Here is a 72,089-nt window from a genome sequence, read left to right as displayed (position 1 = left end):
TTGGTAATGTCGTTAACTCTTGCACCACATAAGACGGGTGGATTGAAAGGCCATTCGATATACAAACCGAAATGCACTTAGTTCACACAGCTGTTTTGCATTTCTCTTGCCACTGTGGCTACTTTTCCTTCCCTAAAGATAACACAGAGAACGCATTTGATTGGGTCAACCACGCCTTCCTTTATCGACTTTTAAATGCTTATATGTAGTTTTGATTGCTTACAAAGTCGCTCGCATGTTATACATTTGCCTTTTTTTCTCTATTACAAGAACTTCCGATCATCGCGGCTTCTGTTTGCGCACCATCTTTAGCCATCATGTCTACGCGTTATACAGTGTCGCGATTTTCAATGCTTTTGCATTTTGGGCAACAAATTCAAATTATTGGCGTGCGCAGATGCTATTTTGTTAATCAGCATGGACTACACTAGCATTGAGAAAGTTTCGTCATTGCCAGAGAATTGCGCATGGCTTCTGAGGCTGAGATAAATTGGGCAAAAATCTCGCGTCTTCCGTTGGGCTTATAGGGATTTAAACCAATTGTGCATATGTGTACCAAACATTTTATTTTAATTTAACTATGAAATGCTACTTGTGGAGAATAGGTTGTAAAAACATTGGAAGCACAGTCAACCTCTAGTTAAAGTCATTGAAAGACAAAGCCGTCCTGAATAAGTGGGGGGTTCGATAACACCTCAGTCACTAGGCAGTGTACTTTACGCGTCACTCCTCAAGTGAGGAGAGCAGCAGGAGCGTCGATCTCGGAATTTTTCATAGCGTAAGTTGTTGTGGACACGTTTTAATAGCTGTCTTGGTGTGGAATGGTGTCAGCCGCCGCCGGTGTCCGTAGCGGCTATCGTTGGAAATTTAAAAAAAATATCGCAGTCACCGCCGCCATTGTACCCAAGCACTCTGCGCGGGAGTCAGCTAATCTACAACTGAACCGCGCCAGCGCTTGCCAGCGTGTAGCGGAAAGGTGCCCTTTACACGCGAGCGCGCCGAAACAAGCGCGATGTGAAATGCGCCCCGCATAGTGGCGATATGTGCGCACTTTGCATTGCAGTCGCACATTATTACGCAACATGACACGCCATGTTAAAGTTCATATGTAGCGATAAAAGGTTGACACAGAAGGTTTAGTGGAAAAAGATAGAGTTGTGGAAGCTTCCACTCATCTCACGAGAGATGTCAACTCTAAATAGGAAACACGACAGGACGACGCATTCAAGGAGCTGAAACAACTGTTGGAACCACACCGGCGATTTCACACTTCGACGAAGATACCGAGACGGAAATACACACCGAGGCAAATAGCGTAGACCTCGATGTGCTAGTTCAACTAAATGACGGAATTAATAGCGTCATAGACTATGGTAGCCGTTCATTCTCAAAATTGGAAGAATATATTCCATGACAGACAAACAGCGCCTCGAGATTATTTGGGCTACGACGAAATTTCGCCCTCACAAATACGGCAGGCACTTCAAAGAGGTAAGCGATCAATACGCCTTCTGCTGGCTGGCAAACCTAATGGATCCTTCAGATCGCGCAACCCAGACTCCGGGAATTCGACATCGCAGGGGTGTGTCAGTCCGGGAGATAGCATTCTGATGACGACTGCATCTCGCGCTCCCCTATTGACCCGCCACCGAAGACGAACTGGCTCACGACGTTCCCAGGGATTGGATTGTAAAACTTTATTTGTCCAACAGGTGTAGGGAAGGCTTTAAGCCTTCCCCCTAGACGACCGCCAGGAGTCTTCGGACCCTAGTGATGGTTTAGGCCAGTCGGACGGTCTTCAGTTGAATCTCCGGATCGGAGCTGAGTAATATGGTCTCCCATTGTTCTAAAGACCTTATTCGTCCCTCAGTGGGAGCCTTTGGGAATTCCCGAAGAATGTGCTTAAGATGAGCCCTGGCATTACATACCTTCCACTGGCTGGAGTACTGAACCTGGTAGTAGAGGCTGCGTGACACCGGGCTTAGAAACGAGTTGGTTTGCAGGCGACACCAAGTGGAGGCCTGGCTCTTCCTTAAGGATATATCAGCCGGAGGATATTTAACCCGCCCTAGTGTGTAGTGTTGTGTGATCTCTCTGTAACACACTAAGTGGTCCCGCCCCGTGAAGCCTTCGGCTAGCTCACCAGCTCGGAATGTAAGTCCTCGAGCTAATTTGTGGGCCGCCTCGTTCTCAGCGAGGGAGGCGTGCGCAGGTGCCCAGATTATTTCAATTTTCCTGCTATCTCTGAAGGTCTCCAGGATACTGTTCGTCTCGGGAGAAATTCTGCCTCTGGCAAAGTTCATCACCGCAACCTTAAAGTCGCTGACTATAATTTTGGCTGAAGTACTTGCAATTGCAATTGCTATGGCAGATTCTTCTCAAATCTGAGAGCAATCAGCTGGAACTGTGCCACAGGCTATCACTCTAGTTTCAGCGGTCGCTACAGCTAGGGTCATGCAGCCGTTGCCATAGTCTTCAGCATCAACGTAGAGCACGTCCTTCGAGTTTTGAAATGCTTCTCAAGCGCCTCGGCCCGTTTCTCTCTCTGTTCCTCGTGATGGATTGGGTGCATATGTTTTGAGGTAGTGGTGAAGAATAATTGCAGAGGACTTCGCCGAACAGCAACGAGTACACCCAGAGCTCTGAATCCTTGTGGAGTACTTAGAAAGCAAGACCAACGTTTACACTTAGATATTTCGTCGTGGAATATCTAGGTTTTCTTCCCACAACGACATCCTCTTGAAGAACTCCGCAGTCCGCGCGAACTACCATCTCTTGGTGTCAACTACGCTCTAGTCAGAAGTCTGGCACGCCCTGCACGACGATGAGACAGCCGGGCACCTTAGGTTTTCCCGTACGTTCGCAAGAATACTAAATAACTACTATGGGCCGCTTTTGACCGCCAACGTCGCCCGCCACGTGAACACAAGCCGTGACTGCCACCGACGCCGGTGAGCCGCTGAAGAGTTGCTCAGTCGGTCCATGTGCGAGTAGCAAAAAGACATGAGTTGAAAGAATGGCTTCAGTAGCCTAGCAGTAATTCGTCACCTAATTTTGAAGGTGTTTCAATGGCGAGCCAGTAGGGTTCGTCGCGGTACAATACAGATGTGGCACGGCCCTGCGTTGCCGAGGCGCCGAGGGAGGAGGAATAAACTTTTATTGCAGAACCAGCACTTTATGATGGCCGGGCCTACGCCTCCCACGAAGGGACGTCGAGGGCTTGCCTCGCCGCCGCCTCGCGGGCGTGCTGGGTCGCCCAGGTTTGGTCGTCGAGGGCGGAGCTCCGCAGAGCCTCATGCAACCTCGACGAGAGAGTCGTGGTGTTAGTCTGTGCGTACTGTGCTGGGCACTCCCATAGCATATGCGAAAGCGTAGCCGGGTGAATTCCACAGCACCGGCAGTTGGGGGTAGTGTAGACGTCCGGAAATATAAGGTGGAGGCGGGCGGGTGAAGGGTACGTGTTTGTTTGTAGTAGACGCAGGGTGGTAGCCTGCGCCCGGCTGAACTTTGGGTGAGGCGGGGGGAAGATTCGGCGACTCAGGTAAAAGGCCTTAACAAGATCGTTATAAGTTGTCAGACTGTCCCTGGTGTCCAACTCATCTCCAGTGACTCCGGCGCGGTTGACTAGGCCTCGCGCAATGGAGTGGGTGACCTCGTTGAGATTGGGGAGGTGTGGGTGGACATGGCTCGCATGGGCCGGGATCCATGTTAGGGAGATGATGCTGTCTTTAGAATGTGGTGCCTGGCAGAGGATGCGAAGAGCTTGGGGACAAGTACGCCCTTTGCTGAAGTTAATAACGGCTGAGCGAGAGTCACACACTATGGTGTGACAGGTGGGATCTAAAGTGGCCAGGGCGATGGCCACTTCTTCAGCCGTCTCTGCAGTGGGGGTAGTGACGCTGCAGGCATGGTGTAGGGCTCCATCACGTGTGGCAACGGCCACAAATCGTGTGCCATGGGAGTATCGGGCTGCATCAACAAATGTGACGCCAGGTACGTTGGCAAGGGCTTTTATGATAGCTCCGGCCCGAGCTTGGCGCCGGGCCCTGTTATATTCAGGGTGCATATTCCTAGGGATAGGGTCTATGTAGATCCAGCTACGGATGTCGGTCGGGATCGGTTGTTTGGGGCCCTGTTGCTGATGGTAGGTGAAGCCAAGCGTGGACAGAATAAAGCGCCCCGTTTCAGTATGGGTGAGCCGTTCAAGCTGAGAGCGCTGTTGGGCTTCAATGAGTTCGGAAAGGTTGTTGTGAACTCCCAGTTGGTTGAAGAGTTCAGTGCTGGTGCAATGTGGGAGACCAAGTGCTTGCTTGTAGACCCCTCGTATGAGGGTGTCGAGCTTGTTCTGCTCAGCCCGGTACCAGTTGAGGTACGCAGCAACGTAGGTGATGTGGCATATGACAAAGGATTGGACGAGTCGGAGAAGGCTTTCTTCTTTGAGTCCTCCTCGACGGTTAGATATACGTTTAAGAAGTCGTAGGGTGTTTTGAGATTGGGCACAGATCTTGTTGAGAGCCAAGGCGTTGGAGCCGTTGGTAGAGATGGTGAGACCAAGAACCCGGATACTAGGGACGTTTGGGATAGGACTGCCATCTTGAAGGCGTAGGGTGATGGCGTCACAGGGTCGGTGATCAGATTGGTGTTTGGGAGGGCGACCCCGCTGAATGGGCTTGTATAGCAGAAGCTCCGATTTAGCCGGCGAACAGCGCAGTCCAGTCCCTTGGAGATAGGCTTCAACCGTGTCAATCGCCGTTTGGAGGGCCGATTCCACTTGACCATCACTGCCTCGGTACGACCAGATGGTGATGTCGTCGGCGTAGATGGTATGGTTGATATTGTCGACTTGCTGTAGCTGCTTGGCAAGGCCAATCATGACTAAGTTAAAGAGCATGGGAGAGATAACGGAACCTTGCGGGGTGCCTTTGCTGCCAAGGGGAAGCTGGTCTGATCGTAAATCCCCGGCTGAGAGGGTAGCCGTGCGATTGGAGAGAAAGTCACGAGGCGCCGAAAAAAATATGGTTTCTGTGACTTTGGAATTTGTTGGTGTGGGTCTTTAAGGGAGACGAAAAGAAAGAAAAAAAACCAAGTGGTAGAACCAGGTGGCGCAATTAGTTTTCAATGTGAACTTCACAAGATGCCGGCGATGATGATAATTTACTGCCATCCCATTTGAAAAGGGGCGGTGAGAAATAGTCACCTAGCCTGCTTCACTTGATTAGGCCTGAAATATATGCTTTTAATTCTAGCATGTCTGCATACAGCTCCAGAATAATTTCTATGTTCCTGATATCTACCTTGTACTGCTACTTATGCATGTCACGGACACGGACATATACATTTCATCGCTGCATTTTTTAACCGATACCTTATACGTCTCTTCCTTATGTTGACTGTACCGGTTGAATCTCTCGTCAACTTTAAGTCTGAGCGCTTCTGTATGGTGTACGTCACCATCCGGGCTCACTGTGTGAAAACCTTCGCATTCCTTTAGGAAGTTCTGAGTGGTGTTCGTAATTTTGGTAAACCAAGCACATGTCTGCAGCAGACAGTAATTTTTTGCAGCATCGCTAGAAATTCAGCTGCCGACAAGGGTTATTGACTTATTGACAGAGGGGCTCTCTGCACACTAATTATACTTTGAAGGACATGCCATGCATGGCAGACATATCTGGTCGAACTCAAAATTTCCTTTTCTCAGTATATGGAAAATCAGAAAGAAGTGTTAAGAGGTGGAGTGGCAGAATTGGAATAAATGTTAAAAACCATGATCAGGTGCCTCTGAAAAACTGGCGAACGTGTCGATAGGAGGACCTATCTTCTTCAAAGGCAGCCTCGTCATCCTCTGCAGCTTAGTCTTAACGGGTTAGTGGAGTAACGTCACGTACGATCGTTGTGGCTGGTGGCGGCGGCTGTAATGGCAGACTTGTAAATGAAAACCAGCGTTGTCGTTTGACGTCTCTAGGCGCGTTTTCTAAGACAAGGAGAAAAGAAAGGGAGAATGAGAAGGCGGCAGAAGTAAAAAAGAAAAAGATAGAGAAAGGGTAGGACGTAGGACGGTAAGATGTTGGGGGAGCGAGAGGTTAAGGAGCGTTTACATTTGTCGTAGGTGGCGTGCGTTTGTGCTTTGGGAGAGCTGGTCAGCCGGTACGTCACGGGGTGAAAGAATGACGAGTAGCGTAACAGCAATGCGTCGGGCAATTTTGAATTTTTTTGGATTCGTCGTGGTGGGATACAGAAGGGGCGCTACCCTGTGGGATCGAGGCGTCGACACAGATATCCTAGCGACTGCGACTTTGGAGCGTGTCGATGTGGGTCTTTGACAAAAAGAAAAACAGGAAGGAAAAAGCCGGAGGACAGCAGAAAGCAAAAGAATAGAAGAAGTAGGAATGTGACACCAAAAAAAAACAGGAGCTGGAAGGTGTGCATGATTTTGGGATCTGTAGGACAGCACCACAGCTGTCCCCCAGTTGTTGGACCTTGTCGTTGAGTGCGGGAGTTGGCCCAGGTTGAGGAGGACTTTGAGATGAAAAGTTGAAGTTTATTGACATTATTTACAGTAAAAACTTGAAGTCATTACAAGTCATAAAGTCACTGATGGCTGGGAGCAAATGGGACGCTGCTGCTCGTGGCTAGAAGCCCGAAAGAGATAAATGCAGGAATGTTTTCTCTGCCCCAGGTCTCTGGCGTGTAACCCCTTCGGTGTCTCGAGGTTACGTCGTGTTCGCCCAATCGTCTAGCCCGCTCAGATGTCGTCATTTTTGGCCTATGATAGGGGCCCGGGCGAGTGCAGTCCCATTCGGCTCAGGGGGTCGCTCCATGGGCTTCACTGTCCGAGGGATAACTGGCCCCCAGTATTGCCCTTCTGGTCTGCAACGGCCGTCACAAGAGGCGGATGGGTGGTTGCTCCCGGGCGTCACGGTGAATTACAGCCGTAGTTCTGTTCGGGTTTCCAAGCACTCAGCGGGGGGGTGACGGGTTGTTTTCGGGCGACCTTTCAGACTGGCAAAACAACTTCGCTTGCGATCCAGATTACCTGGAACCCTGCCAGGCTCCCTTTTCACTTTCACGAAGAGTCACGCAATTGCACAATAATTCAACGTCCTGCGCAGGAGGTGGGTGAGGGTCGGCAACGTGTGTGGACGTGCTGCGCCTCGGGAACGTGGTAGATGTGCTTCTGCGCTCTTTAACTTGGTGTGACGTCGGTTCGAAGTGGTCCGGTTAACTCAAAGACGGCCCAGGAAAGGGTGCCGTATCTAACAATTAGAAAGAACCTTGTATGGTTGATATACGCGCAAAAGCGTGGAAGATAATGATAAATTGAGTTTATAGGGACGGCAGGGAAGAAATGTAATTTGAGGAATAGGTGAGATTGAGAATCGAGGTTAGTCACTGGCATAACGTGTTTTGGGTCTTTGTTAATGATATCAGAGCTTTTGATTGAAGTTGCAGCTTTTAACGATCCTAAGTTGCCACATACCAAATTGATCCCTGTTGTGTGTAGGCGTTTAAGCTTGTGAATACGGTATGAGTATGCGTATTTTCTCACGCGAGGTGAAAATAAATTTGTTTTTAGTGTATAGATCCTTGCTTTAACGCATATATGGTCGCGCTCATAGAAGTGGGTGGCTTTTGTTTTAGGTAACTTGTGTTTCGTATCTGCGCGATGGCCGCTGAGTCTTGTATGAATTTCAGTCTACGAAGCATGGTGGCTTGCACTCGTTCAAGGTCGGGGTGGGGACGCGGGTGTACACGTCTGGTGTCCTCGTGGAAGTTTGTAATTTCAGCATAGGATTTGGGGGCCTCTGCGAGCGCATCTGGGTTCGAGGGGCCGGCCACCTGGTTAGCTAGGCCTCGAGCTGAACGGTCGACACCTTCATTCCCAGAGTTCCCCGCGTGAGCAGGTACCCACACTAAGAGTACACTTCTGTCGACCGCGGAGGATGTGTGCGGCAGGGTGACAGAGTGATTTTTTTGAGAAATTTCGGATGGCTTGTTTAGAGTCACTGAGAATCGTGCTTGTGCGGGGATCCGTGATTGCTTCGCAGACTGCAGACCGATTCAATTCTCAGTCATTCTAGGCTTTATTTAATCACTGGAAGGGATTACGACCCCATCTGTACTAAGTGCGACCATGGAGTGTTCGCCACTCGGGCACACATTCTCTGGGGATACGAGGGTAACACTCCCCCACAACCATTACTGCCAGCTCCCTCCGAGGAGGGTTGGAATCAGCTGCTGACAAGAGCAGACAGCAAAACGCAACTCGCACTCGTCTCGTGGGCCCAAGACGTCGCCCCCACCTGGGAACCACACTAGGCCTACCTGCCCTAACTTCCTACCCTGCAGTAGCAAATAAAGTTGTTTCTCTCTCTCTTCTCTCTCGCTCTCGTATGAATTTGTCGTCCAGTCTCACATGTGTATTGTTTGTCACAAGCGGCACGTTCTAGGTAAGACTATATCATATATGACTAGACTATATGATATAGGCAAGCCTATATCATATAAGTAATGTCCGCTCGTCTATCGTGGCACCAGGGGCTGACTTCAGAGTATTCATCAGGATAAGTCCTACAATATAGCTTTAAGTCGGCGAAGGGTCCCCTTGGAAATCTCTACCAACTTAAGTCGCTATCTGAAGGATTTGTCTCCTGCAGGGTATAGTGTCTTGCTGTGGGGATGGCGGGTGGTGATTTCCTGGAACGCCATCGGATTCCTCACTGATGATGGGGCATAGTGGCCAAAGCGAGCTCAGTAAAATATCGCGTGATGGAGTTTGCCACTTCGTTCCCGAGCAGCGAGAAGTGTGCCGGGTGATCAGCAGCAGACATCAGCGTCGATGTGCGGCAGAGGCAGCAAGAGCTGACGACGCCTGTCGTCGCACGTACTTCCGAATGCGACAAAAATTTGAGGCAATGAAAGATGCCACCGACCTAAGCTTGCTCAGCGGAGTGGGAATCTCATTTAGCAGTGTCTATCAGTATAATAGCATCCCAAGAGAATACTTTGATGCGGCTTCCAGGTTGAATCATAGTGCGCGCCGCAAATTTGACAGTAACTAATGAGGCTGAGGAACTCACACCACATCGTTCTCTTTGACGGTCGCGGAAACTTGATGACCCTGACATGGTCTGCGCCGGGCTAAATTCCGTGTTCGTCAACTCGATGACCGAGTAAGGGAAGAAATTGAACGCCTAACGCACATTTTCGCACGTAGGATAAAAAAATGGCTGTGGCTTAGCTAAGGTTAAGCCTACGATGCGAAGCATACTAGCCTTTATTTCAACGCGACAGCGCTAAGGTGCTCGTGTCGCAGAAAAGCCGGTGTCGTCGGCGTCGGCTCAGGCGTGCGTCGCTTGCTCAGGCGCACATTTCGTTGCCGCGCCGAACGCTGCGTTGCTCGACGCTCACCGCGTCCGATGCGGGGCGCGTAGTCGCTGCGCCGTAGCCCGTTGTCTTGCACCCCTTGGCGGGTCGACGGGAACGCTGTCGCGTTCCACTCTTGAAGGCGAAGCTTAAAGGGACACTAAATGAAAATATTAAGTTTGGTTATCTTGATATATTATCTGTGTCGGAGTCTATCACCACTTTCGGCGCGCCAATAAACGAATTTGTTGCATCTAAAACTTCCACCGAAAGTCCCTGGTGCCGCTGCTCAATTTGAATCACCAGTGCCAAAATCGAGGACCTGACGTCACCGTCTCTGCTTCCGCTTTCTGTGAATCAGCGGGCGTCCGAGAGGGAGCGCTGCAGTTTGCGGATTTCACCGGCTCGTTTTGTGGATTTCACAGCTGGCGAGTCAAGTCAGGCCGTAACCGCGCAACAGCTGTAACGGCGTTCCTGTGTGCGTGGAGCCTACGATAACATGTGAGCCTGTGTTATATTCTTCCGAATGGCGTTATTCTAGAACGTGTTTAGATTTAGTGCGCGTAATGGAATTCTACCTGAGTACGTCGTGTTACACTTCAGCGACTGAAGCGAAGAAAAACGCCAAGTGCTCTTGCGGGCTCGCGCTTCGAGCGCTGCAGCACACAATGGAGCTCCGCAGGATTATCAGGACAGGTAAAGGCCCTCCATACACGCGCCATCGCTGCATTTTTAACCTGGTCAGCGGAAACGAGTGTAGGGGAGTTTAAAGGACGGAGAGGGTCAAGATCGCCGCACAACGACACCGCCTCAAGTTCTTCGTCAGGCAAGGAAGCTGAAAGTGGCGCACGCCTTTAGCCGCATCTGCGAAGCACCAAGTGGTACGTACGTACGACTCTTCCTAAATGCTTGTCTCATAAATTACAAAAGTATCAGATACGCGCACACCGACATTCGATCGCGATGGTGCTTGATCCGGATCCCCTCAATAACCACCCGTCCATTGCGATCGAATGGTTGGACTAGGTCCGTGCTCCTACTTTCTGTGAGCTCAGCCAACTCAGCCCGAATCGTTGGACCGTATAGCAGCGATCACTCTAAATAACGCTGGAAGAATTCTTTTCTAATCGGGCTCGATTGCGACCGAAACGCCCGTGTGAGCTGTCAACTCTTTTTCGACGAAGCTCCGTACCTCGCGCGCTGATAAAACATTTTTATTCCTCTGGCGGGCGTAGTATTTGTTAGCCTTTCTAAAGTGTGCGAGAGACCATTTACCGCCTTAGCTACAAGTAAAACATAGTGCACGTTGACTTTCTCAGAGTGCATCTCCGAGTACTGCTAAAGCAAGCATTGTGGACATTGCGGAAGCATTTAGGTTACATCGCGTCAGCGCGTCGAGCAGCTTCTAAGGCTACTTGGCTGCAAGGTTACAACTCAACACTGCTGCCTAATTCACCATGTATTTCTGCTTTCCACGTGCGACTGCGGACGCTTTCAAGTGCTTCCCAACTTAAGCGAGCTTGAGTGCCTGTGTGCAGCGAGATGGGCCCTTTTCTGCTACCCATACAGACAGCTTTAGAGGTATGCAGAGTTCATTTGCATCCTTTGCCAAATATATTCCTATCATTTAATGGGACAGTGAATGTGCTGTCATATTGAGCGATTAATTTTTTAGCTGGGCCAGGACATGTCCTCTGCTTTTTGAATATGTTTACCTGCCACGTCAAATATTTAATGACCATCTGTAATTGGTCTTTATGATATGGTTCCAGATGTACAGTTCTGCTCATAGTTTCTTTAGTGCGTATGTGCATGGAATCACTACGTAATGCGATGTTCCACTTGTGTGTCCATTCCATTTTGCTCATGTTTTATTTCCTGCCTCCCATGTCATAACCAGGGACCCCGGACCTAGTCAAGGTACTGACTGTAGCTTTTTCTCCGAGGTTCTTCCCAAAGCTTGCATGAATAAAATTTTATGATCACAGTCAGCCATACACTTGCAAGCAGCAGCAGGAGAGCCACTCGCCATGCACTTTAGTTTTTTCTTTTGAATGTTGGCACGCCGAACGTGAAACATTGTTTCCAGTTGAATGCGTACCTACAAGGGTCAGTATTGCATTTATTCGTCAGCATGTTACACCTCCCACATGATGCACATGTCACCAAGTGTCTTCTCCATGATTTAGGATGATGTCAAACTTGTCATTATCTGTTAACCCAGAAACAGCCTTATAGTACTTTTGTGGCCATGCCGCATCAGCTGTTGTGACAACCTGTGCCACTTGGCTCCCTCACTCCTACACTTTAGTGTAGCACAAAGCTTTCCCAGCATGATGGGCATGTCAACAAGTGTCTTCTGCTTGACTTATGATGTTCTTGAGCTTGTCATCAGCTGTGCCAGTCGGTAGAAACCTTATGGTGTCCTTGCACGCATGCAGCATCAGTTGCAGAGACAATCTATGCGACTTGGTTCGTTCTTTCTCACGCTTCTGTACAGCACAAACTCTTTCGAGCATGAAGTTTGTGTCTGCTTTTCCAATTTACTGGTATAGCCTTCGAACAATTGGTTTTTGATAACTCCACCAGTTGCTTGTCTGCTCTACATGTATCAAAACTTCAAAAACCGTGCCTTGTGTGCCGCTATAAGCTCAGTTTTGGAGGGCCCAGGTTCGTTCTGCGGCACAAATGCTGGTGCAATTTTTTCTGGTGCCTGGGCTAGTGCTTCTGGAAATGACGGGTGCTCGATGCAAAGCTCGGTCACCTTGTTTTGTAGATCTTGCACGTAATCTGAAAGTAGAACAAACCAGGTAACTTCAGTGCTGCATTTTATTTTAATGCTATAGCAAATATCTGGAGAGGTCAGCTGATCTGGGAACAAATAAGTAAAAGCAACATTCTATAATTAATGCATCATGTGAAGCTTTGCTCCTTGTCTGTCGCTGAGAGTGTGGTTTGCCAGTCTTGTGTCAAAGTCGCAAGAACTTTGGCTTTTCTGCATTGAGCCTAGCCGTAAAGATAATGTCTACTTGTGGTAAAATGTATTATTGGGAGAAAAAGCTGTCTGTGCATCCCGATCGCAGTTACTTCAAAACGTGTTGCACGATGCTTGAATACGCAACGAATGCAGTACATGCCGCTATCCTGACTCTATAACCACCCTACGAAAAAAAAAGATTGTTCTGCCACAATCTGCAGTGCTCTGCTCCTTCCAACACTAGCTTGTGAATAGCTCGTAAATGCAACGTGAGGTGTAGTTTTGCTGAGCACTTGTAGAGCAGAACTGCAAACTGAAAGACGGACGTGACACAGTTAAACTTGCCAAATGTAGCAGCCATCTTGAGTGGACACACAGTCATCATGCTATGTCTGGCCTTGGATGTCTTGCTGTGCCATTGCTGCGTTCCATCCTTTGTTGTTGCTTGCTCTTTGTTGGCATTTTCATTGAAATGAAGGGCAGCAATCAGTGTTCTGGAAATGCAAGTTTTCCCACAAGGTTAAATTCTCAGCAGTACTTTGGAAAATTTTTTAGGAAGTACTTGTCTGCCTGAAAAATTAATAACGCATGCATGCTTACCGAGCCTTCATTCCCTTTCAGTCCTTTCCATATGTGTATGCGGTAGATTTAGGAGCATAGCCGTTTAGGACACTATGGAAAGATTCCATGCTGTATGTCTGCGCGTCTGGCGAGAGCTGTCGGATGTCTTTGAGAAGCACTGGGGCCATGACAATGGCTCTGACTTGTTTGTGCGCTGGAGAGTCTAATGTGGGAAAAGATAGGACATATATGTATTGTTCCCTTCATCACAAGTATAGATGGACAATGCGCATTGTGCTAAATTTGATTAATTGTGCAAAAGGTTCTCAATCTTAACTGATCGACGATGTAATTACACTGCACAAAATGCAGTGCTACTTAAACTGGCAGATTACTTGTATTTACCAATTTTGAGCCATGACACTCTGCTATGGAGGCAGCGGGGATAGAGGCTGCCATGACCATCATGAATGTTAGCTATGTGGTTTAGGAGACTTGTCCATGTCGCCACTAGTAAATCTCCATTTCCTCCGCAAGCACATGCGCACCAGTACAGATGGTTCACAATGGGTTGTATCCAGCTCAACAGCTCCCTGCATCTGGCCTTCCGTGAAGCAGCTGTCAACTTTTTTTTGATGCCTGGAAAAAATTTGCGCCATAATTCCTTAGTCCATCTCCTGTAAACTTCAACTGTAGGTAGATGAAGAAGACTAGCTCGAAACATTAGTACAGAATGGAATTGGAATACAGTGCACTGAAAGATCTTTCTGCGCACTATTTCTTGTAGTGTAGCTTCAAATAAGTATGTAGCTTTTTTATTTCAAGGTACTAGTTCTTTCATAGCTAAAGGGACTGTCTACCATTTTTCAAGGACCTCCTATGTTGTAATGCAATAGAAAGCTTCTCATTTATAGTGTAAACGTGCAGTGGTTTCGCTGGTAAGTGAGTAGGAATTTTAAAACAATGTATTTCGATTCACATAGTCTTAAAACTCTATGGATGCCCGAAAAATGGGCTAGTGAATGCAATGGTGGTAAAAGTGAGAAACCGGAAGCACGTAGTGTTTCTGCGGTATTGCTTTGTGTAAAGCACTAAAATGACTCTAATAGCTGTCCTCAGCACATAAGTGGCAAGTTCTTTTGGCCCACCGATAATCGCATGTTTTCTATAGGCACAGTCTGAGTGCCTATAATTTTCAACAACCTGAAAAAGACGGTGACCCTTGAATCACTCGCACAATGCTACTAGCACTGCTGCATGTCAAAATGTCATGGGGGCATAGTTAAAGACCCATTGGTGCACCATTCTTGTCTGCACGATAGCAGTGCCACTTTCAACACGCACTACTTTGAAAACAAGAAATCAATCTCTCATGCAAAGAAAAGTTAGCAGAGGCATTTAAAATACAATTTTAGACAATAAAATAATGTATCCAAGCAAAATAACTCTCTCTGCACAGCTTTTGGTGACATAATGGTGCTCATATTGGTTGCACTGCTTCAACGTCGAGAAACATATAATTTTTGCGCCACTCTCACAGACAGATAAGAAATAGAATTCCTAGCTTATAGGATACAAGTTTGCTCTTTCCATCAATGTGACACACAATATTATCATTCCCGCTACAATCCAAAGACCTGATCCTGTGTTAAACAGTCCTTTCAATGCAAATGTTTGAAGTATGATGACGTAAGATGCATTCTTCTTTAATAAACGCTAGGTGCTAGTCAGGAGTTGCTTTGTGGCTATTAACCAACATTAGGTATTTTACTAGCAGTAGTTAATACGTTAGTTCTTTTCATAACTACCTTTTGCAACGTGCCAGACGTAATTGGTGTTTGGTGGCCGGGCAATGCAGCCTCAGGTATTTCTTTATTGCTGTATGGCGGTCTGTTGTCAGGGACCTTATGGAGATGCCCTGGTCACCGAGAAATTGAAGACCTCTGATGAGGCCCTCTTTCTCCATTTGTGAGCTCGCCTGAATTTGGGCACTCTAAAAGACAAAAAAATTCTATGTGCGCAGGATGCATAATTGCATGAAGTGAAGCTGTGCAAATAAAGCATCTTGCCCCATATTCTTAAAACGCTCCTCAATCCCACAGCCCACCTCGACTACCGTAAGTTGGAACCATCGCACTAGCACAAGAATATCACACAGTCAAATCGCTGTGGCGCTATCTTCTTCTAGCACACAAGGCCCGTTGTGTCCAGATTAATTTAGGAGTATGTGAGTAAATCGTCAAGGGTGTGGGAATCATGAAAGGTTTCGTTACAGGGAAGGATGGGCCTTCTAAATACAGCGTGTACACGCTCACCTGTGCATTGATAAGCTGAAAAGGAATACTGAGGCATGTATGCGATTGACTCGTGCTTCCTGTAATGCTTGATAAACATTTTAACGTAGCAGTTCTGCGGAAACCCGCAAGGTGGAGCGAAGTAATGAATAAAGGGAAAATCAGACATCCACCCGTTCGTTTTTTTTTCAAATATGAGGTTTTTCTTTCGAGGAACGCGTATGGGTTTCCTTTGTAGCAATCGCTACGAACGGGTGGATGTCTGATTTTCCCTTTATTCGCTTGATAAACATGTAACAATCATTGCACGATGCTTGAAAAATAGCAATAATCAAACATGTCGAATGATGCTCGGTAGTTCTTTTTTCTACTTACTTCTTTGACTTGGATTTGCTCAGTGTGTATTATCTTTCCCGTGCCAGGACACAAGAACGAGTATGTCAAGAACTTGGCACTGTGGCCTGGTGAGTCACAGCGCCCATCCCCGCAGAGCTCCAAGCTGCTGTCACCAGCTGCTGCCAGAAGTCCTTTCTGGTGCTCATCCCAGAGCTACGAGAAATTTGGGCTCTGTCCTGAGTTTTGATCTACTCCAGGTGCTACGTGTACAGTTATGTGCACACGGTTTATGTCTGATAACAATCAGAATGAAAAAAATTGTTGCAATTACAAAATATTGTGCACTCTCTTAATGGACATTAGGAGAAACACCACCCACATGTAAGCTCTGCCTAGACACGCAGAGCAACGTAAACACTGACGTACAGAACATGCTAACACAAGACCTTGGCAAAAGACTGAAAGTAACTTTTGAGAATTGTATTTGTGTTTTGTATTTTATTCAGGATTATACGCAAAAATGAGGAACAGGTTGCAACATAATTCCGATTCCCACATAACGCGACGGATTTTGAAGACATTCAGCCCTAAACCTCTTGTCGGTGGATGCAAAAGGAACAGATTAGGTTAAAAAATGTTGAGTTAGTGTAGCAAGGCTTTGCAGACATTAACAGCATAAAATGAATGCAAGTAAATGAAACTAAATTGAAATTATCATAATCGCTACGGAATCTTCGGTACTGCATATGAGCCACAAAATTCAGAAATTCACCTTCCGCTTTCTCAACTTCTAAGCAACTTTTTTCTTCAATGCATAAGCCAAGAATTTTACAAAAGTGTCATCTACAAATACAGCACAATGCAGCACCTTTCCTTACAGTTCCATTATGGGTTTCCTGAAATTAGATGCTGCAACTTCTGCAGCTGCATGCATTGTGTGCTAGCAAAGATGTAAGATGAACTTACAGGCTGCTTAGAATAATGCCAGTGTCTGTTCTTGGAACCATTTCCTTCTCATGCCAGGCATATTTTCTGTATTTATGTCTTTTGTTCGCTTACTTATGCACAATAAAAATGCCTGAAAAATTTGAAATGCTTGCTTCATTCTGTTATTTGGTTTTAGTAATGATAAAGCTCTAGAAACTACTCTCGGAATGCTACTCTTATGCGATTGCTTGTGCACTGAGCATGTCTGCCTCAAATTAGCTACACCAAATTTTGAAAATTATGTTGGCATATAGATTTGTTGCACGAAAAGAAAGCAGGTTTGCAGTTTTACATGCTAATCACGAGCCATAATAGCTTACAAATATTTTGCAGCCCAACATTCTGCCATTGGAGTGAATGGTTAAACAAAGGGCCAATATGACACTACTTCTAGCTGCTCCCGAGATATTGGGCCGTTGTTCAATATGTGGCTAGCTACATATTCAGGAAAGTTGAAACAAAATGCTTACTGCAGTGACAGCTGGAAAAAGATATGCCTTCTGGTAACTGAAGAATGTTTGATCACTGATGACTTGAACACCCATGAACCTCATCATTCTGAGTGTTCCAGCAGCACTTGAACCGGAGAAGAGTATTGCAGCCGACAAGTCGACATTGCCTTTGGGCTTCATTCCTACTAGTGGCTGGCTCGCCCACATGTGCTCATGTCCCCTTGGGCATTCAGTCTTAGCTGTGATGCGTGTGCCAGAACAGGAGAGGCTCACTGTGCAGGACGTAGAGAAGCAAGTGCGGCACGTGTTCAGGAGTGTCAACAGGTTGTCACGAGAGACAAGAAAGTAGTCTTTGTGTTGCGTAGACCCCTCATCCATATCGCACCTGAAAAAGAAAATGTGCCCCTTACTCAGCTTTTATACAGGCACTGTCGTACAAATACACCCCCTTACTCAGTCAAAAGTTTGAGCTGAAAGTTAGCACTTTTCTCTTTAGCAGCAATAATTACCCTTTATTGCCTTCATAAATTGAAGTGAATTAAATGCTGCACCTGTGCATCATATAATCGTAAACACAGGATTGAAATTATCTGCAATCTGTGTGCACAAATGGATGACAGCTACCCCAATCTGCTACACCTTCTTTGTAATTGTGACTTTGTGACTGACTCAAATCACGGAAGCTTTTTTCACATCTGTCACTGCAATTAGTTACTGCAGGCCAGGGACTGACATTGACATCTGTAGGTCTTGCTTTTGTTACTACCCATCACATGCATACTTGGATCATTTATAACCTATCACACTGTTTTTCAATAAACAAGTAAAAATCACTTTACTCTAAACACATAAAAGGCACTAATACATACTGCACCTTCGTATCTGAACACTTATACACCAACATGCACAGTAGTATGCAATGTTTACTTACTCATCAAATGTCACCTCTGGGGTGCAAGTCAATTCTTCCGGCTCGTACGTTGTGTCATGCATGTCAGGGTATTGCAGCACTGGGGACACGTCAGGCGAAGGAATGTAGCTGATGTCCTTTGCTGGTGTACGTCTCCGGTGCTTGACTGGTTTCCTGACACAAGTGGTACGCCTTCTCTTGAATGGGGTTGATGTCTTTGGCGTAGGTATGTTCTGAACATTCATCTGAAGTGCCTTGCATTTCATTTCCTTCACAGTTGTATTCACCTGAACAGCTGGAGAGTAAAGAAACGCCATGCGAAGGTCTGAATAAAAGAGAACCAGGACAACAGTTTTAGAGAAAATGACACTGTGTCGCGTAGTTCCTGAAAAGTTGGGAAAATGACAGCAATTCTGACTAAATTTGCATAGCACAAAGCACCAACAAACATGCTGAAGTAGACAAGGTTCTACTAGCCTGTCCAATATTTTTTGGTGGTGCTACTAAACAAAAGAGAAAATTTGCTACTTGTTCCCCCAGACTCCATCACATATACCATTAGTAGTTTTCGTTAAAATCTAGGCAGCAGCTCGGGTGTACTCACCAACGCTCGTGCCCAGTGGTTTAGCCTGCACTCCTTTTGTATTCCCGACGCTGCGGAAACTGCTTGTTATAGTGGGGATCTGCATAAAATCTGTCTGCGTCTCCGCGTCTTTCGCACCAGAGGGAAGCGTCTGAAATGTGCCAAAAGTGCACTAAGCTGTGTGTTGCGTTTGATCTGCGTACAACTGCAACCACCGTGACAAACCCCGCACACATACCTCCGCGTTACTTTTGGTGAAAGTGCCAGCAGTTTTATTTTCAGTCATCGGGTCGGCAACGTCAGCCTGTAAATAAAAGCAGCTGGCTATGAGTAACGTGAAGGGCGACGCACACTTGCTGATTTTTAGTAATGAAATTTAAATTGCATGCGGCGTCAAGAAGAGGCACGACTCACAAAACGTACGTCCTGCAGCAACGGTGCTTGCTCTTCAATGGGGAAAGGCGATATCGACGGAACAACGTTGCAACCCAGTCGCGCTTGGAAAGGCACTTCGATTGACTATCTTGGGAGAGAATGGTGCTCGCAATCCGCGTTGCTTTCAATGGAGGTTCCAGTGGCGTCATTTTCCGTGATCAAGACACCAACGTTAGCCTGTCACTAAAGGCAGCTGGCTATCAGTACCATAAAGGGCTGCGCACACTTGCTGAGTCTTAGTAATGAAAGGAAAATAATATGCGCGTCAAAAAGAGGCTCTACTTACCATGAAATTTTCGTCCTGCAGCAACGGTATTTGTTCTTCATGGGATGAAGGCAATATCGACGGAACAGCGTTGCGACGAAGTCGCATTTGAAAAGGCACATCCATTGACAGCCTCAAAAGTGAATGGTGTTCGTAATCCTCAGGGCGGAAATGCATCGAGCACACATGCAGTCTGATCGGCACCTTTCCTACCCGCTGTAGCATGGGAAATACACTTAGCCAGCGAGAACGTAGAGGTTCGCCCTGCGGGATCGCATGGTAGTGCACGTTGGTGTCGGAGCTTTCAGTATCCTTGTTCAGACGACGCGGACCGTTTAGGCACCCCGCGACATCACATCGACCCGGCATTTCGCCGCTGGGAACTACAGCTGTCAAGAACTTTCGTGACACCACATGGACAGCACAGCACGCCGCGAAATGGAAACTTTGCCATTCACCAAGCGAAAGTGCGAGCGCGGTCAGCGCGGCCGAGCGAAACCAGAACTTGTCGGCACTACTGTGGAGTGAGCGCGACGGCCGTAATATGCAACAATAAAATAACTATGGCCTATCGCATGTTTAATTTGTTGCCAAAATTTATCTCATTTACTTTTCAAGTGTAACATGTAGCAGTAGTTCAATAATTAAAACAGAGGCTCTGACGTCACTTTATGAGAGGTACCACAACGCACGACAGGCGGCGTCCCTCCAATTTCTCAATTTCTTCGTTTTCTCGCTTAGAAATAATCTGTTCTCGCTAAGAATGGGGAACTTGTCATTACAAAAGCCTAATCTTTCACTCTAGCTCAACTTAATATTTCCCTTTAGTGTCCCTTTAAGCGTCCGCTTTGCAGCTGTTATGACGTCATATCGTAGCTACGCGGCCGCGCGCGGAGCAGCAAGGAGGAGCGTGGTTGTGCGGCTAGTTTGCTTCGCATAAAAGATCGTATTGACGGAAGCATCTGAAGACCTGAGGGAGATGAGGTATGAGTTCAGATGAAGGGTGACTGACAATATGCTGTGATCAAAGTAGAGAAAAGAAGTGAGGCCATGGAGCACTTGATTGACGAAGTTTGATTGGCGTTCTAGCGACTGAATGCCATGCGCACTTATTTGCACATACCAAAAAGTAATGCAGAAACTCTACTGGAGTTGCTTCAGTATGCTTATATATAGCCCAAAATTTTACGTGGCCCACCTGCGAATTTCTCGGCCAAGCCCAAAATTTAGGTTGGCCCACCCCCAAATTTCATTTGGTGCAGACCTATATTTCAAGTTGGGTGACCCCCAGGTATTAAATTTGCCTACCCACAAATCGCAGTTGGCCGAGCACCGAATTCCAAATTGGCCCAGCCCTAAATTTTATATTGGCACACCCCTAAATGTTGTTGCCGCAAAAAATTAAATCGGTCACTTCTGAACACTCTCTACAATGCAATGGAGCGTATTTGGCTGTAAAGTAAGTTATAAAAATTTTGAATTATTTATACGAGTTAATTAAGTAATTAGGTGCAATAGAAAACATCCTCTAAACAACGCCACATGATGGTGAACCATGTGCAGGTTTTTTCATTCAAATGCGGTTAAGCACATTTTTAAAATCCTTGGTTCAAGTCACGTGAAACAACCTGTACAACACCGCGTGTCACGCCTTTGCTAGTCGGTGCGATGCCTCAATATATCGCTAAATGAAAACACGCATAGACTGAGCTCAAATTTCGCATTAGAGAGTGTGATAACCGTCAGTGATGTCCGTTTTTTCAATTGTTCATTATCACTTATAATTCTGCCAATCAGGAAATCCGCGGGAAAGGAAAAAGAGCCAGAAATCTCGGCTACCCGCACAGTCTTTGCCGCATGCGATTCGCGGTAACAATTACAGTTGCAGAAAGTGCAGTTTCCGGGAAGCGTATTTACAATTGCTAGTAGGAACAGCGGGGAGTAGGGCTTGCGGAGACGCCGGACGTTTGCGCACATGCACGAGTAAGAGCGCGTGCAAGAGAGGAAATGCGGGGACTTTTGCTCCTTGAATACGTGGCTCTGCCTACGCAGTACAGAGGAGTTTCTTAGCGCATGTTGTATGTGCTTGTCCCTCGCGGGGCGCGGTAGTGCTGAACTACGCGTCGCAAGTTCGCGGTTGGACGTAATTATATTTATTCAAACGTGTATTTTACTAATTGAAATAACGTGTCATTATTTCGCATTATTCGCGGCGCCTCCGGGACACCTAAGCGGCAACGGGGACATCAAAGCTAGAAACCGGGCTGGTCGCGGGGTTGGGGCTCGCCGAGGCCTGCGCGTGCCCGGTCTAAATAGACATGTCGCCGCGCACCCCGTCTCTGCCAGCCGGTGCAGTGGTGGGTGCGATGCGTCGGTATACCGGAAATTAAAACAGGTATAGATCTGTGCTCAAATTTTGCTTTAAGGAGTGTCGTAATCACTGGTGATTTTGTTTTAGAGCGCAGCTCTTTGGCGTCCGTTCCTGGGTTTCGCGTCGTCGTCGTCGTCGTCGGCGTTGTCGGCGTTGTCGTCGGCCTCGTAACCAGCTCGCCGACGAATCTGCTGCTCCGCCGCCGCGCATGCGCGCTGTCGGCTCTCCGGGCGAGGGAGGATGCTGGAAGGGAGGAGAGACTGTGGAGGAGGGCTGGCTACACAAATGGCTCTTTGGCGTCCGTTCCTGGGTTTCGCGTCGTCGTCGGCGTCGTCGTTGTCGTCGGCCTCGTAACCAGCTCGCCGACGAATCTGCTCCGCCGCCGCGCATGCGCGCTGTCGGCTCTCCGGGCGAGGGAGGATGATGGAAGGGAGGAGGAGAGACTGTGGAGGAGGGCTGGCTACACAAATGGCTCTTTGGCGTCCGTTCCTGGGTTTCGCGTCGTCGTCGGCGTTATCCTCGGCCTCGTAACCAGCTCCGCCCCCCTTTCATCCCCCCAGCGCTAGCAGCGACCGACTGATACCGCTTTCGTGAGTCCGCTACCGCACTCACGAAAGACGTCGTGCACTTCCTGCAACTCGCATTAACCGTCCATCGATCCACACCGATGTTAGTAGTGGGGGACTTTAATGTTGACATAAAGACAAACAGCAATTTCCTAACACTTATGCGGGAGAACATCCCGTTCCTCTCGCTCGTAACGCGTCCCACGGCTGTGACAACCTCGCGAGGCACTTGTATAGATCTCGTCTTTGAGAATCAAGCATTGGTGTACCAAGTCGAACATATATCAGTCTATTTCTCCGACCACAAAGCTTCCTTCATGACTGTCAAGAACTGTTAGTGGAGTCTTTGTTAAAGGAATACGTGTGAAAAATAAAAAAAAATCTGTGATAGCGCATACATGTGTTGCTCGATTTCTTTGCCTCAATCTATCGAAAAGGTGAAACAGCTTATTTGCTGCGCTCAAATTTCGCATTAGGAAATAACGTAATCGTCGGTAATTTTTCAGTTGTTCCTTAACACTTATAATGCCACCGATCATTTACGTTTGCACTATTATAACAATTAAATGCCTTCCCAAATTACGCATTTTTCTGCACATACCAGACATTACAATTCTAGCGTGACGAATACATTTCACTAGGGTACTCGCGAAAGCATGCTTTCGCATTAAACGGGTACTGGTTGCGTTCTTAGGAATGTGGGATGGCTTCATGGAAATATAGTGGTACGCTTTCAGTAGGCCTGTCTTGCAAAATACGCAGCAACCGTGAAGCGATTCTGCGAAGTCATGAGTCTGCGGTATAGCATAGTGTTCTCGACATTAGTCTTGTTCTATGTGTGGTGCATCCACAACTCGCTGTCATCACAGTGACTTATATGGCAGCCAAGAGGGCCGCGCATGTCAGCGATACGCGTTAATGAAAAACTCGATGCAAAAGGATAAGACAATTGGCTGATGCGTATACTCTAGACGCTGGACATGTAATACACTAGTGCAACACCACACCACAGCACGATTTATTTTATTGCGATATGAATTATATGAACCGCAGGCATTTTTCTGCCGCCGGCGTAGAGCGAGGTCAAATATAAATTTAAGTTTGATAAGATCATAACGCGGCGCCCGTACATAGCCCACTTTCTATCCTGGAGGAAATCACGGGCGGATACAAAGGTTGGGTTAGCCGAGATGGCTGGCGGCAACATGAGCAATGTATTCTCGCACGGCTATTGCAGGGGGTTGCGTAATGTCAAGTTTTAGTGACGTGTTAAAGTGAGATATAGCTAAAGCTTCCACATGCCTCGGGCGCTCTGCGTGACGTCAGCTTTCTGACGAGGCTTCGCATTGACGAGTAAGATTTGTTCCATTTGGAGGTCGAAACAGCGCGTAAGACACTATCTAAGAAAGAAAGACAACACATGCGCTGACTATGAATGTTTCCTTTCACAAACTAGAAGGGGTTGTTAGCGCATGTGCTGTCCGCATTTGTTAGCGCTCGTCTTACGCGCTATTTTCTCTTGAGAATGGTGCAAGAAGTAACCAAACGTCGATTCCATATGTAAATGTCTTCATGTATTCTTCTGCACGAATGACACCTTGCTCGTTATTTACGTCTTAGGCGTATGGTAACTGCACTATGCAGGGTGTACCACGTAACTTCTGACAAAAGTTTAAAATATGCGAGTGTCACAAAGCAGGAAAGAATCAATGTAATGTTGTCGGCCATTCCTAAAAGTTAGTGACACATTTTTGTTTTCTATTGTACAAAATGACATAATTAGTGATTAATCAGTAATTAACTTTTTATTTATTATACTCAGAGAAAAATTTTTAGTTGGAGCATATTTAAAATATATTTAGTCTCGTTTCCTGATTAAATACGTGCAACAGAAAAAACGTTTATTTGCAAGCGGTAAAGAGAGCCCGCCTAAAAAAAAGAATGCTACGCGCCTACTCCCGCAGCACGTTTTCGGTGTAGTCTTTCTCTGATCATAATATTTGAAAAAGTAATTATTATTAATAGCTAATTATGTATTTAGACGAAATGCATAGAATAGCCTTCTTGCTCCATGCTACAGAAAACAATACTGCCGTGGCTCTGTCCCAGAACGTGTTTAAAATTTTCCACAAGTGTTATTGAACTTCCTGTATACAAACTATATTACTGCAAAACGTACTTCGTGTAGTCGCCCAATTATTAGCTATCGCTATCAACGAGTCGCCTTTATTTGTTGCCGTTCTCTCAACGTTCCCTACGCTCTCAGAGGCTGCTCAGGATCTACAGTTTATCGCTAACGGTCAATAATGATATTGTCTCCATGACTACAAAAACTTGTAGCTAATATTTTTATATCAACTAAAATTGTCTCTGTTGTATAATAGGCACTTCTTTTCATTTTTCTAATATTTATGAAGAACCTGTTCCGAATAACAGTGTTGTAGTGCTTCCAGGGCATTACGCTATGGAACATTTGTAGCTCAATATATCGAAATTCGTAATTTATAGGTTAATGAATGTTTATTCATTGCCTTTAGCCTGTAGCCTAAGGCGCATTTCGCATTTCGAAATGCGACTTGAAACATTGGAGTTCATCGAGATTTTCACTTTTCCTCATCTTGATCAAGGCCTCAGTTATTTTTGCTGGACACCTGAACAGCTCGGCAGAGTCTTCATCGAAACAGAAGCATATGCACGACGTGTTGTTCCGCCCACTGCAGACGACGGCGCCACTGATCTGCAGCGTAAAGGTGTATTACTAGATGGACATAATATGGCGACAATGCCCATAATAAACACGCAGTCATTTTGTTGTAAAATATGTGGATGTAAAACAAGCAAGAGGACACAATATAGCACGATTCTTTTCAGGGACCTGTCCTTCAGAAATATGCAAATAAAAAAATAGCTGTTCTTCTAACACGAACGTCACCTGTTTATAGCTGAAAACTAAATTATTTCTCTTAAAGCGTGAGAGGAATGTATGTGAATACCTAGAGGTTAGCTATAGAGCTGTGGATCAGGAGTAGGTAAGCATGTCGAGGTAAACCTAAACGGAACCCTGACAGCCTTCAACGAAAACATTGATTGTATGCAGCACATGTAGCACCTTGAATATTGTAAAAAAGTTCCTGTGAAAACATAAACACCAGGTATATTTTACTTTGAGTTCAAAGAAGACTTGGAAGGGAATCTATAAGCTTTCACTTGATGGCTATACAATATTGTTCTTCATTGCAGTTTATGCGAAAAGACAAGAACTTTCCTCGATGTTAAGTAAATTGATCAATAATTTGCTCAGAAATAATCTGTGAAAAGATATTCGCATTTAACCTTTATTATTCTGAAAATTTCTATGCGAATTCGCCACTCATGTAATTGTACGTAGAAATCTCACATATACTCAATCCAAAGTTCTAATTTCGTAAAATATTAGAGCTACTCAACCGGTCAGTGAACGGGTCAGCTCAGTGGTGGCGAAGTGCACGGCCTTTTGTCGTTTCTTAACTGCTTGTTCTAACATGGTTGTATGATCTCTTTCCATCGCATTGCTGCATGTGACGCATACAAGAACTCATGAAGCACCTGAGTGACTTGTTTTATGGCTTTTCAGTTTGTTTCGGAGGTTACAGACTCAATTATTCCTTACTACTGGTCCTGCCTAAAATAGCAAATTTAAAGTACTACGGTGGGTGACAACGCTTCTATCTGTGTAGTGTTTTATTACAGTCTGAAAATGACCATTCGTGCGATTTAGGAAAACGACGTCGCCATTGACGACCATTTAGCACATCACGCGCATCATATTTTTTTTAGTCAAAGGAAATTGAGAACATATGTTTCACATCTAAGTGTGACCAGAAGGTTTTTCTAGGGAAAGATTCGGCACACAACGCTAGATTAGGTACAAAACTATAGAAGGTTAGTCTTTCTTATGCATGTTTCGTTCATGCAATGAAGCAGTTCCGGCCTGTGAGACAAAAATAAATCGCCCTTTACGGCGGCAAAATTTTGTTTTTTGTTAAACTTTGCGCTCCATAAAACACATCCTGTTGTTCCGCGTCTTCCATATTTTCCTGGGTTTTTCTGGAGATCTGTTACTAATTTTTGAGTAGATAGAATGTCCTCGCGTTTTTTTCGAAGTCCACCAGCTTCTGGGTGAAATGAATACTGAATAACTATCCATAGTTGGCGCTTTTGCGTTACTGCTACAATTTCGAATACTCCAAGCATCGTAATATTGCCTAGTTCGGCATATTAGACATACAGCGTACTTCTCCGAATGTACTAGAATGAAAGAAGCCAGTTTGTAAAAACCTACATTCACCAGCTGACAGGTGTGAACATTTTTTTTAATTTTCAGCATTTAGTACAGCAATATTGTGAATTCGTCAATGTAATATCGCTCTCTGGCTTGTTGTGGACGCGGCCAAGAAAAATTTCATGCTTATGCGCCCCTACAATCAACAACCGATCTCATTGTTTAGGATTTTTTGTCGGTGAAGTTGGAAGGCAAATTTTTTTCCGCGACGTCTCTACCTCGTAATGCATGTAACATAGAGCAGTAAGGACAACGGACAACTGGAGGAGAGACAAGCGCTTGTCCTGTCTCGACTCGTCCCTCGTCCTTACTGCGGTGCGTTACAAGCATTACAATATGAAAAACGAAGAGGCCCAAACCTATTCCCTTCTCATCGTTGCCTTAGCCCACAAATCGTGAATTTTCCCTGTGGTTTCCTCAATGCCGAAGATGAGCCATTAGCACGCTGGAGTTCTACCACAGAATATGGTTTACGTAGACCTCAATAGGTGTGGAATGATCGGGCCAATATTTTATTTGACGATCAAGAACTTAGGCCTCGGCAGCATAGATGTAAATCGTAGAATGATTTGTTCAACATTGAAGAAGTGCAGGCATATGCTTTTTTGCGAATGTTAAAATTCGACAAAGGAAGTTTGCGCATCACGACAAGAAGCACCCGGCAGACATCAGCGACGACTGATTCTCTCAGCCACCATGGTGAAGGTTGGAGATAAAGCAATACTTTTATTCAACATGAAAACAAGTTGAATAATACTACGCGTCGTGCTAGACTTTGAGGAAACACGCTACAGCATAAGAGTACGATTAACGACTCGCAGCGATTGCCGGGAATGAACGCAACCGTAACTTATTTCTCCATGTCTAGCAATAAGAATTCAATTCAATCCGTTTTATTTGCCAGAAAGTGAGAAGTGAAGAAGAAAGAGAAAAAATTTCTGGAAAGGTTTGCCGGCTATAAGCTGCTGTTAGCAACTTGATGAAACCGGGAAATCCGCACAAGACAGCTGGAAAGAATGACAGACATTACTGCACACAAATTCAGAAAACTTAAGGAACGAACGAACTCACCGTTACGTACATTGGTTCACATTCTGCTTAGACATATAGGAAAACACTTCTTGGTACGACATGAAATTTTTACTTTTCAAATAATGTGTATACAAAGTTAAATAACAAAAGAAAAATAAGTGTGAGTCAGGCCAAAAACATTTCAAGTATTTTGTTTATTTATTTATTTATTTATTTATTGAAATACCCTAAAGGCCCTCTTGGAGAGGGTATTACATAGGGGGGGCACACGAAACACACTAATAAGAATACGAAAAAAATATTAACAATAAACAATTAAGCAAACATAGCAATAACACCACAAAATACTCATACACCAATACAAAAAGAGAAAAAACTGCAATACGATGTCAAACAAGATTCAAAGGTATTAAATTAGCCCTGAAAAAAATAGCTAACACCAAAGATGCACAGAGACATCAAATTCTGAAATGAGTCCACAGCATTTGATGAAATTGATCGGTGTTAACTTCAGTGGCAATATCAGATGGTAGGTTATTCCAGTCAGCTATGGTTTTGGGGATGAATGACTGTGCGTAATGAGCTGAGTGGCAAGCTGGGCGTTTGACTTTGCAAGGGTGATCACGGCGAGGAAAAATGACAGGGGGTGACTGAAAGAAGTCGTCGCGCAAACGATCATGATGATAAAGTTTGTGAAAGAGAGATAGGCGGGCGTGTTTCCGTCGTAGTGATAGCGGAGGCAGTTCGGCACGAATTTTTAAAGATGTAACACTGGAGTACGGAGAAAAATCTGAAAAAATGAAGCGAGCAGCACGGCTTTGCAGGGATTCAATGTTACGTATAATGTAGTCTTGGCTCGGATCCCAGATGGCACATGCATATTCAATTTTAGGCCTGATTAACGTGGTGTACGCGAGTTTCTTTAGGTGTGAAGGCGCTTGCTTTAGTCTGTGTTTCATGATTCCGAAAGTACGGTTAGCAGATGCAAGAGTAAGGTTGATGCGATGATGCCATGTTAGATCCGATTGCAAGTTGATTCCTAAGTATTTGTACGTGGTAGTAAGTTCGACAACATTGTTACCTATAAAGTATGAAGTTGGAATACGGGAAGAGGAGTGCGTAAATGACATACACTTAGTTTTAGTATGATTTAGAGTCATTTGCCAGTCTGAACACCATCTGTTTACTGCGTTGAGGTCTGACTGCAATGCTTGAGGGTCAGTGTCAGCAGAAATGGTACGGTAAATTACTCAACCATCGGCGAACAGTCTTACTCTGGACGACATGCGGTTAGGCAAGTCATTAATATAAATTAGAAAAAGGAAAGGGCCAAGCACGCTCCCTTGTGGAACGCCGGACGTGACAGGAATAAAAGGGGAGTTGCAATGATTAATATTTGTGAATTGAGTTCGAAATGACAAGAAATCTTTTATCCACGCAATGACTTGTGCGTCAATGTTAAGATGTTTAAGTTTTAGTAGTAGCCTGTGGTGAGGAACGCGGTCAAAAGCTTTGGAAAAATCTAAGAAGATCGCGTCGACTTGGTTGCCAGCGTCAATGCATGAAAGCAAGTCATTAGTAAACCCTGCAAGTTGCCCATCGCATGAATATCCCTTGCGAAAGCCGTGCTGGTATTTGAAGATTATGTTATGTTCTTCTAAGTATTTCATGATTTGAGAATGTGTGATATGTTCGAGTAGTTTGCAAACGGTGCTAGTTAACGAAATAGGCCGGTAGTTAAGCGGTGATGAGCGATCGCCAGATTTAAAAATTGGTATGACCTTGGCTGTACGTCAGTCGTTAGGACTTTGGCCGGATGACAATGACTGCGAAAAAAGAGCGCACAAGATTCCCGAAATGCTTTGCAATGTAATTTTAAGCAACTTGTTGTTGAACCCAACGTGGTCAGATGCAGATGATACCTTACGATTATTAAGTAGTGATATGATACCGGACTCGGTAATATTTATCTGCGGCATGATGATATTGGAAAGTGTACCTATGTTTGGGCATAAAGTGACGTCCTCGCGGGTGAACACAGACGAGAATGCATTGTTTAATATTTGTGCACACTTTGACTCGGGAACAGTGGCGCCTGTGGGATCGGTAAGCACAACATCGGGGTGATTGCTTGGATTTATTACTTGCCAAAATTTACGAGGATTGTTAGTCAGCATTGATGACAGGTCCTGGTTGAAAAAAGTGACGACGACTGGATTTAAGTAACTCTTGGTATTCTTTGTCGCACTGTTTGTATTTAAGCCACGATGGTGCAAGACTGGATTTCTGGGCTTGCCTGTACAATCGCTTTTTTTTTGTTGTTTAGACGCCGAAGTTGCTTGTTGAACCATGGCGTAGAGCTCCTACTCCTAATTGTTATGGACGGTATATATTTGTTAACGACGTCAGTAAACATATTTTTGAATGCGACCCAGTTTTCTTCAACTGTACGGGACAAGAAGTCATTAAGAAACTGCTCTGCAAAAAGAGATAATTGTGCATTCATTCCATCAAAGTTAGCTCTGCTATAGCATTTAATTGTTTTTTCAATGATCTTCTTACTGTTATGCCGACCAACAATGTTCCCAGTGATGACGTCATGATCGGAGAGCCCATCTAGGTGACTAATGTTGGCGCAAATGTCAGGGGTATTAGTAAGGATTAGCTCAAGAATACTGGAGCATGTGGCAGTGCGCCGTGTGGGTTGCAAGATAAGTTGGGATAATGAAAAATCTAGACATGACTGAAGAAATGCATTCGATTCTCTTTCACTCTCTGTGACAGATAGAGTTGCCCAATTGATGCGTGGATAACTAAAATCCCCAAATATTAATAACACACAATTTGGAAATCGGTTACACACTTCACTCAAAATGCGATAGAACTCTTCAACAAAAGCACTGCCCCTATCAGGGGGGCGATAAAAAACACCGATAAGTATGTCAGTACTGCTACCGTTTAACAACACCCATACACATTCAAGAAACGTAGAAAGTATGATGGGTACACATGATAATTCATTTTTTACTGCCAGCAGAACACCACCGCCTCTCCGATTTGACCTGTCGCAACGAAATATGTTAAACGTCGCCTCGGTAACAAAAATGCTGTCGTCGGGAACATTGTCCGTAAGCCACGTTTCCGTGAACGCGATTAAGGATGCAGAGCATGAATCGATAAGCGAGGAAATGGGAACAGCTTTAGAGAGGATACTTCTGGTATTTGTATAGAGGAAAGTTAATGCGGTATTATGGCAAGGCTTATGAACTGACGGCAAAGAAGGGTTGATTACTTGAGCTGAGGCAGGAGAATGTTTGGGTCATTTGTCAGCACTTCCATGGGCGCCGCCCTCTACCTCTGGCGCATCATTTCCAGATGTTTGTAAACGGATTGCGCAGTTGGCATCCGTGTCCCAGACGTAAGCGACATCATTTAGAATAAGCTTAGTGAAAGCAAGGCGGGGACGATCACCCTCCTTTTTTATTGACTTCGAGAACTGCCAAAGCTTTCGGCGCTTATCGCGCACGGCAACAGAGTAGTCCCGTGTTATCCTGAAATCTGTTTCCTTCAGCTTGCTGCCATTGCTCAGCAGAGTCTCGATTTCTTTTTCAATGTAAAATTTAGCTATTATTGGCCGATTTTTCTCGGCTGAGAACCGACCCAGGCGGTGGGCCCTGGCAATAGACTGTACTGAAACCCCCAGTTTATTTTTACAAAATTCTCGAACTATAGCCTCGGTACTGTCCCATGTTTCTGAATGGTCAGTGTCTGCAATGCCAAAAAATAGTGCATTCGATCGTCGGGAACGGTTTTCGAGGTCATCAATTTTCTCTTGTATTTTGCGAACGTTGCTGTCACAGGTTTCTGGAAGTTGCGTTGGAGGCATAGGTACACATTTAGATTCAAGGTCATTCACGCGCTTAGTTAGCGCGTCTAAGTCATTCTTAAGGATGCTATGCATTTCTAGAACTTTATTTACAGATTCTAGAAGGCTCGCGTTATTTGTCTCGAGACGCCTAACTGCATCGCACACTAAGTCAAGCTTCTCCTCCTGCGCCTTTGTCATCGGACCAGGGTTCGACTCAATATCACCACCTAAGAGCAAACGACGCCACAAGTACAAAGCCGCGGAACGAAGACGCTTGCAACAATCGGGTGGCCACGACACCGCAACCAGACAGACATTGTTATCACGAAAGGCATAAGAATCGTGGTAGCTAACCTGTACAAATGCAAACGGTGAGGACAACATCGCAACTGCGGTGGCGTGGCCCGACGTGTCGAAGATGTTGGCGCCCTTTTCACACTGCGGATCAGCTGACAATGTTCCATGTTGCCAAACGAAGGGCGCTCCCGTGTCCAGAAGTGGCGGTGTAGGTAGCGGCCGGCTCGAGGGTAGGACGCACTGTTCCATTCCAAGGGCGGCGGTCCTAGTTGATGCGTCAGCACACCATCCGTCCTTTATCTTGAAGAGCCGAGTCGAAGCAATAGGCGTCAGCAGACCAAGCCCATTCACCAGCACCTGTACAAATGCAAACGGTGAGGACAACATCGCAACTGCGGTGGCGTGGCCTGGCGTGTCCACACATGGACATAGCAGTATACCATTACCCTTTGTTTACTAAATACATGTTTAGTTCATTCAGCGACAAATTTATGGCGCGTTTGTACGGGTTAGGTATAGTTGGTAAGTTATAGTTCAGTGTTTGATGTTTATAATTATTTCGAATCTTTCGATCATACCAGATATCACTGTTTCTAGTACATGCGGTAGGAACCCTAGGCGTTAAGCTCGGAACATTTGTTAAAAACTGCTTAAAAACATCAGAAGCAAAACAAAAGGAACACAAGATACGAAAAGCATACATTTGTTCAACAGTGGAAATATGCATGGTACTTGTTTAATTCGGGTCTCGTTGACAACATATAATCGATATTAGCCATATTGCGAATAATCCTGTTTTGTTAAACCTGATGTTTTGAAATGTTTGCTTAAGTTGTAGTCTCAATTTAGTTCTCGTGTAGAAGGGTATGTTACACTTGCACCTTAAGCTGCGTCGGCCGGAGACATCGACGGCGAGCAAGTACGTCAACTATGGAAGCAGATTTTTCCCGCATATCGGTGACACGTTAACCCAAACTCAGGTGAAAAGAAAGGGCGACACCAAGAATTTTGTGTTTCCTGACAATATCGATTTCCTCACCGGCAGACGCAAGTGGTTGTGTAAGAAGTATTTTTTCAGTTATGCCCTCAGAAAATTAGAGCTCTTGCCCGGCCGAGTACATCGTTCATAAGTTTTCACACTGAGTCAGCTGATTTATTTGTACCATCTTAAAATAGTGAATCACAGTATACTGACTTAACTAGCATAAGTTGACCACTTCATTTATTTCTAGTTTTTTGAAACACTGCCAAATCTGCTTGTGCAATGAGTTCAGGAAGACGTGATAAACCAAATGTTTACCTAATCTAACCTAAAAATAATAGAATACGTTTAGATTACCTTATCTTTGTGAAGAGAAAGTGGGAGGCATAAATTTGCGCAAAGGCTGCAGCGAAATTTTTGTACGCCACGTTTGCGTCTCTTATATCGAACCGAAAACAGCGGTCACATTCATTACCATCACGCTTGAAAGCCGGCAGGCTTTCGTGCGATACAGGCTGTAGGACGTGTGGCTCATGTGAACACTTTGTAGTTTTGCATTGGAATAATAACATGTAAAAACTGCGCAGTGGTCACTAACGTCTATGGTAACGGTTCCTGTATGCAATACGTTGGTTTCTATAGATGTAAATACCAGCTCGATATCAGAAGAAGAAGATAATGTGATGCACGTTTGTGTGTTATGTTCATTACCCAATATAGCAAATCATTTGCGCTTTCAATTGCGGGCTAACCTTTAGACGTCTCTCTTTTACTATGCGACGCGCCTAACCGGCCCATCTTCTGAAGTGCCAAAGAACGAACGAAAGTTATCCCTCCTCGTTGCGGCGGTGCTTGGCAAGCAACAGATCCAGCCTGTCACGAAATACCCGTACGCTGAAACCATTCTACGTCCCAACTACACCGGTCTGGTAATTGTCGATCATGAACATGTCATCGAGGCAGGAAAATCGCGTTCTCGAAGGTGCGGCCGCCTTTGGCGCCGAGATTTCCGAAATGGATTTCGAACTTTGGCTACAGCACTCTTTGACCGCGTCTGACCCCAACCTTGGATTCCCGGAAAGATTCCGCCATCTATTTTCGCCCAGCGTAATTATTTACCTTTAGGCTTATCAACACAATACTAAACGATGAAATTCGAAACTAGCTGTCTTTTATCGATACATTTTCGCCACTTACGTAGGATGAGTCAAAGCGATATACTAAATCACCAGTCGTAATTTACGAAGTTTACGAGTTATCTGGAAGTGAGTAGAAGTTGGTATAAGGCGAGAGCTGGTCGCTTCGACGGGTCCGCCATGATTGATATCTTTAGAAGATTAAAGCTTCCAAATGTTAAAGCTTTACTATCAAAAACTATTGTGCTTAAACATTTCTGGTACAGTCAGTTCACCATTTCATATGTTCCTGCACGTGATTTAGGACCAAAATACCGTTACTGCATTCCTTGCTCCTCAACCTGGTTCGGAAAGCGCCCACGTCAATACTATGTACCTGCCTGTTTCAATAGTATGCCACCTACTGTATTCCGCACGAGAACAAAATACACCCTGAAAAAAATTTTCCGGTACACCTCCGCGTTGCATCATGCCCTATAATTATATCATCTAGTGTTACTGTCTTAATTTTGCATTACTGTCTTCCCTTTTGAGGTAGTAATAGTTATGTCTCTACATCTGTCTCTCTGTCTTGTTAGTTTTTTTCCTTTCTTTGTTTGTCGAGTTTGTAGCAACATCTCTATTTTCCTTCTCTATTTTCCTTTGTATTGCTCATGTTCGCTTTCTGCCGGGCACTGCCACTCAAGCGCTTCGTGAGGCTTTGGTAGACTTGATTTTGGTCTACAAGAATTGATATGAATAAAAGTACTGCCTGCCCGCCCGCCCACCCACCTGGCCTGCCTGGCCTGCCTGCCTGCCTGCCTGCTGAAGCAGCGCTTTCGGGGCGGCAGGTTTAGAAGCAAACCCTGTTTCTGTACATGTACATGGCAATGAAATTGGCCTTTGACACCAGAATAATATTTTTGGCACTAGAACAATCTTTCAGAACTTCAAGTTACATGGAAGTGTTCCTAAAAAAATTACTTCACGAACACAATGCTTAACAAACTTTGTGCACCATTTGGCATATTGGCTACGAAAAGTGTCTGATGTGCTTTCGCGCCTGGCGATTTCCTTGAATCAAGGCAAAAAATCGACGATGCATTCGTGGATAGGTAGTTTTAATCTGATGGAGAAATCTTCAGAAAGGCATTAAAATGTATATTGCCGTCATCCTCAGTGAGCGCAAAGTAAAAAAACATTGAGGAATGGCTTTCCGATCGAGGATTTCTTAGATATGATGTTGTCACCAATGTGAGTATGCCCCAAAGTTTTATTGCAAGGCTGAAATTCTGCAAGAACATTGGCGGGAGTGCAAGAAGCAAGTTTTTCATTGTGACTTTATTGTAGTAACGCTCTAAGCATTATTATGCCATTTAGAGTTGCAAGTAACTAAACGGTAGACGGCAGTCGCAAAACATTTTACTTGTCGCATGCGCTAAACGTGTGCCAGTCGAACCCTGTGATTTATATTGAGTATGATGCCGTTTATCGTCTACCACCCTGCGTGTTGCATATTCAAAAGCGGAAGTTAGTTAAATTATCACTTGACCTTAAAGCATATCCAGTATATGGCAGACTCACGCAGAGGGAACGGTGCACGTAGCCACTTTTAATGGCGGCAGCCAAGCATCCTCTTCAAGATGAACGTCAATTGATGTAACAGAATAACGAGTGAGAGGAGCGTCGAAGATAATATGAAAATCCACCACAACATACAACTATAGCAAGCTTACTTCGTTCACCCGATTAATGGATTCTAAATTCCAGTTTATCTTTCAAGGTTGGTTCCAGATCGTCTAGCAAGCCGAACAAGGAAATTGTGAAGCCAAGGATGTGGAGGCAGTGGCCTCACCATATCTGATGCGCTGCGTTGACCTTTAAAACAAGTAAATTTTTTGTAGATATTCTTTGGAAGAAGCTTCATGTTCATAGAAAAGGCAGCGCCAGACTCTACTTACATATTTAGTCGCTGTCCATTCGAAATCACTTTCTCCAAAAAACTTTATCTGTTCCCATCCTGCATTGTCTATGGAAAACCGTGCGAACCTCATCTGAGACTTCGACGCTCATCCGTGCATTGTAGCTGTTGCGATGCTTCGCCGAGTTTCCTTCTGCTTTTCTCAAGAGAGATACCTTCACAATGCGGCTTTTATCATCATAGACATTCTATACTAAGATTTCCTAGCCGTGCTTGTATTCCTTCATATTGCCCCAGCGTCGAATAAACTACCTTGCTTTATCTGGTATTCTTTTCGCATCTTTCCAATTCAATCGAATGCGTTTACTTTTTTGTGATAGCTCACGTATATTCTCCTGATCTCTTGCTGTTCCTGCTGCAACAGAAATGGCATAATCCCTCTTTTAGGTTCTGTAAGCAAGAGCACACTATTTGATATGGAGACTTCGCAACAAATTGATGAACCACGAGCCTAATTAATTTAGTGAAGACGACGTGTGAGGGTGTCCACGGTGACTGAGGACCTGTCACGACCTCGGATATTCTGTTCCCAAAGAAAGGGAGCCGCACAGCGCTTTTCTTGGCAGACTCTAAAGTGTCATATTGTAGAAAAATGGAAACTACCGCCCTTCCTCCCAGTAGGCATCGGACATACTGGACACCTGAATTCACGTAATGAGAGGTCTGCTACGCTTCATAAAAAATGCTCGTATCATTATGCGCAGTACTGAGACGTTAACATAGCAATCACCGAAAACTTAATACAAGAACACTAAGCTAGGAACCCTTACACGACCCCTCAGGAGCAGTTTCTCGTGATTGTGATCAAGGGCCTGCACGTTGCAGTATGTCCTGTGATTCGCGGTCTTGGCTGTAAGTGTTTCACTTTAAAATTGGAAACTAAAACATGTTATTCAACTAAGGTTCAGCGCGTTTTCTCGCAGAGGCTCTTCGAGAAGAAGTGGCGGTGGCTGTGTGGTTTGCTGAAGAGTCTCGGTGATGTATAGACGTATAACAACAAGGAAATATAAATTCTGAAGCAAATTTTTATTGCGTGTAAATTTTGCAACATAGGTTTCAAAGGATGTGGCGGTTGTTAAAATACAGAGCAGTGGAGAGCGCAAGATCATTTATACCTGAGGCCCCTCTCTGGCTCCCATATATTAAAGCGCACTAAATTTAATGAGCGAACTGGTACTGTAGTCCTTCCCACTAAAGTGAAGCCGGCAAGACTAGGAATCCTACTTGAGACATCTTTCTTAGCTGCAAGCGATGTGTTCTTCTTTAATACCATGGGATTGAGAACAAGTTGCTCCTGCAACTCTTTTAGAATAAAGAATATTTGTATTTATAATATTGCACCACCACTTCGCGAATGTGGTGGTAACTGTCAGAGCAAAGTCAAACGGAGGCAGTCACGGTTCTAATATTTTTTTTTTATTTTCAGCACAGACTATCGCAGATTGCCTGGCGGTTATATCGAGGACCAGTAATAGCAGCACAAAGTTTATTATTTTAATCATTTTCATAAGAACAGCGAAGAAGCTGCGTAGCATCGCTGGAAAACGTACCACGCCTTGACTACACTTTAGAAAGCAAGCCCAATTCAGGAAACTGGGGACTTTCGACATTCATTAACAATGCTCATAGCGGCCCAGGAGTCCCTTAGTAGGGAGGAGGGTATGGACCAAACAAGGTATGATTTACTTTCAAACGTCCAACTTTGTCCTCAGAGGGAAGGTGCCCCTCCCGATTACCGTTCTCAACGTTGCGTGTTGGCCTCGCTAAATTTTCACCCTTCTTCTGGCCTTGTTCCTTGGTCTCAGAATTGCCGCTTCTTCCATCGCTTACTGGCGAGTCAGTTTCCGGTGGACAACGTGCTTCTTCAGCTTTGTTTGGTCCACTTGGCTGGCCGATCAATTCAGTGGGAACTTGAGTGTCTTGCCTTTTAAATGACTCCGTCTGATCTAGAGGGCTTCCATTTGGTTTACCTGCACATGGCAGCGCATTGACTAAATATTGCATCGAAAAATAAGAAAAGACAACATATGTACATCCCTATGCAAACTCGGCAGAATGACCAAAACCAGTTACACGTTCATCCTGTTAGCTGGGAAATATTTTGCATCTTTTCCATTGTTCTCACGAAGGAATGATTTTCGCTCAGTGTGTCTTGTGCAATGTTTCGAATATTAGCTCAGTATCATTATTATTATTTTTTTCGTCGAATATTCGAGACTGTTCTCGGATTAACTGAAACATGTTCTAGCAAGAAATATATTCCGGTTTGCGTGGCTGACCCTGACAACTGGGAAGCGAACTTATATTCAAACTATGGATATCGTTGGGGCGCATTCCTCTCAACTTTTACGTAATTCAGTGGCGAGTGTAAGCTAAGTAAAGTTGAATATAACCACCATAAAATGCCAACATCTTAATTTATAAACCAACATTTATCGCACCTCTTCCTGTACTATGTGCGTTAAGCTACGTCTACCATTGATTTCTGGATTAAGAGAAAAAATAGTGAAATGCATTATCTGCCACTCTATAATTCTTTGTTGATCTCGCTATATGTTTGATATCTTCCTTGGTACCCTTTTCCCAAAATTATTTGCAAGAATGACTGGGCATGGCAGCTCTGCTGGCACGATGAGCTCAAGCACGTTTGTTCTTGTCATACAGATCGCCGCCCTACTGCTCACGATAGCAGGGTTCGACGGAAAAGGCCAGCATATGAAAACCAACGCGACCTATCTTCCAAGGTATCTTCGATTCCAAGTGCCTACGTCGCCATTCTATCTGATGATGATGATGATGATGTGTGGTGTTTTGTGGCGCAAGGGCCAGGTTTGGCCAAAGAGCGCCATGACAAATTGTGGTGTTAACGATGTATTATGGAAGATGTGACTTGGCTGTAAAGTGGCCTAAAAATAGTCGCTGTAAAGTGCGTAAAATCTACGTGCTATAAAATTATGGCGATGACTAATGACGAAGACTGTGAAGATTAAAATCCATCGTAAAAGAATGATGCATTGTTTAAAATATGCGTGACGTTAAATTGCTTACAGCACTACTGCCTCGTCAGAGCCCTTGAACCACAAGGGCCTAGAGGCATGTGCTATTCAAAATAATTATCGGAGCGGCATCCTCTGAAGAGAGGAAGCGCTACGAACGTGTGGGGCTAATAACATGCAACACATCTTTCAAAAAACCTAAGATGGCGTTGGTGTCAAAGAATGGTTCTGGACCAAGTAACATAACAGGATGAAGGGGGATGTGGTGCCGGTATGCTAAGAGAAAGTGTTTTTTTCTTTCGGGTTCGGCCTCCGGACACTCCAGTAGGACATGGAGGACGGTCAGCCTCTCCCCTCATCTACCACAGGTTGGAGGCTCGTTTCCGGTGAGTAAGAAGTTATGTGTGCCGAAAGTGTGTCCTTTTCTTAGACGGCAGAATAGGACATCTGTCCGGCGGGATTGTGTTACGGGAGGCCAGAAACCTAATTGTGGCTTGATTACATGCAGTTTATTATTTGTTTCCATGTCCCACGAGCGTTGCCAGTAGTTCCACATTTTTCTGCGCAAGTAGGGCCTCAGATCTGTGACAGGGACTGCCGCGGTAGGATTTACATAATACGATGCAATTGATGTGGCCATCTGGTCCGCCAGAACATTGCCTTCGATGACCCTATGACTGGGCACCCAGCATATGATGACATGCTGGTTACATATATACGTTTTACATAGGACGGAATAGAGTTCGTTGATGACTGGGTTTTTGTGCTTAGAAAATGACATCAAGGCCTTCACAACACTGAGGGAGTCCGTATATATAACTGATTTCTGGAGTTGTGATTTATTTATATGCTTTACGGCCGACAGCAGTGCGTAGGCCTCAGCCGTAAAGATACTAGTTTCCGGATGCAGTACGTCGGATTCCGAGAAGGATGGACCGACGGCTACATAGGACACCCCGTCGTGTGACTTCGATGCGTCTGTGTAGAACTCCGTGCAGGAGTATTTGTGCTGGAGTTCCCGGAAATGCATTAGGATTTCAATCTCTGGAGCGTGTTTTGTAACTTGCATGAAAGATATATCACGTTGTATCAGCTGCCACTCCCAAGGAGGTAGCAGCTTGGCTGGATGTATTAGGCGAAGTTCGAGGAGTGGAACATGCATTTCATGACTAAGCTCCCTCACACGCAGCGAGAAAGGCTGTCTTACGGAAGGACGATTATGAAATAGTGTAGCATATGTCATATCATTAATGGTGTTAAAACAGAGATGTTCGGGATTTGAGTGGACTTTCAAAAAGTATGTTTGGCTGATGTATGTTCTCTGGATATGGAGTGACCACTCATTCGATTCTGCATATAAACTTTGTACGGGACTCGTTCTGAAGGCTCCTGTGGCTAAACGGATACCCAGATGGTGAACAGTGTCTAGCATCTTTAGTGCGCTCGGGGCGGCAGAGTGATAAATGACGGCACCATAGTCTAGTCGCGATCGAATGAGGCTTTTATATAGATTCATTAAACACTTCCTGTCACTACCCCACGTAGTCTGGGATAGAAGTTTTATTATGTTCATTGTTTTCAGACATTTTTCTTTAAGATGTTTAATGTGGGGGACGAAAGTGAGTCTGTAGTCAAGTATGACACCTAGAAATTTGTGTTCTTTGTTTACAGGTATCTGTTGTCCACACACTTCTAAGCAGGGATGCGGAACCAGGCCTCTCTTCCTTGTTAACAAAACACAAGAACTCTTATGAGGATTGATTTTGAATCCATTTTTCTCTGCCCGCCGTGACACCTTGTTCAAACCATGCTGTACCTGTCTCTCGCACACTGCGAGGTTACAGGATTTGAAACCTATTTGGATGTCGTCCACATAGACGGAATACAAAATGGCCGGTGGTAAGGAAGTACGAAGTGTTGTCATCTTAACAATAAAGAGTGTGCAACTGAGCACGCCACCCTGGGGTACACCGGTTTCTTGTGCAAAACGACGTGACAGTACATTGCCTACTTTCACCCGGAAGGTGCGATTGGACAAGTAGCTTTTTATTACGTTTAGCATATTACCATGAATGCCCATTTCTGACAAATCTCGCAAGATTCCGTAGCGCCAGGTCGTATTGTACGCCTTCTCCACATCGAGGAATATCGATAAGAAGAACTGTTTGTGTACAAACGCGTCACGAATATGTCCTTCAATACGTACAAGGTGGTCGGTTGTGCAGCGCCCTTCTCGGAAGCCACACTGAAAGGGATGAAGCATTTTGTTTTGTTCAAGGAAATGGATTGGTCGCCGATTTATCATTTTTTCAAATACCTTACACATGCAGCTTGTGAGGGCTATCGGCCGGTAACTTGCCACTGAAGAAAGGTCTTTCCCTTGTTTCAAAACAGGGACCACAATGGCTTCTTTCCATGCCGTTGGAAGGTACCCTGCGTCCCAGATAGTGTTGAAGAGTGTAAGTAGTGTTACTTGCGTGTCATTGTGTAAGTTTTTGAGCATTTCATACATGATTCTATCGGATCCCGGTGCAGAGGTCTTGCATGCGCTCAAGGCAGCTTTCAACTCGGCAACACTAAAAGGGCAATTGTACGGTTCATTCTGTCGGCATTTATTGGTGAGTGGCTTGCATTCTTCCATTTGTTTATATTTTAGGAAGGATTGTAAATAATGATTTGAGCTTGATACACTCTCAAAGTGTTCCCTCAGTGAGTCGGCCTGATCTTTCAGTGTATCACCCTGTGTATCTGTATCTGTAAACGAGTCAATACTTGATAAAAAGTTCTGCCAACTTTCTATTCTTGCCTGCCTGCGGGTTCTCCTGCCTTGAGATTTTACTTTCTTAAAGTTGATAAGATTCTCTGCAGTGGGGGAAGCGCGTAGCAACCCCCACGCTTTGTTCTGTTTCTTACGAGCAACCCTACATTCGTCGTTCCACCACGGGACACGTCGTCTGCATGCCAAACCACTTCCTTCAGATATGCATTTACATGCAGCATCTATTATGAACGCTGTAAAATAATCCACAGCGGCATCGATTTCTAGAGAAGACATATCAGCCAATGAGATTCTAGATAGATTTCGAAATTTCTCCCAGTCGGCTGTATTTATCTTCTACCTAGGAACTTGTGGGGGAAATTCATTTCGTTTAGCTGTTCTTAGCAGTACGGGGAAGTGATCGCTCCCGTAAGGATTGCTCGTAACTTCCCATTTAAGTTCAGGCAGTATTGACGCGGAAACTATACTAAGATCTATTGACGAAAAGGATCTGTTTGCAAGAGAGTAATATGTGGGTTCTCTATTATTTAGAAGGCACGCTCCAGAAGAAAAAAGGAACTGTTCAACGAGACGACCTCGTGCATCGATGCGAGAGTCTCCTCACAAGGTGCTATGCGCATTGAAATCGCCAAGAACAACATAGGGTTCTGGCAATTCATCTACATAGGATTGAAATTCATGTTTCGTTAATTTGTAATGTGGGGGTATGTAAAGAGAGCTATGGTGATGAGTTTGTTTAGGAGAACAGCTCGAACCGCCACTGCTTCGAGAGGCATTTGTAGCTGTAAACGTTGACAAGCAATGTTCTTATGGATAACAATGGCGACACCGCCCGATGATGCGACAGCATCATCGCGATCTTTGCGAGAAGTTATGTACTGTCGGAGAAAGTTTGTGTGTTTGGATTTTAAGTGTGTTTCCTGTAAACACAGCACTTTTGGATTGTCTTGGTGGATGATTTCCTGCACATCATCAAGGTTTCTAAGAAGACCTCTGACGTTCCACTGTATGATTTGTGTATCCATATTTAAAGTAAGTTGGTGCTGTGTGTACGGAAACGGAAAGATGCCTTAGATTACAGAGCTCTTTCGAGGCCCTGTTATCGGGGTTTTGCTCTTTCTGGAGCGTTCGAGTGAGCCTCGCCGCTTCTTCGGCGCTTGGTGCGCCTTGATGTTAGATGTAGTGTCCATTGCCTCGTGTGAGGCGCCGGACACGTGCTCTTGCGAGCGAGAAGTAACTAGAGAGGGTCCCGCCTTGGGGGGCAAGACCCCTGCGCCCACCAGCCCGGAGGTCGATGGGGCTCCCAGAGGGATTTGGCTGCGCCGGCTGTTGCCAACGCAGGAAGGGGCCGAGGAAGCCGGGGCAGCCTCAGCTGCGCCAACCTTCGGGGTCGATGATCGCTCATTCAGGGTTGACGGAGCAGCGCTAGCTGCAACCGCCGTGGGGGCAGATGGCGTAGCTGCCGACTCACTGCCTGCGGGCCGGACAGCCGCCGGAGGCCGTTGTGACGCTGCCCCCTAACGTGCCACTTCGGCAAAGCTTTTCTTTGGCAAGTATGCTACCCGCCTGCGTGCCTCTTTGAATGATATGTTTTTCTTTACTTTGATTGTGACTATATCTTTCTCTTTTTTCCAGGACGGGCACGACCGCGAGTATGCGGCGTGCTCGCCTTCACAGTTTACACAATGGAGAGTGTTCACGCAAGCTTCAGAAGTATGTTCGTGTGCACTGCACTTCGCACAGGTTTGACGGCCTCGGCAGCTCTGCGAGCTGTGGCCGAAGCGTTGGCATTTAAAACACCTTAGGGTATTTGGCACATATGGCTGAACACGGAGCTTTATGTACCCGGCCTCTACAGACTCGGGCAGAATACTTGAGCCGAAAGTCAATATAAGGTGTTTGGTCTTGATTTCTTTGCTGTCACGCCTGATCTTAATTCTTTTAACATTGATAACGTTCTGGTCACTGAAGCCCTCCAAGAGTTCATCCTCAGTGAGCTCCAGCAAGTCATCGTCCGAGACAACACCGCGGCTTGTGTTCATGGTGCGGTGCGGGGTTACTGTTACTTGGGTCTCCCCAAATGACACAAATTTCGGCAGCTTCTCATACTGCTTCTGATTTTGGAGCTCCAAAAGGAGATCGCCACTTGACATTCTCGACACCTTATATCCTGTACCGAAAACTTCGGTCAAAGACTTGGAAACAAGGAACGGTGAAATGGATCGCACTAGTTTGTCTGGCTTTTCTGAGTGAATGACGTGGAATCGAGGAAAGTTGTGGACTTGTCGTCCGAAAAATTGAAAGAGGTCTTCGGTGCGCCCTCGTTTCTGAGGGCGATCAGGAAGTTTGGGGAAAGAAGTTTCCATGAAAATGTATAAAAATTCGGCAACAGCGCCGACCACCCACCACGGAGCCCAACGAGGGGACGCGGCAGAGCTTGCATGCAAGTCTGCACGACGCCAGCCGTACGCCGCCACTATAACCAGATATGGTGTACCCAAGACTGGATAGCCACACAGGGTTAACCCTTGCCGCCAAGAAGAAGGAAGTAAATAGAAGAGAGAAGAAGACAGGAAAGATGTAAAGTGAGAGATAAAGACGAAGGTTTGAGAAGAGAGAGACAGGAAAAGGCGACTACCGATTTCCCCCGGGTGGGTCAGTCCGGGGGTGCCGTCTACGTGAAGCAGAGGCCAAAGAGGCGTGTTACCTCCGCCGGGGGGCCTTAAAGGTCCGAGCACCCGGCATTGGCCCAACCCCCAGGATCCCCCTTTGCCCGGACAAGGCTAAGCCGCGCATGGCTACACGCGGGAGGGTCCAACCCTCGTGTGCTCTGGATAAGAACGATCTACAGCACCATTAGAGTGCAACGACAACGCTGGATCACGTCACGGACTTCAGCGCGACCACAGCGAGGCCATGGGCACCAACGGCCATGAAAGGAGGAGACAGACCTCGACGGACCACTGGGCATCGCAGCTCTGCTGGCACAGTGACCTAAAACCCGTTTGTGTTTGCCATACAGGTGAGCAATCGTTTTGGGAAATGCCTACGATCCAAAGAATTGGGCCTAATTGGGCTGCCATGCCCAAGGCTACTTTCGAATTTGTTGTGTGACTATTGCGTGCATGTTTCTATGTTGCTGCTTATAGTAGGGAATGTCGAAAGTAACGCTGGGCCTTATTATCACCCGTTTTTCAAACACCTAAAACCAATTGCTGACGACCTTCGTGTAATCAACGAAGAAGGTCTAAAATCCATCGACTTAAAACTTGACAGCCTAAGCCATCTCGATACCTATGTACTACATGCATGGAACAAAAATTATAGCCACCAGAAAGCACTGCTATCGCTTGAACTAAAGGTAGATGACCTCGAAAATCGTTCCAGAAGATCAAAGTCAATTATTTACGGTCTTCCCGAGGATGCTAAGGAAAACGAGGGCTCACATGAACACAAAGTGAACGAAAACATTCTTAAAAGTGTCCTCAAAGTCGAAGATGTAACAATTGCAAAGATTCACAGATTGGGCAGGCCAACAGCTAAAAAACATGACCGGTTATTTTGAAACTCCTGGACTACCGCAACAAATCACAAATCCTAAGCAACTGTTATAAGCTGAAGGGGAGCAGTTTTTAAATCGGCAAAGATTTTTCATGACGTGTAAGAAACATCAGGAAAAAACTATGGAACCACGCGAAAACTAGAAAAGAATCTGGGGACAAGGTGTTGCTGGTCTACGACAAACTTCGTATCAATGATGACCTCTACCGATGGGATGACGAAGCAAATGATGTGGCCCCAATTCAACCACATTCAGCTACCTCGAGCAAAGAAAACCAGGAAGCAGAAATGCAAACGAAACGCCCTCGTCGCAATGCACTCCGTCCGAAATAACTTTCTCTAATATTATACGCGTAGCATAATAAAGGAAACTGAGTTCCTTGAAGCATTACTTCTTGGTATTTAACCAGATTTTGTTGCTTTAACTGAGACTTGGCTTACAATCGATATCAGGCATGCTGAAATCACACCACAAAACTACGTAATCGTACGGAAGGACCGATTAACACACGGTGGTGGCGTCGCCTTACTGATTAAAAAAAAATCCCTCACATCGTGTTGCCTCATGCCGCAGGAGTCGAAGGAATGTTTTGTAAACTAACATTTTCTACAAGCAATATTGTTGTCGGATGTACTTATCGTAGTCTCTAATGTCAGGTTGAAGTGATGGAAAGACTGTGGTTGTATGCGCAAAATAACATTTTGGGGGCCAGACAAGTACTCCTAGGGGATTTTAACCTGCCTAATGGGAACTGCCAAACGTGTGAACACCACTCGCCAAATGCTGATATTCTTCTCCAGCTCATGCTTTCATTGAATCTTAGCCAAATCGTAACAGAGCCCACATGTCTTCAAGGAACTACTTCCAACACACTTGAATTGTTTTTTTTTAGCCATCATTTCCCGTTACGGCAAACGTATCTTGAATTCATTACTGGAATATCTGATTATAAGATTACTTTATGTGTTGTACCTGCTCAGGATACTACATTTTCTTCCCAAACACGCATCACTTACCCGTAGAGCAGACGATACGAATATTATTGACTACTTATCTAAAGAATCAAGCCTTTGAAGCACTTTCAATACGTCCCCACCACAAACATCGAAACATTGTGCCATAGTTTCAAAAAATAATGTTTCATTTTGTTTCCAAGTATGCATCTTCTCCAGTTAAAAAAACGAGGAAGCACAATCGCTTGATCTCATGAGACATCATTCATGCCAAAGGCAAACTCAAGCGTCTGAAAAAATAAAGGAGAACATCAACTAATCCTTCATCTCGACGTAATCTTACTCTAGCTATCCAAGACATGAAATCTAAAATAAAGACAGCGAAGTCAAACTACTACTCAAACGCACTTCAAAGACTCCTAAGAAATTCACCTAGCAAATTCTGGAACTACCTTAAACCTAAGGGATCAAGTGATCCCCAGTGTCGCCAGAAACTAACAAACAAAGTGCTAATTCACTAAATAACCATTTTTCTTCTGTCTTCGCAAGTGACGATGGGAAGCTACCTCAAATTGACATCACCGTTAATAGCAGACTAAGCCCTCTTACCGTCACTGAGTCCGGAGTACTGAATCTTCTCCTAAACCTGGACACGAAAAAAAGGGCTAGGCCCAGATAAAATACCCAATGCTTTCTCCAAACGATACGCAGAATGTACGGCGAAGTACCTTTGTCTAATATTTAACGAATCATTATCATCATCTGTTCTTCCACAGGATTGGAAGTCTGCAAAAGTGGTCCCAATACGTAAATCAGGCTGCAAAGACGGCCCGTCCAATTTTCGGCCGATTTCGCTTACAAGTACTTTGTGCAAAATCCTGCAAAACATCATACTGAAACATATAACCGTTGTCTTAAAAAGTGAGAGTGTCATATCCCCATATCAACATTGCTTTCGCTGAGGCCTTTCTACAATCACTCAACTACTGGAACTAACCCACGACATATCATTTATATTGACCAACACAGACAAACAGACCTAATCCTACTCGATTTCTCGAACGAATTTGATCGGGTATCACACAAAAACTTCACCAGGAAACTTGACATTGTATTAGATACAGGCCCCATAATTGACTGGATTTGCGACTATCTTACTAACCGTACCCAATTTGTGGGTAACACAAATTGGGTACGGGTACACAAATAGCCCGGGTAACACCGGGAGTCACCCAGGGAAGCGTTCTGGCTCCACCTTTATTTCTAATTTTTATTACTCACTTACCCGCAAAACTCACAGGAAACATTAGTCTATTTGTAGATGATTGCACCCTTTAACGAAAGATTAACTCGCATGACGACCACATAAGATTAAACAACGACTTGAAAGCTGTGTCTAACTATTTGCCCACTGGCAGATGACCATCTATACTAAGCAATCTCCTGTTGTTTCAATCACGAGAAAAAAAAGCTACTTGAGCTTTAAGTGTACCGTTAAGGACGTGCCCCTAATACGAGTTCATGAACACAAGTAGCTGGAATTAAAGGTTAACACGTGACTTCAGATGGAACTTCCATATACACAACGATACAGCGACTGCAGTGAAGCGCCTTTTCTTACTTGGAAGACACCTATTACTAGCACCACCCGGTACAAAACTTCTGGCTTACAAAACCTTCGTCAGGTCAGTCCTTGAGTACGCAAATGTTATCAGGTTCCTGCACGCTAAACAACTAATTAAAAAACTTGAAGGTGTACGAAGGAACGTTCTACGGTATATAATCAATAAACATAAATTAACAGACTCACCCACCGAACTATTTAACAAGGCCGGAATCCTAACAGTACAAAACCGAGCTGTCTAGCCCGTTCAAAACATATGTACCAGCTACTACACCACAAGCTTAATATTGATACCTCTAGATACATCTCCAGAAATGAAACACAGCCAACACGACATAAACAAACACAAACACTCAATGATTATTCTTTTCATATCGATTGCTTTAATCATTCTTTTTTTTTCTTTAGCGATAAGAGATTGGAATAAACTGACTGAATCAATTAGTAACAGCTCCTCATTAGATACATTTGCTAATTTAGTGGGAAAACATCTCTTCGCCTTACAGCTCTGATTTACATACTCCGGTTTGTTACCGATCTTGATAGTTTAACACTTTAATCGTTGAGTGTTCTTTGTGTATGAAGCATGATGTACGTATGACTGCATCCTGTTTGTCATGTTCATTAGGTGTTTTATATCACATGTGCTTTCAGGAGGTTTTTTCTTGTTTGGCCTCTTCTTTTCTCAGATTCTTCTTCGTTATAGTATATTGTACCCAAATATTGCATTTGTGATGAAGTACTATTTTCCTTTGTTTACCGAAGCCAAAACCTTTACAATAGCACACTCCTGATTATATAATGTATTTGTATTTGTTCGCAAATCGCACCATATGTACTGGCCCTTCCTGTTATAGTCCCCAGAGGGATTGACAGTCTGTGATAGAAATGAATAAATAAAATTAATAACAACATTCTTTCTTGGTTGTGTTTTCTATGTCGTAAAGTACATTATATTTAAGTTGAATGTTTATGTTCAGTAATGTTTGCATATAAATCATTTACGCTGTTATTGATCGCACTTGAGCAGTGTTCTTAACATGACTTTATTGAGGTGCCTCTGTACAAGAAACTACATTTGCTCCAAATATGAGCACGTAAGAATATAAGCACCTCTCGCTGTCATTGCATTAAATTTGCGAAGTCCTCCCTGCCAGCATATTATGCAGATCACACGAACAACTTACCTGACACCAGCAGCCCACACAAGAGCACCGCCAATACTAGAAGCAGAGGTCTCATGGTACGTGCAGTTGACCCTGCAACGAAAGTTTGCGATTAACATATTAAGGTATTTTCCCGTGTTTTACAGTTTAATTTCTGTGAAGATTCATACAACATTGCCCAATGAATGAAAAGGACGCAGCTCAACAAAGAGAAGTGCACGTACAGCTGTTCCTTCACGCAGCTTTAGGATTTCAAAATGAAACACAATCAACCCGCACTCGTGAAAAAATTCCGTGCAAACCTTGTCATAGTGTACATAAAGGGGGAGGAGGCAGCAGGTATAGACAGAAAGACAGGGAGGCTAGCCAGTTCTCGGGCCGGCTGACCTCTGTGTACATAACGATGATCACAATGTGCGCATGGGAAATAATGAGCAGCACTAAATGGTTTCATTTCAAGACGAGCATACAGGCCGATAATACTGAGAAAACATAAAAACGGAGGAAAGATACGCAGCCGAAGATACAAAAGAAATGGTAATCGACTACTACTACAGTTCTGACATGAATTTTGCCTGTACTTTGCTATTCTATAACGATGCAACTCGACATGCATATTTTGGCAAAAAGAAAGCCAACTAATCTGCAATGGAGCCTTGCTATCCAGGTTTTTATTTCTACAATTCACAAAGAATTTCTCACATTTCACAACCAAGCTTTTTCTTATCAAGTTTAGCTTAAGGGAAGTAGTCAAGGGTTTAGAGCTTAACTAATACAACTGATGACCACGTTGGTGAACGCTAATAAGGATGCAATAGGCCTATCGACTGAAAGTGCATATTTTAGGGAAGTACACAGCCTAAAGTAGAAGTTCCAGCTGCAAATTGGCCTAAACTTGGTTATGAACAAAAAGTGGCATTCGATATAGCCTAATATGTTTTATATTGGATTAGACACAGCAAAGAGTACCCACCTAATGAAGGATCCAGTGGAGGTGCATGCTGCGTCGTAAAATCGACAGTCTTTATACACTGCTATGAGTAGCCTGCGAGGCAAAATTCGAGAGCAAATGAAAGTAAATACATAAATGAAACAACTGAATGCACCCATGCCAACAGTCCTGAGCCAATAGCAGAGAGGCCAGGGTAACTAGCACGTTCATTAGGTGAATTGGAGGTAAAATAAACATGACTATAGGTGCAACCAATGGGCGGCGGATCTCTGCGACGGCACAGGTGGTGCTCCATTACGCCACTACTACCTCAACGAAAAGCGGCACGCCTGACTAGAACGAAACACATGCGTTCCAGCACAAGTGCAAAAGGCGTATAGTAACCTGTACTGTGCACCCCTCACGTGTTGAAGGGGTTCTAATGGATAGATATTGATAAGCACATATACCTTGCCTAGACACGCTTCAACGCAAGCTTCATAATACCCTAACTAGAGCGTACCGGTGCTCTAGTTAGCTCTCGATATAACTATACCGTAATGCTCCTAAACCATTTTTGCTGTTAGTAGATATGCTGCGACCACCATCTTGGCCGCTACAGCATGCCTGCGTGTGTTACAAGAGGATGGACTTGCACGTGTGACAATGTGGCCTAGAGATACTACTACAAGAAGCATTCCATCGCATCAGAACATAGGTTCTTGCACCATAACCCATAATACATATATATATATAAATATATCTCGGTAGTGAAGAGAATCACGCGAACCAAGGTCTTTCAGTCTTGGCCACATTTCTAACATTCCTAGACGAGATTCGGTGCAGTCAGGCATCGAATAAGCACGGGGTGTAATGGGATTTAATTATTCCTGAAGGCTAACAACTGTTTGTATTGCTAGATCATGAGCTGTGTATAATTGGACATATCGGCATTTTATGAATGTAGTTTCGTAGATTCCCAAAGAAAGCACGTCTCAACTTTAATTGAAGACATCCTATGGGGCTCTTGCATTGCCCAGAGGCGCTGCGAAAAAGGTGCTAAAAAGCGCCCTCCTTCCTAAAATTGGTCGTACCAAGCTCGGTCGTCTGCTTCGGAAAGCACGTTTACAATATGGACCCGCCACTTTCGGTTGTGTTGTAGCACGGCCTGCGGCGAACATCGGGCGCCGAAGATTTTTTCAGGGGTGGCACGCTGCGTAAAGGCAAGAAATTATGCAGTGCCGAATACGTGTACGCCGATCAAGTATTAGGCGGCGAAGTTTTAGCACGGTGTCAATCGCAAAAAGTGAAGCGAGTCGCGTACGAAGTGGAACTACAGGTAAAGGTTTGTACGCTAGCTGCTAGATTCAGGCGCACAAACGCGAGGAAATGCGTGCTGTAAATGAATCCACAGCAGCGATAAGCAGACATCATGTGTACGGAACTGCTCGAGGACACGACGGTACGCGCCGCGATGTACGAACTGCTCGAGCGCACGATCGTACGCGTCGCGACTGCAGCGCTCTTTCGACATGCCGCCAAACAAGTAGTTATGCCTGTGTTGTAGTAGCGGCCATCTGTCCCTTTTAGTAACTGGTAATAACTGTTGCAATGCATATGAGCTCGCACGTACGTGCGAATCGCGCTACAGCGCGAGCTCGTGCGCTGCTCGCTTGATGCAGCTTTTAATGACAGCGCTCGAACATCGATGTGCTGCAATCAATACTGCCTTGCTGCGCTGCCTCAACGTGCTGGCTTGAGATCAAGGATGAGAGCATTTAACTCTCTTAACCTGTGCTGCTTGTAGTGGAGTAGTGAATTGTCATTGAATGAGCCCGGCCGTTTATGCTCATTTGCACACACCTGGTCACTTCACCACTTTGCATCGGTCGGATTGTTAATTGTCGCTTTGGCCGGGTCTCGAATCGTGAATTACCAGCCATGCCTGCTGCTATGTCGGTCTACTGTCGGGACTGTAGGTGCAAAACACCGAAATTTAGAACGCAGATAATCAAGCAAGCTTCAAGACAGGCGAAGCAGTCAGCATGGCGCCAGGTTTCGCTTACTCAGCGCGCCAGACGCCGCACTTCGTGAGGCCTTGGAGGAAAACGGCAGAATCTGATGTTGGGATTCAGACCTTCTAGTTCATGGCAGCCCACGACGCAGAAGTAATGACGGTGACGCCTTTTCGAGGCTGGGCTAGGTCTCTCCAGATCGGCGTCACCGATTCCTTCTGCTCCCAGCATTGCGTCCCTTGGCACACGGAGAGTCCGTTTTCGTTAAACTATAGGCTACGGCGAGTGCGCAGCGTGGTCGGAGTGGTCAGTGAGAAGTGACGAGCCTTTTCGCACTCGCAACAGGGCATAAAAAAGTGCGAATCGACGCAAAACTCGGCCTAGAAATGTGCTTCGCCCCAGCCAGGGCTCAATACGACCCAAGGTGGTACGACCCAAATGTCGTTTCCCGCACCGCCACCAGGCGCAGCTACTATACCTCAAACTACAGCGCAAGATGCCCATACATTGAGAGAGAGAGAGGGAGTGAGCGAGATATATTTATTTACAGAAATGCGGAGAGGTTGGTGTGAACTATGACTTATACGTTCTGACATAACGATAAAATTACGGGATAGATATCAGGGTTCTTTTTATCGCATTATTTTCACTTCGTACGTTGCTCAATGCTGTTTTCTTGATAAATGAGATAACGCAATAATGAACCTTATCCCAGGACCCAGACCGAAAAATTTGAGGACGTTGATACATACCTTGAGGAAGTGGAGCTCGATGTTTGGGTTGGCTCCTGCGTACGGATAAGACAAAATGGCGAATGGGTTGCTTGTGGAGCACGATAAACGCCTTGTTGGACAGCATTAGGGTTAGTTATTGTGATCGGCCATCTTAGGATAACTCACGCATCCTTGAATGTCTGTTAATCTCTAACCGTTATTTCTCTAACTGGGCTCACTGGCACGTTCATAGTCTAAGGAGTAGAACACTGCGCTCTTCTGCTTAGGAAACGCGGTATGAAACCAAACATCAGACCAAGTACGGTCCTGTTTGCGTGTGGTGTGGTGCCATGATATGGTGCCTCTTTTTCCGTGCCGATATACTCTGAACGACATTGACATTGCATTGCATTGCACAAATAGATCAAATTCTAATTCATAAAGGTTTAGCGCAGTTTTAACTTTATTGTCATCCGGCCTGTCGTACTTGCGTGCAAAAGACTGCATTTGCTGTGAAGGCTCATTACAGCAATGTTGTAAGTGCGACAGTAGAACCAGGGGAAAGCCTCATATGTGTGTTCTCGAATACGGGAATACCGATGTGATAAGTTGATAGGAGTTACCACAACGTCACAGATGGAAGTTTACATGGCAATATGTACTGGAATATTTAGATAAATAAGTAAGTCTTTCTTTATGGAACATATTAGCCCAAATAAGAGGGCAATTGATCAGCACTTTTATTTTGGCATTTATAAGTTAAGCAGCATCCAACCAAAGGATTACAATTGCTCGCTTTCTACAAGTTTGTATAGGTCATATAAAACACTTCTAAAGTATTTTGTCACCGTGAACGGCTAAAGTCACCTCCTTATTTCCTTGGAAAAGTTGCCAGAATATGGGCGATTGTTAAGAAATGTTTCCTGAAGTCTGTTGGCAAAGTTAAGTATTGACATTAATTACTGACACTAGTTATGTCCGTAATTTGTTTCTTTTTTACATAGCAGGTATGTACTCCATTTTCCTGAACTCATTCAACTAAATCAAGCGTTACAATTTACTGCTAATATGCCCCAAAAGCCATGTAGAATATTATAAATATGTGTAGGAAATTACTGATTCAGCCGTTTCCAAGGTTCAGGAAGAAGTTTTGTCACTCATAGGTTAGAGCCTGTTATGTGCGCTTCAGCAGGCAGAATGAGCACATTAACACAAGTTGCGGCACAGTCAAGACCTTCAGTGAATGTGGGGTCTAAAAAACCGTAAGAAACTTCAAAAGTACATGAAGTTATGCTACAACACTTCGTCCGCGCAGAATACCTCCTCCCTAACCAAGTTCTGCCTTCACAGCACAGCATTATTGAACGTCTGCTGGGCGACTGTTTACAATGTAGTATCAGGATCGTGGTGCTTACAACACCCGTATCTTCGTCGCGGATGTCGTGGTAACCCAGTCTGTGGTCCGTCCTCGCTGGTGTCCGGTTACAACGCTCATCGACTAACACGGTCAAGGCACCGTCGTTAGGTGGCTGTCACGCTCCAGCACAGCGGGACTCATGCCGGATGGCCTTCCTGTCGTGCTCCAACATTGCTGGAGAGCGTACACGGGACGGGGGCGGGCTACAAACAGCTTTCACGCGTCCACGTTCAGCGGCATGAACGCTGAAAGGGTACGGAATAAGCGCACTCCCTTCGCTTCATCTTCCTTTTTCCAATGTCATCTTGTCTGTGTTCGTTCCTATAATCTGTTTCTCTTCCTCTTTCTTCCCTTCCACTTTTCATCATTGGCAGCCTCGTAAGGAGTCATCCGCACTTCCTGAATGAAAACATGGAACATGTCAGCGTTTTGTAGAAATAAGGTATGTCTTAAGCCTCTCGTGCGCACAAACTTTTGACATCATCATTCCAAGGATGGTTTGCTATTCCGCTGAAAGGAAATGCTGCTGAGAGCAATTTATTACTGAATGTTCATTTTTCTCTCATTTTCATGTGTTTAATTCTCAGCGCACTTCAGAGGTTTGCGCGGTGTCCTCGTTGAACAATCAAGGTGGTATTTGATGGAAAGAGGTAAATCGAAATGGATGAAGTGTAAGCGGCAGGGTTCATTGTGTGTATTTGCCAATTTGGTCTTATCGATATTTGCCCTTTGCGAACGGAGAAGCATCATGTCCTCTTTCTGGCTTAATAATAAATATCGCTGAGACGAAGTTAGATCAGAACAAGTGAAACAACATGTGCGACGTGCAAGCCCTGTTTACTCCATGCAGATGCCATACAGTCGCTGTAAAACTTGTATCTGTATAGATCCTAAGCACTATGTGGCCATTATTCGCTGTTGATGCAGAGTGTCAAAAAGTGTATGTAAAAAGAAATATGAGGCACACTAAAATTAATCTGTATTAAAACTTTGCAATTTTCGAGCTCATGGTTGTTTAGGAGCCTTTTTAGCAGGTAGCTCTTCCCTGCTCCATATTTATCATAGTGCAGGCGGCAGGGAGGTAGTACTCTGTATACAACCTAACACCTGATATCAGGCTGAGGCCTATGGTGCAGGGCACTTACCTGGTTTCTTTCTGGTAGGAGCATTATCGTCGGGTGACTTCAATCAGTAAGTGTGTGTGTGTTTTGAATGTACTTTTTCAGGTTTCAACCTTGTCAAGGGGTCTGCGTCGAATATATGCACTGTGTTCTGCTAAGAGTCACAAGGCAGATAAGTGAGGCCTTGTTCAATACAAATGTTCTGAACGGTATTACCTCGGTATGTATATTTCAAACCTTGTTTCATGCTTCTTATAGTTGAAATATTCAAGAAAGGCTTCAACTGTAGCAAACACTTACAGAAGGTGCTTCTGTGAGGCAAGGAGTTTGATAGCGGACTTGTTGAATGATTAAACAAACCAAAGCAGAATACAGCAGGTTTAATCAACCAACAATATAAATTAAATGTAGGAATGGTGAACAGAGCAGCAACATTATCAAGACAGGCAGAAAAATAAATGAGTACGATGATAGAAAAGTGAATAAGAGATTGTATTTTGTGAAAAGAGTGCCATTTGTAAACAAATGTGTTCTGTGGTATTCTTAAGTGATAATGTAGCATAGAATGATTCATGACGATGAGCAGTTACTTCTGCAGTAATATAGCTTGTGCTTTTACATATTATGGTTTTAGTACTGAATTACGTAACTACAGCGTACAAATTGTTCTTATCCAGTAGGAAAGTTTTTAGGGACTGTTAATGGTCATGTTCAAGTGTACACGGATTATGAAGATTGTAGATGTGCTGATTTCAGTGACTTTGCTCTGTATACTTTTCATCTATCTCTGTTAATCTTGCTTGAATGGCTTGATGATGCCACTTAAGTGTGTATATTAATTGCTTCTTGCACAGCAGCATCTGCAACAACTGCAATGTAGCAGTGCAGATATGCAACAATACCATATTGTATTGCTTAGTTATCATTTTTGCAAGCAAAAAGAAAGAAAAAAACAATACATGGAAGGCATTTGCTCAAATACACAGACATTTGCTTAAATCATCAGCATGCACATGGCTAAGAACTAGGACCAAGCATCAGCTGTTATTTGCACGCTTCTGCAAGTGTGTGCTTTATAGGAAGGTCAAGACCTGTTAAAGGATATGGACAGAGGGGAGGAAGTGATAAATAAAGCAACAGAGGCTGAAAGTGGTTAGTTGCTGGTGGCTGATAGACTATCCTCTGTTAGTTGTAAGGAGCAATTACGAGACTAGGTAGGTTTTGTAGTAATTAATTTGGTGCAGCAGCGTCGTGTGCAGCAAGAAAGGTATAACCGTTGCATGTTCCTGCTGCACTGTTGAAGTTGAAGTTGAAGTTGCTATTTATTTGCATCATCACAATGCGGGAATGCTCGGGCAAAAAGTGAAAATCAATTCACTTGAGAAGCGCCCGAGCCCCCAACATACAAGGCATACAAAAAAGGGTGACAATTAACAAGGCATTTTAACAGCTTACCATTGCAGGTTAACCTCTAGTGTTATACAATGTAATGTAATACGAACAGCTTGACAGGAACTATACATACATAAAAATACTAACAGCAGTGGAAAAATAGTACTGACATCATGGAATGAAGAACTCTCGTATGTTACGTATGCTGCACATTTCTACATGAATATCCTGGAAAATTAGTTTGTTCAACAGAGCTGCAAGTGCATGACGTAACATTTGCCTCCCAAGCTCAGTACGACAAAATGGCACGTGCCAATATTCTTTACTACGGAATGGATATATAATGGTATTCGTTTTCAACGATGATATGCTAAGAAATGCATGCTCGCTGTTATATACAGATTTTTTGTATCTTATGCATAGAAAATACTCGTAAAGTTTGGGCACGGGAACAATTTTAAACTGACGAAACAGTTCAGCAGTGTGTGCATTGTAATCAGCACTAGCAATATGACGTAATGCCTTCTTTTGTAGCACATGCAGTTTGCTAGTGTTAGACGATGTGGTATTTCCCCAAACCAGGAAACAATAGTTAAGATGGGATAAGAAGAGTGTGTTATAAATTAACAATTTTACGGATACGGGAAGGTATGAGCGAAATTTTGCTAGAACACCAACAGACCTATTTAGGCGAGATATAACTGAGCTAGCGTGAGGATCCCAGCACATGTTTTTATTGAAAAGTATTCCTAGCGTTTTTACAGTATCAACTATTTCAATGTTGCAGTTGTTGAACTTTATCACTGGTTTTACAATAAGCGAATTTTGACGCGCACGAAATAACACAGCTTTTGTTTTTTTGGAATTTATTAACAGGCAATTTGCAGCGCTCCATCTACTAAGCTTTTCCATAGTTTCGTTAATAACCAAGGTCAGGTGCTGTATGTCACGGCTTTTAAATAGGAGGCTTGTGTCATCTGCATATAAAATATAACTTGGGTCGTTGCTAATAGTTGTTATATCATTAATATATAGCAGAAACAATAATGGGCCCAGGATACTACCCTGAGGGACTCCTGTGGTGATATTCTGGTAAGTAGATACGTAGTTTCCTATCGCCACGCCCTGACATCGATAGGAGCCCTGACATGAAGTACATGGCTGGCTTGCCTGTGCCTCAAACACAAAGCAGGATCAGTTGCGAACTATTTGTGGAGGAGATAAAGGCTGGGAGCTATCCCCCATAAAGGCACACAAGCACCATAGCTGATCTTTACGAGAGACTTCCGACATGTCAGCAATTGCAAAAAGTGTTAATTGTGTGCCATAAGTAAGAGATAATTCATCACACATGTTAAAACAGACTAGTAGTATAGAAGGCTTGCAAAGCTATGTTATAGAGTGCCCATTAGGTTACAAGACAGAAATGCCCTACTGACACAGTGGCTATGACACTCAGCTGCTCAACAGGCAGTCATAGGTTCAATCGTAGCCATGGTAACCATGTTTCAATGGTGCTGCGCTTTGTAAAAGCAGAAGTACATGCTACAACTCAGGTAGTCAAAATTTTGAGCTCTCCACAACACTAACCCTCGCAGCACGTGTACAGCTTTATGATGTTAACCACACAATTTTACACTGAATGTAAACACAAGTATTGATTAGGTTTTGAGGATGAAGGCTGTAGCTTTCGTGGAGAGTAATCTTTAAACGTATAGACTGATGGGTTAATTGGTATCGCATCATGTACAGTCTAGTCGAAAGGGGGCACACACTGTACCATATTCCAGTCTATTCTCTCGGGATGTGTTTGCACTACAGCGTACATGTTAAATCTCTAATTGCTTGTACCTCCCTAGGTGCTGTGTGTTGTTACTAATTTCTAAGGTTGCTTTAAAAGGTGTGACCTCCGTATAAATCACTTGGTTATAACAAAAATAATTTCAGCAAAAATTTTAACTATTGCTGTATTGAATGAATGTTTGATGTTTTATGGCGCAAGGGCCAAGTATGGCCAAAGAGCGCCATGTGAGTGTTAATGAGGTTTCAGTGAAATCATGAGTTCTATGAAGTTGGTGTGACGTGGCTGTAGAGGGGCCTTAAAAATGGTCGCGCTAAAGTGCGTAAAATCTGTATAATCAGACTATGGCAATGACTTATGACGTGTACTATGAACAATAAGACGCATTTAAAAAGAATGATATGATGTCTAAAATATATCAGGTTATATAAGATATGCTAGAGCACTACTGCCTCCTTAGCGCCCTTAAAACACAAGGGCCTAGTGGCATGTGCTGTTCAAAACAGTTATCGCAGCGGTATCCTCTGGAGCGAGGATGCTCTACGTATTTATAGGGCTTATAACGTGTAGAACTACATCCTTTAAGAAGTCGAGGACTGCTTTGGTGTTAAAAAGTGGTTCCTTACCAAGAAACATAGCCAGGTGTAGAGGGATATATTGACGGTATGCAAGCGGAAAATGTTTCTTTCTTTCAGGTTCGGCTTTCCGACACTCCAACAGGACATGGATGGACGGTCAGCCTCTCACCGCATCTACCACATGTTGGAGCTTCACTTCCAGTAAGTAGAAAATGATGGGGCCCAAATGTGTGTCCTATCCTGAGGCGACAGAATAGGACATCTGTTCGCCGAGTTTTTTATGGGGAGGGCCAAAAACCTAACTGTGACTTTTAAACGTGCAGTTTATTATTTATTTTTGTGTCCCACATGCGTTGCCAGTGGTTTCGCAGTTTTTTTTGTATGTAAGGTTTCATATCTGTGAGAGGCATCAAAGTAGTATTATTATCAGCAGAGGGTGCAATGGACGTAGCCATATGGTCTGTCAGAACGTTACCTTCGATACCCCTGTGGCCGGGTACCCAGCATATCATGATATGCTGGCTAGATAGATAAGCTTTGCACAGGTCGGAATAGAGGTCAGTAAGTACAGGATTTTTCTGTTTGTAGGGTGACATTAAGGCCTTCACCACACTTAGGGAGTCTGTATGTATTACGGCTTTTTGGAGATTTGATTTCCTTATATGCTTTACAGCCGACCATAATGCGTAAGCCTCAGCCGTAAAGATACTGGTTTCCGGATGTAGTACGTCGGATTCCGAGAAGGATGCACCGACGACTGCATAGGACACCCCGTCGCGTGACTTCAATGCATCTGTGTAGAACTCTGTGCAGGAGTATTTGTGCTCGAGTTTCCGGAAATGTATTTGTATTTCAATCTCTGGAGCATGCTTTGTGACTTGCACGAAAGATATATCGCATTGTATCAGCTGCACTCCCAAGGAGGTAGCGCCTTGGCTGGATCCATTAGGCGGAGCTCGAGGAGTGGGACATGCATTTTATCACTAAGCTCCCTCACACGTAGCGAGAAAGGCTGTCTTACGGAGGGACGATTATGAAAGAGTGTAGCATATGTCTTATGGTTAATGGTATTAAAACACGGATGTTGAGGATTAGAGTAGACTTTCAGAAAATATGTTTGGCTGAAGTATGTTCTCTGCAGATGAACTGACCACTCATTTGATTCCACATATAAACTTTCAATTGGACTTGTTCTGAAAGCTCCAGTGGTCAGTCGGATTCCTACATGGTGGACCGGATCTAGCATCTTTAGCGCGCTCGGGGCTGCAGAATGATAGATCACTGCACCGCAGTCCAACCGTGATCTAATGAGGCTTTTGTAAAGATTCATTAAACGTTTCCTGTCGGTGCCCCATGTTTTGTGGGAAAACACAATTAAGTTCATTGTTTTTATACATTTGACCTTGAGGTACTTTATGTGTGGGATAAAAGTTAATTTAGAATCAAGTATGATGCCTAAGAACTTGTGTTCTTTGTTCACAGCGATTCCCTGACCATACATTTCGATACTGGGTTCTGCAATGAGCCCTCCCTTTCTTGTGAAAAGCACACAAGAACTTTTGTTGGGGTCCACCTTTAATCCATCTTCTTCAGCCCATTTGGACACTTTGTTCAAGCCCTGTTTTACTTACTTCTCACATGCTGTAAGGTTGCAGGATTTGAAACCTATCTGTATGTCATCTACGTAAACAGAATAAAAAATGTCTGGCGGTAATGAAGCACGAAGGGTGTTCATTTTCGCGATGAAGAGCGTGCAGCTAAGTACACCTCCTTTAGGTACTCCAGTTTCCTGTATAAAAGGTCGCGATAATACATTGCCGACTATCACGCGGAATGTACGGTTAGACAAATAGCTTTCTATTAGGACGAGCGTATTGCCACGGATGCCAATTCCCGACAAGTGTCTCAAGATTCCATAGCGCCACGTAGTGTCGTACGCCTTCTCCATATCGAGGAATACGGATAGGAAATATTGTTTATGTAGAAAGGCGTCGCGAATGTTTCCCTCAATGCGCACAAGGTGATCGGTTGTGGACCGCCCTTCTCTGAAGCCACACTGAAAGGGATCGAGGGTATTGTTGGGTTCAAGGAAATGTACAAGTCTGCGGTTAACCATTTTTTCAAAAAGCTTACAAAGACAATTTGTAAGAGCTATCGGACGGTAACTTGCCGCCAAGGAATGGTCTTTACACTGCTTAAGAACAGGTACCACAATCGCTTCTTTCCATGTGGATGGGAGGTATCCTGTAGCCCAGATAGCGTTGAAAAGGGTAAGTAGTGTAAGTTTGTTGTCAGTATGTGAGTTTCTGATCATGTCAAACATGACTCTATCAGGTCCCGGTGCAGTGCTTTTGCATGTGTTCAAGGCAGCTTTCAACTCAGCAATACTGAAAGGCTGATTATAAGGTTCATTCTGTCTGGATTTTCGTAATATTGGCTAACATTCTTCGATTTGTTTGTATTTCAAAAAGGATTGCGAATAATGGTTCGAACTAGTGCAGCAACATCAAACCGGTTTTGTGGAAAAACCGGTTATCCGGTTATTCGATTCGCCGGTTATTCGAATTTGAAAACCGGATAACCGGAGTGAGCGGTTATTCGGTTGGTTATCCGGTTACTAGTAGCCGGATATTCGGATAGCCGGATACTCGAATACTCTGGTATTTGTGCATCTGTACGTCTGCACAAATTACCTTTTTCTCTCTCCTGTTATTCTTTTGTGATTATTTTTGCAGCCGCTCGCGCGAGCCCTATTTGCTGTCTCGTTCCTCACGTGTCGTTCTTTAAGTTTATCTTTCCGAATTGCTGTGTTCTCTAAAATAGTACCACATGCTGTCCCCCAGAACTTATTCCAAGCGCCAGCTATATTATTCTAAGCGTAAGTCAATTTATTCACAGCGCCATATAATATATTTTACGCGCCATGTATTTTAATCCAATCGCCAGTGAATTAATCCAAAGATGCTTTTGCGGAAGTGTTATATCAGTTCAAAATAATAGCGCAATCTTGTAATTTTGCGCCGACCAAGCAAAACTGAAGGGCTTTCTTGTAGAGCATTCTCCTCGGACTAATGAAATGCCTTTCCCGCGCGATATATCATCGAGATGTCGCAGAGATATGGACATTAAATTACTGCCGTTAACAGGCTCATGCAAAACGTACCTCTTTGATGGCTTTGCTGACATGCATTGAAACAAAGGGGCATCCAGCAACAAACTGGTGATTCCTAAGTTGATAAAAACAGCTGAAAAGAGCGTCACGTGACCTCTCATCATTTTGTTTTGTTTTTTACAAGGCCCGTTGACATGGATATCAAATTGAACGAGCTTCGAACAAGCTCTGCGATTATAGCCACGTAACGCATCTGAGATTATGTGGAAGAGGGTGTTACGGGATCTCACGTAATATTCGCCAGCATATTCCTGATTGTCATTCATACTGACATGGATATCAAACGATCGAGCTTCGAAGCAGCCCTGTGATAGCTCCTGCGAAGGGTGCGCTAGACCAGGTGGTGAAGGATGTCACGTGACCTTGCGTACCTTTGGGAAGCCCACATGCGATTCACAAACACAGTGAGATGAGTGTCAAATAAACGGCAACCGCGACTGCTATGCGATGCTACGCACGTAGCGAACGTCAAATCACGTGATAGGCGCTGTCCTGTGACCTCAGGTATATTCGCTGGCCCTTGCGTGATTCCCAATCACACTGATGTGGATATAAAACGATCCGGCTTCGAACAAGGTTAGCGATGGCACGCTCCTCGCATACGTAATACCTTGCGAAAAATAGTCACGTGACATCAGGTGACTTTAGCCAGGCTATGGGCAATTACCAACCACGCCGACATGGATATCAAATGAATGGGAATCACGAAAGCTATGCGGTGATACCCACGTAGCTAACGTCAAATCACGTGGTAAAGGGTGTCACGTGACCTCACCTATCTTTAGCCGGTAGGGGTGTGCGAATATTGAAATTTTCGAATACGAATCGAATACGAATAAGGCAAAAAACTCTTCGAATATCGAATCGAATATCGAATATGTGTATAGTATTAAAAAGTTCAAAACCAGGTTACAATAACTTTATTACCCTTTTAAGAATAATATTGCATTTTACAAGGCTGCTTCAGGTTAAAAAGGCACTCATTATAAGTAATGCACTCAGGTAATGTCAGGTAAAGCTCTCAGTCAGGTTGTGTCCTTGTTACAGGTTATTGTAAAGGAAAATTAACTGCTTAACATGTTCAGAAAGTAAGCGCCCTCTATGCATTGTGACATTTCCACCGATAGAAAAGCCTCTTTCACTAGGAAGGTGGCAGGGATGGCCAAGTACTTCTGGGCGAGTACACTTAAAAGCGGCTACTTGACGCGGCCAATTGACTGCCACCACTCACAAGGATCCTTGCCCCTTTCCAGTAAAGCCCCTACATCCACGCGCCACCGCCTACCTTTTTTTTTTTTAATCTCGGGCACCAGAGCTTGACTGGCCGAGGTCCGTTCTTCGGGCGAGTTCCGTTTCACGGAGACTTCCTCTCCCTCGGAGCGCAGTCAAGGCTTCCGGCCCTCGAGAGCTTACTACTGCTTCCGGGCAGTAGGACCCTGTTAGTTTGTGGATTCCTGACTAGATCGCGCCCTTCCTCGCCCACTGAACGTGGTGGTCATCCGCTGATGAACAGCAAAACAGCGCCAGCCCCCCTGGAGACACCTGATTGTTAATATATTAAAGTCATTTGTTGTAAATCCTATGTCTCTGAGAGTTGCAACACTCTCTTTAGCCCACACCCCTCTGTAATAAACTGTAACTGTGGAGACGATTAGATTGTTTGGACCAGATATTTGCTTGTGTAGTTCCTGATTCATGTACTTGGATGTCTTCACTATATGTGCATTTGATAGACTAGTCCGACCGCCCACCACTTGTGCATCAAGGATCAGGGCTTGACCATCCCTTTTTAAGACAAGATCGGGGATCTTAGTGCCCTGAGTTGTGCGAAAGTGTGGCTCCTCTGAGACTGTAAAACCCAATTCCCTGCAACGGTTAGCCGTATAACGAAGAATAGTGTCATGTCTTTGAATTCGAGTGTGATGAGTCCGGTGACATTTCTGAAGGACATGGCCAAGTGATTCTTCCTGGCTGCAGCCAGCTCTACAGGATTTTGGCATATCGCGACCCCGTTTTAGTCGCGTCAGAACTGGAACGGCATTCAGTCGTACCTTGATCAGGTTAATGAACTCTCGACCTGATAAGAAACGCGTGCCCTCCGTAACCCAATTGGATGCCCCTAGAGCGTCAGAAATGTCCTTCAAAGCGGCCCCATCAACACTGCCATGAAAGAACTTCTTCCAAAAAGACTGATATACTGTTTTGGAATTAATGGATTTACCTCTATACATCATGAGAGAGTGCGATCTCTCGAGGTTTTCTTTGACATAAGACATGTCGAAAGCTCTCTTACAGGCGTCGAATGTAGACATAGACAGTGCCTTTAGACGGCGAACACGTAGGTAAGGGATAGTTGTACGTAGGTTCGGAATGCCTAGCCCACCCTCAGCAGCTTTAGCGTGAAAGGCACCCAAAGCAATGTCGTGTGGTAATTTAAGCCAGTTTCGAACCGCGGAACGGATCGATTTGTCGAGACGGATCAAGAGTTTGGAGGATATGGGTCCCAGTACGAGTCTGTGGTAAAGTCGAGGCAGCAGGTAATAGCGCATAATCACCAACCGCTGCTGGGGTTTCAGAGGCGCTTTCGAAACAAGATCCAGGTAGTGTTTCAGTTCTGTATGTATGGATGGACTCTTTGTCCCCTGCGGGCTAAAGGAGATACCCAAATACTTCCAAATCGTTTCGCCCTCCGCAGAAGGCATTTGCTCATCACCCACTGTAAAGCGGACAGAAGCATCTACTTTCACCAGCTTTTCTTTTCCAGCTGGGACAATTGCGAGACTCATGCACTTAGCTGCGTTTAACGACAAACCACGTTCCCGCAAGAACCCATGGAGAGCGTGAATTTTGTCCTGTAGTCCTTGAGGCGTTGAGGCAAAGAGAAGCAAATCATCAGCGAAGGCCATTGCGGATAGCTTGAAGCTACTAGTTTCACTAACGAAGGCGACATTATCGGTGCAGTGTTTGCGTAAGAATTCATCAATAACCAGATTGAATAAGGTCGGAGAGAGAGGGTCCCCTTGACGGACTCCTCTTACGGGGTGGACTAGTTTAGTCGCACCTTGGAATGTGAGCACTGTTGTGGCCATTTGATAAAACTGTTTGATGTAGTCAATAAATTAAGCTAAGCTAAGTTAAGCTAAGCTAATAAGCTAAGTACCGCCACCCTACCCACTTCCTCCACGCTCCTCTCCCACTCACCCCCTCAGCTTCCGGCGTCAAGCGGAACTTACGTAGCTTCAGCTTCCTGTTCCGAGTGGAAGTGACGCTATGTTTTTAGCGTTGTTTACTTTCGCGTCTACGGAGAGGCTTTAATTGCACCAGCTGCGGTTGAAACTGTAAATGCGATTCCATCCAAGAACCACCGCCTATTGTAATCGGCGATCTGGTCGTGTTCGCTGCTTCGCGTCAACCTGCGACGGGTTGTGCCTCGAGAGACAACGTACAGTGGAATGCAGTGCCTGGGTGCTTGGAGACCGCTCCCGTTTTTCGTGCATTTGGAAAACAGCGACCGCAAACTACTACTTCAGCGGAGTACAACAGCTTGTCCCCTTTGAATTCTTCTTGTTTTGAAGCATACATTCCCTTCAGCCAGCACGTATGGAGGGACTTAAGTGGAGGAGTTCGCGACGCCAATTTGTACGGCAGACGCATAGGGTTTATGCTGTTGATTTTGATGTTGAACTTGTGTCGTACGGCAGATCGAAGGTAACGAACGACCCAAGTGCGTGCACTGCGTGAAGAACTGCAATGACGTGAAGCTATGAAATATAACAAGTTCAAATTTGCGTGGAAGGCATTCAGTCACATGGTGAAAGCAAGTGTGCTTTTCTTGTGCGATATGCGCGGAGGTGTGCAGTGAATTGGTGCGTGCGCGCGTGTTGTAACGCGTGCAAAGGTGTACGGCGAATTGTGTTAGTGTTGTGACGCGAGCAGATGTGTACGGCGAATTATGTTCATGTGTTGTGCCCCAGCCCATGGCTCTCCGCACTTTGTCAGAGAAAGGGGACGACAGGCAAAGCGTGCGGGCGCAGCGTACGCAAACAAGCACGTAGATGCATACGAATGACGCTTGGTGGAATGGCTAGAGCGAGCTACTCAAATTAGCACCGGTTGCTAAGCACGGGCGTCTCAGCATCGTCTGCAATCACAGTGGAAATTCTCGCACCGCAACTCCGGGCAGCGTAAACGCCGGAACCGGAAATCTTAAATCGGACATGTCGGAACCGGAAACGCCGGAAGCGGAAATGCCGGAACCGGATTTGCTGTGAGGGGAAAAGGTGGTTGGCGGTACTTAAGAGAGCGGCGGTGGTGCGCGGATGGAGGGGCTTTACTTTCCAGAAGAGGCTTCTTCGCATAGCTTGTGATTTCCTTCTGAGGGCCAGATGTCGAATGTGTCTTCTCCCTCTCATTGGATCGTCAAGAGCATTCCATAAACTCATATTTTACATAACCTTATATATATATATATATATATATATATATATATATATATATATATATATATATATATATGTGTGTGTTCACTACATATTTTATTGCGTATACTTACAGAACACGCTATTACGTCATATATCATTATGAAAAAGTCCTGGAACAAAGCTTGGTAAAAACGAAACCTATACTGATCATGTCTCACGGGCGTTATGCAGATAGACTGCAACAGAGCCTACAGATAATAAGCGGATCATGCGAAGTTCTTTGTGAACAAACATGTTCTTAGGAGAATGCGTAGCAAGCATATAATTCGTTAATTGCTCAATTATTCACAGTCTGTCCGAATATTCGCCGTTTCTACCATTATTCGGCCGTCCTCGAATATTCAGAAATTTCCGAATATGCATTCCTCGAATCGAATACGCTTCGAATAAAGAAAATATTCGATTCGTATTAGAAATTTCGAATATTCGCACACCCCTATTAGCCGGACAATGCGTGATTCCCAGCCATACTGACATGGATGTTAAACCATCGGGCTTTGAACAAAGTCTGCTATGGTACGCACTTTGCGTACTTCAGACCAAGTGGAAAAGAGTCACGTGACATCACGTAACTTTAGCCAGCCTATGACGAATTGCCAGCCATACCGACATGGATATCAAACGAACGGGGAAATAAAAAGCTACGCACTGGTGTACACGTAGTTAGCGTCAAATCACGTGGTAAAGGGTGTCACGCGATCTCAGCTATCTTTCGTCGGCCAATGCGTGATTCCCAGCCACACTGACATGGATGTCAAACGATCGGCCTTCGAATGATGTTTCCGGTGGTACGCATGTCGCGTACCTCAGACCACGTGGAAAATCGTCACGTGACATCACGTAACTTTAGACAGACCATGAGTAATTGCCATCCATGCCGACATGAATATCGAACAAACGGGGAAATCAAAAGCTATGCGATGGTGTCATCATCATCATCATCAGCCTGGTTACGCCCACTGCAGGGCAAAGGCCTCTCCCATATTTCTCCAACAACCCCGGTCATGTACTAATTGTGGCCATGCCGTCTCTGCAAACTTCTTTATGTCATCCGCCCACCTGCTACGCTTCCCTTCCCTAGGAATCCAGTCCGTAACCCTTAATGACCATCGGTTATCTTCCCTCCTCATTACATGCCCTGCACATGCCCATTTCTTTTTCTTGATTTCAACTAAGATGTCATTAACTCGCGTTTGTTCCCTGACCCAATCTGCTCTTTTCTTATCCCTTAACGTTACACCTATCATTCTTCTTTCCATAGCTCGTTGCGTCGTCCTCAATTTGAGTAGAACCCTTTTCGTAAGCCTCCAGGTTTCTGCCCCGTAGGTGAGTACTGGTAAGACACAGCTATTATACACTTTTCTCTTGAGGGATATTGGCAACCTGCTGTTCATGATCTGAGAATGCCTGCCAAACGCACCCCAGCCCATTCTTATTCTTCTGATTATTTCTGTCTCATGATCCGGATCCGCCGTCACTACCTGCCCTAAGTAGATGTATTCCCTTACGACTTCCAGTGCCTCGCTGCCTATTGTAAACTGCTGTTCTCTTCCGAGACTGTTAAACATTACTTTAGTTTTCTGTAGATTATTTTTAGACCCACTGTTCTGCTTTGCCTCTCCAGGTCAGTGAGCATGCGATGCAGTTGGTCCCCTGAGTTACTAAGCAAGGCAATATCATCAGCGAATCGCAAGTTACTAACGTATTCTCCATTAACTTTTATCCCCATTTCTTCCCAATCCAGGTCTCTGAATACCTCCTGTAAACACGCTGTGAATAGCATTGGAGAGATCGTATCTCCCTGCCTGACGCCTTTCTTTATTGGGATTTTGTTGCTTTCTTTATGGAGGACTATGGTGGCTGTGGAGCCCCTATAGATATTTTTCAGTATTTTTACATATGGCTCGTCTACACCCTGATTCCGTAACGCCTCCATGACTGCTGAGGTTTCGACAGAATCAAATGCTTTCTCGTAATCAATGAAAGCTATATATAATGGCTGGTTATATTCCGCACATTTCTCTATCACCTGATTGATAGTGTGAATATGGTCTATTGTTGAGTAGCCTTTACGGAATCCTGCCTGGTCCTTTGCTTGACAGAAGTCTAAGGTGTTCCTGATTCTATTTGCGATTACCTTAGTAAATAGTTTGTAGGCAACGGACAGTAAGCTGATTGGTCTATAATTTTTCAAGTCTTTGGCGTCCCCTTTCTTATGAATTTGGATTATGTTAGCATTTTTCCAAGATTCCGGTACGCTCGAGGTCATGAGGCATTGCGTATACAGGGTGGCCAGTTTCTCTAGAACAATCTGTCCACCGTCATTCAACAAATCTGCTGTTACCTGATCCTCCCCAGCCGCCTTCCCCCTTTGCATATCTCCCAAGGCTTTCTTTACTTCTTCCGGCGTTACCTGTGGGATTTCCAATTCCTCTGGACTATTTTCTCTTCCATTATCGTCGTGGGTGGCACTGGTACTGTGTAAATCTCTATAGAACTCCTCAGCCACTTGTACTATCTCATCCATATTAGTAATGATATTGCCGCCTTTGTCTCTTAGCGCATACATCTGATTCTTGCCAATTTCTAGCTTCTTTTTCACTGCTTTTAGGCTTCCTCCGTTCCTGAGAGCATGTTCAATTCTATCCATATTATACTTCCTTATGTCAGCTGTCTTACGCTTGTTGATTAACTTCGAAAGTTCTGCCAGTTCTATTCTAGCTGTAGGGTTAGAGGCTTTCATACATTGGCGTTTGTTGATCAGATCTTTCGTCTCTTGCGATAGTTTACTGGTATCCTGCCTAACGGAGTTACCACCGACTTCCATTGCACACTCCTTAATGATGTCCACAAGATTGTCGTTCATTGCTTCAACACTAAGGTCCTCTTCCTGAGTTAAAGCCGAATACCTGTTCTGTAGCTTGATCTGGAATTGCTCTATTTTCCCCCTAACCGCTAACTCATTGATCGGCTTCTTATGTACCAGTTTCTTCCTACGCAGCTAACGTCAAATCACGTGGTAAAGGGTCTCACGTGACCTCACGTACCTTTCGCTAGCCCATGCAGAATTCCCAACCATACTGAGATGGATATCAAACGACCGGTCTTTGAACAAGGTCTTCGATGGTATGTATTTCGCGCACTTCAGACCACGTGGAAGAAAGTCACGTGACTTCATGTAAGTTTAACCAGAACATGGGTAATTACCAACCATGCCGGCATGGATATCAAACGTGCGGGATTCACAAAAACTATGCGACGGTACTCAAGAGCCGAACGTCAAATCACGTGGGAGAGAGCGTCACGTGACCTCACGTATCCTTTGCCAGCCCTTGCGCGCTTCCCAACAATACTGACATGGATATCAAACGATCGGGCTTCGAACAAGGTCTGCGATTGTGGGCATATCGCGCACTGCAGACCACGTGGAGGAGAGTTACCGGATATCGCGTAACTTTACCGAGACCATGAGTAATTTCCAACCATGCCGACATGGATATCGAACGAACGGGAATCACAAAAGCTATGCGGTGGTACCTAATTGCTTGCAAATATCCGTTAAACCAGCTATCTGGTTTGACGGATATCGGGAAGCGAATACGGTGTCGAAAACCGGTTATCCGGTAATTTGGATTTCAAGACACCGATAATCAGGACAACGGGTTTCGTGTGGAAACAATCAATTTAAGTTGCAACTCTTTTCAAACAACAAAAGAACAAAAACGATTGCTTTTGGAACTCGAGAGTGGCGTAAAGCTGCTTTATTTTCTTCTCTTTCGGTCGTCTGCTTCCATCGGACGTAAAAGAGAGGCTTCTCAATCTGGCTTCTTGTTAACGAGTCTCTTTAGCAAGTGGTGCACAAAATTTGGTTGAACCATGTATAACAGCTTGGAGAAGAGGAGGAAGAGCGCTGGAGAAATAGCACTGCGTGTTTATGGTGGCAAAGGAGAAGATGTGCCGACCGAGCGTAGTGCATAGCTTCTCCGCATCATGACGAAAAAATGGCGCTGCAGTCTGTGGAATGGCTCTACTGCAGGCGCCGTCGCCCGTACGTAGGGAAGAGCGTCTGTACGCAAGAAATTCAAATGCCTGTTTGAAGATATCGCTGATATGCTTAAAATACCATTATGTCAAGCGCAAGCAAAGCTTTATGGGTACTTGTGATATTTTCAGAAAACACGACGAGCTGAAACATTTTTGTCAGCTTCTATGCAAAACCCTTACAGCTTTAGAGGCTTCGAGCGAGTGCGGAGTTATTTTTGAGTTTTAGACTGTGAACTACTGAGATCTTTTTCATAGATTTCCTGCTGCCAACTTTCGTTATACTAAATAAATAAGGTTCAACGTCCAGAATCACGTGACACAGCTATGAGAGAGACCGTCGCGGGGCATTGCGGAGTACCCTGATTGTATTTAGCATCGGCGTCAACCTAAGTACACGAGCGTTTTGTATTCCGACCCGTTCAAGACGAGACCGCTATGGTAGACAAATGAATCCACTACCTCATCGCCAGCAACACAGCCTTAACCACTGAACCATCACGGCGGGTAAGAACTCCGGTTGGAGCATGGATATTCCACTTGGTTCTGAATTTACAACTCCCGTTGTTATTAAGCCTCGCTGTCGTTCCCCTTTTTTTAAGCGCAGTAATATATCCTTATATTTGTTTACGCTGTAGCTCGCAATATTTCAGGAACAAGTGAACTTACCTTTCCTCCCGAGTTATGGAGTGCAGTCTTCAGTTCCTTGCACAGAAATTCCCACGCTTCCAATCGAGCTATAATTATTGAGCGTGATGTAAAACAACCATTTCTTTAAAATAGAAAATGCAGCAGCCGTGGAACCTTCAACTTCCAGATCCAGTGACCGAGCATGATGCAATATGGACGCGACGAGTAGCCCCACAAGCGCTGGCACAGAAATATTGACGTCATTCGCAGCTTGCTGCTCTGATCTCTCCGACGGTTTGTGATCATAATGACGTGATGTAATCACAGTCCCAAATGATGTTCGCCCTTAAATACTAGGGCATCATATTATAGATATGTAGCGGAAGCATCATATTATTGCATCTTTGATAAACTTATCGTAGTCGACAACATGGGTAAAATGGCGCTTGAAGAACTGTTCCTAAAAGTGTCCTTCACCCACAAGCAGTGTCTTCTGCTGCGTTAGGCCCCCATGATTTATAGTTCAGAGCGAAGAAATAAATTTGTATGTTGATCTTTTCTGAAGCAGAAATACCGCCACTCTTTGGTGCGGGCTCCGCTTATTCGCCATCGGATATGAGCTTCTACTAGCAATGCCGCTCGCCTTTTGGTCGTAGTAGCTTCAACATATTTAGCAATTTGCAAACACGCAATCACAGAGACTCGCATCTCCTCATTTGAACAAACTGAAGGCTACAGATTAGTTTTTCATTCTGCGTGCTTCATTTATTGCGCGCCGTCTGCCAGGAGTACCAGACGACATGCGCCACTGAAAACCGTTGCACTCAGCGAAGCGCCACTTTTCCTTCATGATGCCGAGAAGTGGCGAACTATGCACCAGACGGACCGTTTCGGACACTCACACCTACTCTTCTAGCCACCATAGTGGTGTGCTGGATCGCTTCATCACTAGCGATGGGCAGGTTGCGGAGTTGGGTATGGCAACATGCCGAAAGATCTTCGGACGGCACCACGGCAAAGT

General features: G+C 44.8%; 1 protein-coding gene across 1 annotated transcript; it reads right to left on the bottom strand.

Moving 5' to 3' along the window:
* Positions 1-37,111: 37,111 nt before the first annotated feature.
* LOC135919063 (uncharacterized) lies at positions 37,112-55,021 on the bottom strand. Its single transcript, XM_070528924.1, has 8 exons — positions 54,998-55,021; positions 53,851-53,964; positions 52,475-52,509; positions 49,750-49,821; positions 48,798-48,869; positions 41,015-41,125; positions 40,899-40,937; positions 37,112-37,666 (listed from the first exon to the last, which is right to left on the bottom strand). The coding sequence occupies exons 1-8, from the start codon at positions 55,019-55,021 to the stop codon at positions 37,663-37,665; spliced, it is 471 nt and encodes a 156-aa protein (XP_070385025.1). The 3' UTR covers positions 37,112-37,662.
* Positions 55,022-72,089: the final 17,068 nt, after the last annotated feature.

Source organism: Dermacentor albipictus, unplaced genomic scaffold, assembly GCF_038994185.2.
Source record: "Dermacentor albipictus isolate Rhodes 1998 colony unplaced genomic scaffold, USDA_Dalb.pri_finalv2 scaffold_15, whole genome shotgun sequence".
NCBI lineage: Eukaryota > Metazoa > Arthropoda > Arachnida > Ixodida > Ixodidae > Dermacentor > Dermacentor albipictus.
The sequence above is the reverse complement of the archived record's forward strand: the minus strand, read 5'-3'. Positions and strand labels throughout refer to the sequence as shown.

What these genes read in the sequence shown, in the direction of transcription:
- LOC135919063 (XM_070528924.1), bottom strand. Translation starts at nt 55,021, where the DNA reads ATGCTCCTACCAGAAAGAAACCAG. An exon ending in GTGTGGGCTGCTGGTGTCAG is followed by an intron (nt 41,126 to 48,797) that starts GTAAGTTGTTCG and finishes TCTGGGACGCAG; the next exon opens with GGTACCTTCCAACGGCATGG. An exon ending in AGCCCTCACAAGCTGCATGT is followed by an intron (nt 40,938 to 41,014) that starts GTAAGGTATTTG and finishes CATCCCTTTCAG; the next exon opens with TGTGGCTTCCGAGAAGGGCG.